Source organism: Periplaneta americana, chromosome 5, assembly GCF_040183065.1.
Source record: "Periplaneta americana isolate PAMFEO1 chromosome 5, P.americana_PAMFEO1_priV1, whole genome shotgun sequence".
Classification (NCBI taxonomy): Eukaryota; Metazoa; Arthropoda; class Insecta; order Blattodea; family Blattidae; genus Periplaneta; species Periplaneta americana.
In genome coordinates, this window is record NC_091121.1 from 96,207,143 (window position 1) to 96,279,231 (window position 72,089).

Sequence of the window (72,089 nt, forward strand, 5' to 3'; positions counted from 1 at the left end):
GATCTTCATTTTATACGCCAGAGCCGTCCAACCACAGAGAGATCGAATCAACTCAAATACACGTTAAACAGAATACTGAGGCAGTACGCAAGCAGATGTACTTCGCATATTGCCTATAAAGCCAGGCGTTCAATAGCGCTATGTAAGTTTGTTCGGTTTTCAACCGGTTTTGCAGGACGAGTTCCATCGTCATCATCCTGACATTCCAAAACCATTATACCAAAATGTAGCCACATTATTGCATAAATAAGAAATATCTTTCAGTGTACTCGTCAAGAAACGAATTGGTCGTCCCAAATCTGCTACTGACTGATAGCATTCAATAGACGTGATTGCCAAGATGACGAATAGCCCTAAAAGGTCAGTGCACAGCGTGGCTCGAGAAAGTGGTATCTGTAGAGAATATTGAAATCTGCACGATTTCACCCCTACAAATTACAGAATTTACAGAGAATACAAGAAGAAGATTCACTCAAGAGAAGAAAATATATTGCAACTGGATCACACAGCGTTTGCGTACTGATCGATCCTTCCTTCAGCATGTTCTGTTCAGTAACAAATGCTTATTCTTTCTGAATGGGCACATTCATACACAAAATGCACAATACTGGTCCAAAGAAAATCCAAGATGGATACGTGAAGCTAACAACCCTGGTACTCCAAAAGTTATGGCGTGGTGTGGTATACTAGGTGATATGGTTGTGGGACCATATTTATTTGATGGAAATGTAAATCAACATACATATGGGTAATTGCTGGACAGCACAGCCCTAACAGTTCGCCAGAAACTAAATGAGAAGTAATGTGTGCACCGAGTTGGATGAGGTGAACCTCAGGTATGGCCTCCACGGTCACCAGACCTCACACCTCTTGATTTCTTTCCATGGAGATTTGTGAAACAGTACGTCTTTCAGACAGAGTCTGCATCTGTAGATGATTTGAAACAAAGGATCACCCATGTTATCCAGCACATCCCACCTGCAACACTTTTAAGCGTGACAGAAGAATGTCAGGATCGAGTGAGGCACTGTATTCAATAAAATGGAGCACATTTTGAATATTTGCGGTATACAATTGAAGAGTCCATTGCAATAATGATGGATTTCATTTGGAATATATTTTACAGGAGAAGCAATTGAAAGTTTGAAATGCTTAGCGCTCAAAGCTTAACTGTGATTTTCCGATCATTACTGGACAATGACTATCAGTGTTAATGCCATATAACTCTCTATGTACATTCTATATATCTTAAGCTATGCATTGACAGTCTTGGTTCATTTTCGACAAGAAAGTGACATCCATCATTCTTGCGGTGGACTCTTCAATTCTATTTCCAATGACAGTAATGTTCCTCACTTCTCAACTGAATTCTGTGTCACACGGTATAAAGCAATTCTTGTAAATATGTATCAATATCGTATTTTGAATAAATGACAGTTCAATCAATTAAACTGTAGACAGAAATATTGCTGATATAGAGGAAGTGAACAGAAGTACTGGGTGAATAATTTATCTCCCGCACAGAAAACGGCGAATTTGGCTATCAGCGCCAAGGGGAGTTCTCCCGTACGCTGGTTAGGAGGACAGCGCAGTATCGTGATTCGACAGACCATGAATTATTAATGTAAAATAATATTAAATATAAACAGGTAAAGCGCCATTTATTCACCTAATAAGAAAGACGATTCTGAAAATGTGTGCATTTTTTTTTTTTTTTTTTTTTTTTTTGCAAACGAAGATGGAATTTAATTTTATCTCTTTTCAATATATTTTAGCACAGCGTAGACAATCGACTTTCTATGGGCGAATTTTGTGAGTTCTTCTTCTTCTTCTTCTTCTTCTTCTTCTGTACAGATAAAGACTGCTACTAAAACACGTAGGCACGAACGGTTCAATGTCCACCCCATAAACTGAAAACCAACCCAGGAGACCGCACTGGCTGACCAGCTTCGCTACGCTGCTGAATTTTACACCTTGAATACTTAAGGGAGCATCTTCTGCGGACCTCTGGAGAAATAACTAAGGAAGAGACTAGTGAAGTGCTCTATGTGCAGTGTAGCATTGTATGGGGCAGAAACATCCACATTACGACGAAGTGAAGAGAAGCGAGTAGAAGCATTTGAAATGTGGATATGGAGAAGGAGGGAGCATGTGAAATGGACAATCAGAATAAGAAAAGTAGCTGTGTTGGAAAGAGTGGATGAAAAAAGAATGATGCTGAAAGTGATCAGAAAGAGGAAAAGGAATTGGCTGGGTCTCTGGTTGAGAAGAAACTGTCTTCTGTAGGATGCAATGGAAGAAATGGTGAACTGGAGAAGAGTTCGGGGCAGAAGAAGATATCAGATAATAGACGACATTGAGATATATGAATCACACGAGAAGACAAAGAGGAAGGCAGAAGATAGAAAAGACTGGAGAATGCTGGGTTTGCAGCAGTGAAAGACCTGCCCTTGGGCAAACACTATGAAGTAATGAATATCTTCAGGAGATATGTTTACCGACATATCTATGTTTGATGAGGCTTAAGCCTGGGCAATCCAGCAGAATGTATGGAGATGACTCAACATCCATTCCACACTCCCTACAGGTTGGGTCATCAGTGAGGCCCAATATATGTAGATGCTTGTTCATACGGCAGTGTCCGGTCAGGAGACCGGTTACTCATCTTAAATTTCGTCTTCCCAGAGCTAGGAGATATTAAGTTACGTTAGGTTTTGTTTCTTCAATAAGAAGTTTAGCCTGTCACTTGGTTAGTATAGATCTACAGGCCGCTAGCAAACCTTCATCACATCCTCCTTTCGAGTCTCTTTCATTAGGCTATACACTCAGGCGCGGCTCCTTTGAAGGGCACAGGGTCACGCGCCCTCCCTTCCTGTCCTGCCATTAATTTAGAAATAATGTTTTGTATTTAATGTTATTAAATCAAAATTTACCTCTGATTGAGGTTCTGGCTGATATGTATAACTATTATCAGGCAGTACATCTCACTTGACGATATGTGTCAGAGGAAGAACAATTGAAGTCTGATAAGTGGAATACGTAGCTAATCGACAATCTATGCATTGAAAGGGGAAAGGAACTGGCCATCCTACCTCATTATCTCCTTGCCTAGTTGCCTCATGAGTGATGCCTTATTGGTATTACTTATGAGGTTCAAACCTGTCTTCAGATAGTTGAATAAACAAAATATCGGATTTATTAAATAAAACCATCTGCCCCTCAATAACGGTGACCACAAGGGTCCAGAAAACAAATACATATATGCTTGTCTCGATCCCCGATCTAAATCCTGGTGACTTTTATCTTTGGGGGCTTTAAAAGATTGTGCATAATGTAATTCACATACCTTGGCAAAACTGAAAATAGTATCTGAGCGAACAACGATTCCAATTTTCAAAGTGAACTGTACCAAGTGATGAGTCATTTCTTAAGGGTAAAAGAATATTTCGAACAAGAGATCAGACAGTTTCAGAATCTCCTTCCTTAATGTATCCAACTGTACATCTTTCCCTGTAAACCGAACATTCTTCAATCTTTCATATTTTTTGTCTCCCTCTCAGTCTCCGCATATGATCTCTACATCTTAATGTTGTCTATCATCTGATATCTTCTTCCCCGAACTCTTCTTCCATTCACCATTCCTTCCAGTGCATCATTCAGTAAGCAGTTTTTCAGCCAGTGACAAAGCCAATTCCTTTTTCTCTTCCTATAGGGATATCCTGAACTAGCACCAACAGATAGCGCACGTGTACTTTGAGGGATGTGCTTTGCATGTGCATTTGTTTTTCGGTATATAAACATTGAGGATATATTAAATACTATTAAAAACAACTAAAAATGGCAAATTTTTGTTATATTCCTATATGTAAACAGCAGGGAAAGCTTTTTGTCTTCAATCAGGTCCCGAAATATTCTGAATATATGCTTTCAACCTTAAAAAAATATAAGTAATTAGATTGCGCCTCGAAAGTGCTAGCCATTAAATAAAAGTAACTACTTCAAGTAAGGAACTGTTTACTACAGTTTCATTTTGGAAGAGGAAAAAGAAAAACTAATGAAAACATATGCAACCTCGACAGCGAGCTATGTTAGCTTAGATTATATGCAGTAGTTGCAGGAGTCTCCGAAGTTTGCGCCTGCAGTAAACTCTCGATAAACTGGGATGTTTATTATCCAGGACGATCCGTACTGAAATCTATTTCGTGAATAATGTCTTTAATGTACTGTACCCTAATAATTAAAACCATGTTTTAACTTCAAATTTTCAAAATCATACTACATAGTATTCAAAAATGCATGTCCTTAACATACAAAACGCACGACTAATCGTGATACTACTGCGATCATATTATATCATCCTATTAAAATTTCATTTGATCTTTCTGCAACTACAGAAAAAAATACTAGGAATTCAATCTCGATAGTCCCTTCCCTATAAAAAAACACACATTGGTGGCTGCATATCCTGTTTTTAGCTTACGGCTCTTAAATACTAATGATTAAAGAGGGCAATATTCACCTTCGACATGCCGGTAGTTCCTATTTTTTTATTCGTGCACCTAGTTCTCAGAGTTCTGTTTAGGTTCATGAACATTCAATTTGCTCGTATTTATATTCTGCATACTGCAGATTTCCCCACCCATCTCGGGGAATCGCTTAATATTATACAGGTTTACGTTGTATTGTAAATTAAATTAAATTATAAGGTAATAAAATATTGAATTATATTAAATTATACTATGTTGTGCAAAATAATTGTAAATATAATTTTGACACGCACAGAAAACCAACAAGCGGGAAAACGTAATCAACTGTAGCATATGACATAACATAGTCCTACAACATGTTGCGCCGCATGGAACGCTCCTGCCATCTAGCGGTAAAACTTCGCATAAGATATCCCTATTTGAGCATCGAATTATATTTTAATTACTTATATTTAATGATATTTTACATTAATAGTTAATCGTTTGTACGACCGGAAGATATTATTATTATTATTATTATTATTATTATTATTATTATTATTATTATTATTATTATGTACTAAAAATTTTTGCTCCGTGAAAGTTAAAAATTTAATAAAATGTGTAAATAATTGATTGCACTAATGTAGGTAACACTCTACCCTGTTCTCAGCGATTTAAAGACGAGACTAGTAGTTTCATTGTTAGTTCGCTTGCCTGTCATATAGCTGGTTCGCGGACAGCGTGTAGTTCCTTGCACGCGCCTCGCTGCAAACACTGTAATAATATAATTATTTGCAAGCAGATTGCTACCCCCTCCCGACAGCGAAACTAAGTTTGCAGACTATACGCCTGCCTCACGTTGTCCCTGAAAGGTAGGCAGCACACATCACAAGCAGTGCTAATGTGCTGTTCTGTGTTTGCGGGTTTGTTATTATTTATCGACTGCATAAAATTATCAGATTACTCTCATTTACACGCCTTTAAAACAGTTTTGTCACCTTCATATCGATTCTACCTTTCTTTCATTCTTTTAGATGCATTTCTAATGTAACAGTGAAGTGCTTACAATAGCGCATAGATGTCCAATTGTAACTAGTACGAGGTAACCCCTGACGTAAGCAACCCGCAGGGCATATTCTTTAAGGTCGTTTTTCCTGTTTTATATGAAAAGTTATTGACCTTAGCAGAGCATGCCTGACATCCAATATCTCTTGGTTCTATAGACGTTTGGACACCCATGCGATAGCGGAAGAAAATTATATCAACATTCTCACTAATGCTGAGCTTAAAAATTGTTTTGAAACATTTTTTTTTTCTTTTTTACTCTACTCAATCTCCTCTTATATATCACTTACACATCAATATGGATAGAGGAGGGAGACTGCTTGACAGTAGGCCTATATTAGTCATCTAAAAAATGAAACCTCCCTTGTCATGGGGTCCGCATAACGCAGGACTGAGATATCACAGGATAGTAGCAAGACAACGGATAAACACTCAGTACATTTCTTCCATTGTCTACTCCAGGAATCGAACCTCGGACTGTTTGGTTGGGAAGTGGACGCGCTACCCGCATGTTTATCCCTTAAGAGCTCGTGTAAGGTATACTCACAGTCAACCTATATTTAGAACACCATACATCTGAAATTGTTTAATTTAAAATGCTATGAACTTCAGTACCTTTCAAGAATGTCTTAGCTTTGTCTAGAGCAGTGGTAGTCATTACAAGGCCCGCGGCCGCATGCGGCTCTCAAACATATTATTGTGGCTCTTGAACTAATAGTACTATTACTATTCTTTTTCTGAAGATTATTATTTTTTAATTTCTGTAATAATAATAATAATAATAATAATAATAATATTTATTTATTTATTTATTGAGGCGAAGTTAAGACCATCAGGTCTGCTCTTCCATTTAGCCAGAAACAAAAAAAGATGATACAATTTGTAATAATACACTAAAAAAATTACAAGTACAAGTTCAGTAAAATAATCCAAACATACTAAATAATAATTACAAAATAATATAAGGCATATAAATTACACTCAATGAATATGCAAGTTGCCAGTGAACCAATATTACAAATTACAAGAATTGCAAATTCAACCGTACACAACACCGACGAAAATTACATATACACACAAAGGAAAATTAAACACGAATGAGGAAGAAAGAAAAAAATTTTCAGAAATAGTAAATAAAATATGTACTAACAATTTGTAGGATTAAAATAAAAGTACATAAAACAATCGTCATAGGTTAAGTAAGGTAAGGGAAAACTAAATTTGAAGCTAGGAGTTATGTGTGATTTACAACTGGTCACGTGTTTGAATAATTTACTTTTAAATTGCAATATCGTAATGTGCAATTGGAGAAAACTTTGGTTACTCTGCATCTTTATTGCTAATGAAGGAATTCAACAACGACAAGACTTAGTATGCTATTTGTTTTCTTTAAAAAAACTAGTGTCACTTCCCATGTGCTTATTATGTCTTGATATAATAATGAGTTATAAATGTTTTCATCGTAAACCATAGTCTAAAAAATGAGTAGCTACATTTTATTATTCCATCATAGGTTCATTAATCCTAAATTGTAGAATATAAATACAGGAGTTTATGGCAAAGTATTTATTCACGTCTTAGTACGTCGTCTTTCCGAATTCATTAAAGATTTATTTTTACTTTCTGAATAATCGTGCTGAAAGTTAAAACACAATCAAATATTTATTTACATAAATGGCAGGCACTGTGACAATAATCATTAGTCCAAATAAATCTGTATATTAACAAACATAAATACGTAGCCTTGTGCCAGGAAGTTATAGCTAATGTTGCTTGAAGCAACTATGCTTAAGTGGCTGCGCTAAACTTGATCGGTTGTGGTAAATTTCTAATCCCACGAAGTGATTTTCTCATCTCCGTTCCATTTCCACTGTGGAGATGAGCCCCATTCGAATTGAAACGTTATTTTACAATCTGATGGAGAAACGTGTTTTTAGGAACAGATAACTCCAACTTGCTTCCTGATCTCAAGATATTGCGTTTTCCCCTCCAATGCAACAGCTTCGGAGGCTTTATAATACTGTATTTTGAATTAAATTTTTTTATTCAGATTTAAACAGATTTATTTTGGGAAGCCTGTAACTAAGTGACTGAAGTATCATATCATAAATGAAACATTCATTGTTTTTAAACTAAATTATTTGCAGACAAATTTTTGGTTATTTTTAAAACACGTTAAGGTCACGTACTTTAAAATTGTTTCCTCTCTGTCAAGTATACACAGGGCTTTCATTTCAAAATTTCCAGTCTCAATAACTATATAATGTATTTATCAAATATTTTTTACACAAGACCGTCATAAACTTATTGATTTGATATAATAGTACAATATTTTATTTCATGATTAATGTTTTAGGTTTTTTAAAAGACCATCATCAGATCATCATTAACCCTTAAAATGAACAGTTACTACATTATAAACAATGAAAGGCAATGGGTTACATAAAGGTAAATCATTATGAAAGTGTGAGATCATACAAAGGAATGAATATCATAAAACAGTAAATGTGTATACAAATTTTAAAATGTTAAAACATTAAAATCAAGCAGTGGGTCCAATATAAAAATTATTTGGTATAAACAGCATATGCTTCTTTGCGATTATGTGTAAAAGGTATCCTGTAATTGTATATAACACATTTTAAATTTGTATACACATTTAATATTTTATGATATTCATTCCTTTGTATGAACATTCAACATGATTTACCTTTATGTACAACTTATGGATCCGGAATGGGTATTAAAATATATAATGTAAAATAAATTTAATTAAACAAAAAACACGTCAATTTAGATATTGATGGGGAGTTTAAAACCAGTTTTCATTGAATATTAGTTTTATCCCCTCACTCCCAGTCAGCCCCACTTTGAAATTACAAATTGCACGCCTATCCTCTGATACTTAAATTATTTTCAGAAATATTCAAGTATTTATACATATCGTTCATTTTGTCTCGATCTGTTGTTTTCTATCGTCGCCTGGCAACCTAGATTGTTGTTATTGTTGATTAGAGTTGGAGAGAATAAGACTGCTGATCACAGTTTACTTCAGGTAGTAACACAAACTAATGTTACGAAATATTATGGTTGTGTATTATAAATCTATTCTATAAAATGTAAACCAGAATAGAGGATAACAAAACCGAAGTTTGGATTAAGTTATTTATGTATGGTTTTGATACTATGGCAATGCTATATAGAGGAGTTCCGAAATAGGCTGTAGCACTGTCTTGTCAACAATGGAGCACATTTTGAATATTTAATTTAGTGAATTTAACTAATTAAATTTATCAAATTATCCCAAATAAACTGTGTTTTCTTCTTACAATCAACTGACATTAACAATTCTGGTTGCCAGGCGACGATACAAAACAAAAAAATGCGAGAACAAATGAATGAGATGTATAAACAATTGAATATTCTTTCATATTTAAGTATCACAAGATAGGGGTTCCATTTGAAATTTCAAAGTGGGAGTGGCTTGGCGTGGGGGGGGGGTGGAACCTAATAAGCAATTAATATTGGTTTTATACTTTCCTCTTAATATCTAAATTGCCGTGTTCTTTTATTTAATTAAATTCAATTTAAATTATATATTTACTCATACTGGAAAGTTTTGAAATGAAAATCCTGTGTAATGAAATCGACTAATAGCCACTTAAATATACATTACTAAATACGGGAACGGACCCAAAAGTAAGATACGCTTGGAAAAATAAATGAACATTTATTTCTTATTGCATATAACTAGAGCCAGGATGTTTGGTAAAATGTATTTTATTCCTGGGTTTACATAGACCTATCCAAAGTTAGAGATCAAAATGAGTTTTGAGGTATTTACGAGTGATAAGGCCAATTTTTATTTTGCCCATTTAAGCTCCTGCTGCCTATTTTAAGAATAAGTGTATATTTATGTTTTTTTATAAATTTAAAATCTATTTATTTGCCATTTTAGTTATTTTAATATGCAGTACTTTAATTGTCTTCAATTTACTCTTCCCAAGTGCAAGTCTTGACCATACCATTTGTAATCTCTTATAGAACATGTCATTACACAAACGAAAATAATACTACGCTAAAAGGCTCCTCCCGCACACCCAAATCATGACATCTGGATATTACTTTGAGATAATACCGGATTGTTCATAAAAGGTTGAGAAGCGTCTAGAACACATCACATCTGAAACGATCTAGACTTTAAGAATCACATATGAACGCAATAAAACGTGATAAATTTCACTTTATTTACTCAAAATCGGAAGTGTTTCTGTATTAATTTTTGAAGCCCAAATGTGTATGCTATTCGGGGAAAATAAACGAATAATTACAACACCGTATACAGAAAATGTTGATGTTCGAAATAAAAAATACTCGGAAGAGAATTTTCAAACCAATCATAAGAAGCAATTTTATACATCTTGAATACATAACGTTTAACACAATATCACTGAGGAATATAAAGTGTAAATATTGCAAATTTTTAAAAACAAGAAACCATTTATAAGGAGGGACTAGTTTTCTAATGCGCACTGGTGTACCATGGTGTACAATCAATTGCAAGATCCTTGCCCACGTGCATCTGTTGTTGTGAGGGACAATTGTAAGAGCGTGCCTCACTATGGAATTTTCTGTTAAGCGATTTACTAAATTTAGGAATTTTGCTTCTGTCAAGTTGCATATTCTTTTACTCGACAGTAACTGTTTCTGGCCCTGCTTCCTGCACATCACACTGTGCAGCAGCTCTATTTTAAACAGAGCATTGTTGCATTTAAAGTTGCTCAGGAATATAAAGTTATCTATTTTTTCTTAACCAAATATTTTAGAAAATTTAATATTGAAGGTAACGATTAAAAAAACCATTCTTGATGGAATAGGTAAAGATCCTAGACTATGTTGTTTATGTAGGTCTTTAAACATTTTTACTGGTAATTATTAGCTATTTTAATATTCTGAATAGTGTTTTAGAAAATGTAATATATGTAGCCTATATTAAGCACGAAAAGTTTTGTTCATTTAGCTTTTATAGTAGCTGAGATATATAAAAAATGAATTTCACTGAATTTCACTAAATTTTTGTAGGCCAATGATGTACCTTCCCTATTAAATCAATAAACAAATACATTTTTTTAAATTTATCACGTAACACTAATGTTACTCAGTCAAAATTTCAGTGATGACCAAGGAGAAGTCGTATTTAGCTACACAACAGCCCTGTTGATGTGAATAATTTATTTGTGATTTTCTTTTGTTTTTGAGGCATTTCGTAAGTGAGAAAGTTTTTTCGCACAGATAGGTTGCTTCGAACATAACCAGACATTTGAGAGAAATATTCCACAGTATTTGGAGTCTTTTCGTGTCTTTTCCTCCCCAAAGGCTATGACTTTCCTCTTTTAAAACTAATATTTCAGCGCTGAGGAGCACTGAGATTTATCAACTGAAGTTCCACAAGAGCAGCCATATTATTCTCTTGAATATTCTGGTTAAGTCCACACTGAATTGAAAGGGGTTATACACCATGAAATACGAGAAGACCTATCAGATCTCTAAGATCTTATAATGGACGGATAGGAACATTATTGTTCTCGTACAACAAAGCTTGAATTGAAAAAATAACCTCAGGAGCGTTCATGCTCGCGAGCACATTTTTACTCTCATCACAAGAGCGCCGAATGTCATTTAAAGAGTACCATGGTGCTCGCAAGCTGCAGGTTGAAAACGCGTGCTGTAGAGGAGACAGCATATAAAATATTTCTTCCTATCATCAGAAAGTTTGAAAAATTGTAACACTACTACCATTACTTATTTATTTACAAATTGTTTAAACCATTTTTGGTCTGACAGTAAAACGCACATTGATGTCCTCTTCTTCTTAACTGGTAGGCCTATAGTACTATGTCATAAATTTTGAAAATTCTTTTCACTTAAATGACTCGTCCAACATTTTTAGCTCATGATTTTCACAGAATTGTAGTTTATTTCATGACGTAGAAATTGATTTCCAGCATCTTTCTCCATACAACATCTTGAATTAAGATTTTCAACACTGTCGTTTCTGGGCTTGCCCTGTCTCACAGCCTGCTTTGACAAGGTAGGTAACGGATTTCTGCTGCTGTGTACTATGCCAACAGCTTTGACATGTGACGTGGTTACTGCACACACTGAAGGTGACGCTGTTCCAATTCTTGACGTGAAAACATTGCTCAGTAGTGTGAGCGTCCGTAATAGTAGTTAATTTTGCTAAGTCGCATGAAATTATCTCAAAACTTGAAAAAAGAGAGCAAACATTTTTCTCATTTATGAAGATTGTTGTTGAAGAAAATGTGCCAATTTGAAGCTGTTTATTCCGATCAAGTGAGGAGTGCCGCTAGTGAAAAATGTAAATGTGTAATTTCTCTAAGTACTGGCTTACAGGAAACAAAACAAATCTGTCAAATAATAATTAAAGGTAATAGGCCTACTGCAGTTTTAATGGATAGGTGTCCGTCCACACAAGCTTCCATGATGAAAACTGTTCCCTCGAATAAAGGCAGAGTTTAAGAGGTTAGGTACAGCTTACAGCAGTAAAATTTGGAAATATTCAACATTCGTTTCCTCCATTACTGTATCTTATAAAATAATCAAAATTAGTATGCATAAAACACTGTCTTTCTATTACATGATAAAATATTTTTACGATTTAAAAAAAAATTAAATTCAAAATGGTGGCAGTTCACTGTGCAGTGATAAAGCATTTCCCTCATAACTGAAAAACTATCCACATTCTGTGATTAAATTTTTTGTGTGTATTTATTTTTGCATGCCATATCTACAGAATGATGCAAAATCACTTCTCTGCCTTTGATAGATTGCCTGATAAAAAATAAATTAATTTAAAAGTGGTCAAATATCAGTATTTTTCTCATAACACGAAATAAAAAAGTATTACATATCAAGGAATGTAGTTTAAAGAGCATGATACTGTAAACATGAGTTTCAGCAATAAAATAAAATAGAACATGTAAAAGATAACAAGTTTATGAGTTATGAGAGAAACGCTTCAGAACTGCACAGCGAACTGCCACCGTTTTGAATTTTGAAAAAACTAAATATAATTATTTTTTTAATCGTAAAAATATTTTTATAGCAGAAGAACAGTGTTTTACACATACCAAAATGCATTATTGTACAAGATAGAGTAATGGAGGAAAAAATGTTGAATATTTCCAAAGATTTTACTGCTGTAAGCTGTACCTAATCCCTTAAAATCAGAAAATCTAAAAGTACCTTATAATAATGTAATCAATAATCAATAATCAGTCTGTGCTCCTTGATTATCATACTAATTAGACAATAATAATAATAATAATAATAATAATAATAATAATAATAATATATTTAAGTACAGTACATTTTCATGTTTAATTTATTTTTTATCTGCATATTGTGCAAATCTTAATGTACAGTGTCTTTCTCATGTTTTAATCGTCTTTCAAGCCTGCATATTTGAAGTATTAGCAACTTATAACTATTTATAAAAATGAGTCCCCTTCTAATTGAAATTCTGGCTGATATATACAGCCTTAGACACAAAAAATTACCGCTCTCCTGTAGTGTAAATTTGTCTAAGTCAACTTCGTGCAGCGCCTGGTTCACACGACTATGTTTATTTTACACCTAATTTACTGCTTGAATATATCTACATTATAGATTATTTATAATACTTGATCTACAGTATAAACAGACAGAAAAAGTAACAAACAAATAAACAAAACAAAGGAAAGACAGAACGGAGTTGTGTATAAGAAATTCCTTCACGTGTAAATCTAAGCTCTTGTTATGCCCCAGGGTTTAAGCACGCCCTGTAGCATGATTTCTAGTTAAGTATTAAATTCGAGAAAATCCAGGGAAAGTGTCAGCAGAATACATTGTATTCGTCTTAAGCGGAAATGTAATGTAATCCCAGCTTGCTAAATAGATGCATAGGCAGCGAATTGCTTACTTGACAGAAGTTACATCGCGCGTGCACTAAATCATCGACTGCGATAAAAGTATTCTTACGTCACGTATCACAGCTGGACTAATCACATTGGTCCAGTGGAATAAAGCATGCATTTTAATTCGTTATATTAAAACAACCATTGTACGCACTCTTTTCTTAAGTGTAGTCTCATTAAAGAGATTTATTACTGTATTGCACGGAATCGAGTTAATTGTAACAGATGTTTAAGACGACATTCTCAAGCACGTATAAACAAAAAGGGTTTAAAGCCAATCTCACCTGTTGGATACCGCGGGGACGCCTCGGCTGGAAAGCCGGGAAGAAAACATAAAAAATGTTTAGTGAGAAGATTGGGACAGACAGTGATAGTCAGGGTCTTGGTGAAGAATAAGTCGAAGACAGGACACATCGTGATGGCGTCAGCTCCGACAAGAAATATAACATGTGAGTAATTCATTATGTAAATTTGTATATATTTAATAAATCAAGTATAGTTCCATTCATAATTAATTCAGTCTAGAACCTAAGTTCAGTAACCAAGTAGTTTTCCTGTAATATCCTCAGAGCCCCAGCTCTTTCAGTAAAATCGTTCCTCTTCCATTATACGTATAATGGTGGTGTCAGAAATCCTGATAAGTATGAGCGGGAGTCGAACGTAGTAGTCATTCATTCAGCAAGTCATCCGATCTATGTTGTCGCGCACAACACACTCATGGAAACAACGAAAGGGAACTTAGCGTATAGGAGCCGATAATTTTTTTTGCCTAAGGCTTTACATCTATTATCAGACAGTACATATCTCACTTGACGATATGTGTCAGAGGAAGAATAATTTTATTGTTTGTATATATCTTAAGTCTGATTAATGTAATATTTGCTAGTCAGCGAATCGTCTTTCTGAAAGATATTCTTTGAGCTTTTCAAACAGGTGGAAATAGACGGTGTAAGATCAGAACTATAGGGAAATACCCCAATATTTCTGAAAAGAAATTGGAGTCATTAACTCTGCCCAAAAAATAATAATATACTGAGTCAAAAAGGTACTATTATAATAGTACCTTTTTTACAATATTATTGGACGATTCTATTCAGAAAAGCGAAAGAATTAATGCTCAACTTCACAATAAAAGTTCGCATATTATGTTAAGAAGCCATTCGTCGGAAAGGTGTACTGCTGTCCCAGATTATCAAGGTTTTGCATGAAAATGTAACTCCACATACTGTTAACAGAATAATTAAACAAATCAGAAACTGGACTGAGAGACTCTCGATTATCCCCATCACAGCACGGAACTTGCACTATCTTAATTCCACCTGTTTGGATAGGACGAACATCTTTCAAGAAAACGATTTTCATCTGATGTAGTGGAAAATCACATCACAAACTACCTAAAAGTTATGAAGGAAAATGATCATTCAGCGCTGAAAGATCAAATTAAAAAAATAAGTAAGATATTCAAAGTCGAACTGTTCATCGTTAAGTAAACAAACTTCGGTAAAATTAAATTATTATACACAAAAACTCAACTGTGTGCGGCGAGTGCTTACTAAGGAAACTTCGAACGATATTGCATTTCGGTTGGAAAACTTTCCTAAAATCTCTTAGACGGCTCTCTTAACACACAGGAATTTTCTGCGGTTCGGTTCAGAAAGCAACGACATTATTAAAACTAAAACGCTATAAAGTAAAGGCGACGCATAAATTCAGATCGGATGATCCAATTTCCAGGCGTAGATGTTCAAAACGAAGAGATACACCCTTAATTTATTTTCTTTTCAGACGAGATCTGGATCCACTTGAGTCAAAATGTGATTTCTCAAAACAGCAAATTTTAGAGTACAGAAAAACCAGACTTCACATATAAAGTGCCCTTCCATGATCAGAATATCAAGTTTGGTGCGTCTTCAATGGCGAAAGAATTATGGGATCAATTCATATTACCAGACAATATACGCTTATAGGTACATTAGGCTTACATCTATTTTTCGACCTTTTTTGTATCATCTGATTGAAAAGGAACGTAGTTTCAGCTTCTTTCAACAGGATTCTGGAATTGAGCAATTCGCCAATATTTCTTTTCGAGAAATTTCTTGTTGCAATATATGGCCTCCACGATATCCTGACCTTACACAACGTGACTATTATCTCTTAGACAAACTGAAGGAAAGAGTATACAAAACAAACCGACACAAATTAGACGACCAGAGAAACAATATCCGACAGAAAATGACCTCAGTATCACGACGTGAAACAGTGACGAGTGACGGAGAACATCTTAAGCCGGTGTCATAAATGTATGTAAAAGGATGGAGAAAAACTTCAAAACCTTCTTGGATGGATTAGTTAGTCTAAATAAAATACTTCATTATACTTTGTTATAATGAATAGCCGTAACGGACAGCTAACGGTGCAAGGAAAAAGTGAGTCTGCGTGCCGAAAGCAAGAACGCCGTGCCGCAGAACCTGCTTCGAGTGATAATCCGGTACATTACACTGTACAAATTTCCTGACTCAACGTGAACCCTTTCTTGTATTTTTGAGTAAACCTATGTAAAGCTAAAATGTTGGTATTGTACAGACCCAGAAACAAAATATGGGCCACCTAATTTTACTAAGTTCCAGATACAACGCATTGCGCATGTTCAGTAAACAAGAGCACCTAATGGTGGACAGTCTGCGAAGCTTGTTGCCTTCATAGAGAAGGACTGATACCAAGACTCGGCCCGTGTTTTAATTCCGTATCTGTAGCCTACTTTCCTTTTCTCTCGCCTTCACAAAGAAACTTGGAATTAAATATACTACTAGATTGGTAGACAAAACTGTCAATGATTCATGGGTTAGAACAACCGCGAGGAATTCAACTTTAAATGGACTTTCAGTCTACCTCTTTAATATTTACAAATGAACAGTGTTTCTTTCAAATTATGTTTTTGTTCACAATTATCTCTAAAGATTTCGTAAGCTTCGCAAAAGCGACAGGAATCAGCAGACCTACATAATTGATTTTCGTAATTATAACATCAGAGACCAATGCATACTCTAAAAATATTCAGAGACGTATATGGGTGATTCTGGAAATGGGAGAGAGAAAATATCCTCTCATTTAGGAATAAGGTTTTTCAGATTCTTTAAATACATCAAACATATCAGCTTCCTGTAGGCCTACTTTACTTTGAAAGTAGTTTAGGTAAGGAATTATACAGCCTTAAAGATCCATCACTTCCGGTTGGATTTGAACTCGGAAACCTCGGATAGAGTGGGAAGAACGGCAAATAACTAGAACACACAAAGCAGAATTTAACGCTACGAAAACATTACTCCTACTGTTGCAACTTTGGGAATCGTTAAAAACTAAACTTCAATGTCAGTATTAAGTATGATGATTATGAAAGAGAAATTCCTGGAATTACAGACAATATGACAGGTAGTTACTTCTCCTTTAAGTTCTTCGTTAAAAGCATTAAAGACATGTTATTCTGAATATTGACACCCCTAGTCGCCATTTTGAGGAGAGTTCCTGTTGCAGGAATTGGGTTTGGTGCCGCTCCATTTCCACACAATTTTGTGGTGGGGTGGAGGTTTCGAATATTGCATTACTTGCGCACAGAGGTTGTGGCGGTTAGATTGCATATTATGATTGAAGGCTGCGTGAAGCGATGAACGAGGCCACAACAATATCAATGCCTTATTTATTCTGAAGGAATATGTTTAAGTGTGTTCCATGGGATATAATTCAGTGTATACACGAATATTATGTGAGCATGCGTCAAACTTCAGCGACAAATATGTAGAAACTACCAGAAATTGTTAAATGTTATGTGTACAATAATTATCATAATTGACTGTAGTCAATGTTCATCATTATTATCATCATCGCCATTGTTATCATCGTATTTCAAGGACTTGACATCTTCAGCCGTTCCATATACTGATAAGTTGTGATTTTGTCGCTGTGACAGGTTTATCACTGGTTCCGACGGAGACTATAGTTCCAAAATCACAGCTCCGAGAAATCGCCATCTCCGACCGATAAGTGATTCATAGCGATGGAGACAGATGTATGTATATGACAGCCAGAGTCCAGACAACTGCAAATCAGAAGATTAACTTGAACGACAACATTTCTGGAATCTAATTAATTATCGTCCCACTTTAGAGGTTAATGAGGACAACTCTTGGGTACTGTAGCTATAATGATTCACCTTCGTAAACATTTTTGGGACACATCTCAGTAACGCAGTTCAGAGTGTGTTTTGTTTTTAGTATACTCGCGATGCTAATCACTATTGTTGGTATTAAAAGAAGACAGTGATATATAAATTCAATTCGCAGAAAAACGATGAACATAAACATATCTTGGTTTGTGGTGGGAAACATTGAAATGTTTGACTAAATATAGTGCTAATTTATAGTCCATATTGCTGAATACGATTAATTTAGATGAATTTAACAATTTAACCTACATTACTGATTTCTGTAAAATCTCAATGATCGAATGTTATGGAATATGTGAAAGAGAAGACTGAACACATCACTGGTCACCAGTTAGAAGTAATGGTTTGGATCTCAAAACGAAGATTCGCGTTCGGTACATTACGAGCTGTACTATGCCTTTTGACTGTAATGTTCGGATTCATTCCGATTTTGTTCCGATACACATTCCCCTTGCAAAGAACAGTTATATTCTTTAATATTGTGACAGCTGCAACGGGGTTTGAACACGCGTCCGACAGGGCGCGCGGCAGACGAAACGCTGGTACGGGGAGCATCTGCATGCTGAAGGGCAGAGGGGGTGTATTACGTCAACGCGACGAGGGGAGGGTGCGCGCGCAACTGCTGCGTGCGGAGTGAAGTGGGGACGAACCCTCCCGACTCTTCCAGAAGTCCGTCGAAGTGGAGATATCCAGATAATTCGAGAGAGCTATCTCTGCACACCCGTAAAAATTTCTCGCAACTATGATTTTGCTATAAAAGAAGAAACGCGAGAGAACTTGAGCAGTTTCAGTTTATTCAGCCATTCAGTGAGTAAGCCAGAGCAAGCAAGCCAGTCTTGTGTACCGGAGTTCGACTCGAGTGTGCGTCCGCAACTGTGTCAGCATCTGAAGGCCTGAGTTCGAGTGCAGTGGACCGCAGTTGGAGGGACCTGAGTTCGAGTGCAGTGGACCGCAGTTGGAGGGACCTGAGTTCGAGTACAGTGGACTGTCTCTGAAGGTCTGTGGTTCGAGATACTGTGAACTCGAGTGACTGAGCTAGAAGAACTGTGAACTGAGAACTGACAGTTCTGATTTGTAAATAGTGCTTTGTAAATATTAGTTAAGATTAACAGTTCATTGTTGTTCGTAATAGTCCTAGTGAATTGTCATTGTCGGCGTCAATGGAATGCAATAACGAACGCTGTGTTACTGTGTGGAGAGTTATTGTTGGAAGAATAAAATTACATTGTTGAGTTAAATAAAATTCACAATATTGTAAAATGATAACGAATTGAAAATTTCAAGAACTCAGACAAGCTGGAATTTGCAGCAACAATAAACTTCTACATTACGACTGACGATGACATTACCCTTGGAATGTGGCATGTATTGCCTGCCTTCATTTTTAATTAATGACTCTGTAAATTCCAGAGCGTTACAATTACAATTCGCAATGGCCAAAGTATCAACCGAAAACAAAAATCACACTGTGATAAAATCGTTATTATCTGTCGCAGCGATTTTTCCGAAGCTGTCTTAGTTCAGAGCTGTGACGGCAAAATTCTGACACACTCCACCTCTAGTTCCGTATATATTGTCTCGAGGTTCATGAATCAAAACTAAGCATCCACCGATAGAGGAATTCTTTGATAGCGTTACTAAAGTGCATAGTCACCTATTTTAAGGCACTAAAATTAATAGAGGTTAGTTAAGTGACACTCAAAACTTATGAAAGGAAAATATTCCTACTTTTTTCTGACTTCAGGTATGCAGAATACTATCAGAATATAATTAAAAATTATTACAGAGCATTATGAATAATCAACCAAGCTTTCAATCCAACGAAATCCATAGATACACGAATACTACAGTACGTATTACAATCTATTGAAATTATTGGATTATTAGTGGGTGCTAGAGGCACGATTAAAAAAAATTATTAATTTCTGCAAAGAGTTCAATCTTGAATCCTCTGTTTCTTTGACAATTATAAAATATTCAATCTATCTTCTGAGAAATCACATATAAATTAAATTAATAGCACAGCAACAATAATTATATTTCTCACGAAAATTGTACGCATTTACTAATATTTGTATACTTGATATACTTTGTACTTCAGGGCAACCCCTATTTTAGGGGAAGTTTGTTTAAATTAAATTAATCCTCAGTTGCAGATAAAGTTTTTTTTTTTTTTTCGGTTTTGTCCCTATAGTTAATAAAAGTTACTCTTAAGACTAGAGTTCAGTATTGTCGAGTTCTATGTCGTTGCGCATGTCTACAGTATAAATGCGCCTTAACTTACATCTTTGCACTCCGCACGTCATCGTCATGGCTTTCAATAAACATAACGCCGCACGGCCGCCCCGGAGGGACGCGACGAGCCGCCATGCAATCGGGACTCGGCGCAAAGTGGCCCCCAGCGGCACCGTTCCCCCTTGCGTCTCCCTTCTCGTCTTCTTCTATTCTTCCTGTTGTCTATTCCTTCTTTCATATCTTCCTGTGTTCTTGTAGTATTTGTTCATGCTTTCATAGAATTTTATATTGTATGCTCGTTTTTAAGATTGCTCCTGTCTTTTGTTACATTATACTTTCCGAATTCAGTATTTCTAAGTAATATTTTGATCTTTCCTAATATTAATAACATGTCATTTACAGCACGGAACAACAAAGCGCAAAGAAATTGGACAATGAAATTTTTCAGACCAGATTCATACTTAATACTAATGATAAATCAAGAATTTAGAAATGAGAACATCTTAAAACTACCCGTACGTCATTCCATCACATATTCATTGAGGTCTCGCCTACCTCATTGAATGTTACACGACTACTATGAAGTAGCCAATGTGTATTGTCATCATTTAATTCGAGAAAAATTCGTTCCGGCACCGGGAATCGAACCCGGGACCTCTCAACTCTGCGCCCTGAGTGCTCTTTCCAATTGAGCTATGCCGGGACACGATCCACGGTGCCGGCCGAACTCCTCTCGCGCAGAGCTGAGAGGTCTCGGGTTCGATTCCCGGTGCCGGAACGAATTTTTCTCGAATTAAATGATGATAATACACATTGGCTACTTCATAGTAGTCGTGTAACATTCAATGAGGTAGGCGAGACCTCATATATAATGAATATGTGATGTATTAACTGTTAGCAGTTGTCACAAACTAAGGTTGAATATGGCCATAAAGTATTTAAATATACGCTCCTACATGTATGACTTACATTGTCTAAAGTGCAGGTAGTAAGGCCGTAAAACATTACAACGAGAGGAGTTCGGCCGGCACCGTGGATCGTGTCCCGGCATAGCTCAGTTGGAAAGAGCACTCAGCGCGCAGAGCTGAGAGGTCCCGGGTTCGATTCCCGGTGCCGGAACGAATTTTTCTCGAATTAAATGATGATAATACGTCATTCCACTATAACGGTTGTGACACTCGTAGTACTATAACCCATTGAAGGTAATATTTTTGATAATAGAACTATATGTTCAAATTTATTCAAAATTTATTATTACAGTCTTTACAGAAGTACTTCAAAACTTCTGAAAGAACATTATAATAGATACTATAGAATCTACAACAAACTTTTGTGACGATTGTGACCATTTCATGACATGAAGTTCCCATAAGAGTTCTTTAAGACAAGATTTTTGTGAAGTTTTGGGATCCATTAGATAACAACTTATAAGGGCTCATATAATTATAGATATTGTTCTAGCCCTGTGTACTGAATACTTTGTTTTAATGTGTATGTGTGACGGTTGTGACATCGTGTGAAGTTTTTAGTCACATGATATGTGGATATACATAATTATGTAAAGTGATATACCGTATGATATACGTAGTACTAATTATTCTAAATATATGAAAAATATTATTCATGTTTCGTGTGACGATTGTGATACTAACGCCTATTAATTATTTTAAAGCAAATGTTATCAATTATGGAGTATAAAAACTGGAGAACCTATGACGAACATGACATTTCCTCCAATATTAAACAAAACTAAATAATGGTGAGCTGCCAACCATATAAATTATAAATTTAAGACATTTAATTTTAGCAATTTTTTTAAATTAAAAATTCTTAGATATTGGAGAATACACAGGATCGGTATTTGGTTGTTACATGCAAATAATCATAAAATTAATTATTAATTGTCAAAATTCACAAAAAGTTAAATTCAAAATTTTAGTGGTTATGCCAAAGTTTACATGGGATGACCCATCTGAAGAATGTATTCAGACAAAAATATACCAGGAATACAATTGCTACCTACTTAAAAAGACAATAACTCCGAATAACTACTATTGTAAAGAAAAAAGCGACGTAGGCCGATCTGGGATCATATGGAGATATTTTATTATTCTTCGAACTGTTGTTTATTGATTTCTTTTTGGATCGAAGAAAAGGAAGCGCTTCGTCTTGTCCGTAACATTTTTATACTTTTAATAAACCATGTTGAAATAATTATAGTAGGCTACTAAGGCATGCCTTCAACTTTTTATAAAACTTTAAATTTTAATTACAAAAAATACCCACACGGAATAATCCAATCCATAAAAAAAAAAAATTTTTGAAAACGGCGATACTTACCTAACTGTATTAGGTTTTGTTGATGTTCTATTGTCTTATCTGTTTACTGTTTTTATTTTCAATCATCGTTTTTGCAAATCCATTTGTCTTCCATTGTGTTTCCATACTTATATACATTGTTTTATGATCAGTTTCTATTTTTGCTTGTGTTTCTTTGTTCTTAACTTCGTTAAAATTCTTTTCATTAATGCCCATTCTTTTATTTTGAGCGCGCAATGTAACAATTAATCAGAGTTTAATATCTTCGCCTCCTTTAGTCACATACACAAACTCGTTTCTGAATGAAGTTAGATTACGGTTGTAATTAAGATTCATTAGTAGATGCAATTTTATTCTCAATTATACGCATACAGCGATGAAATTATATTCGGATATTTTTTCTTTTTAAATTTACGTGACGAATGCATGACGAAAAGTACACTAAGTATGGCCCACATAGGATGAATTACCAACAGTGATAAAATAAAAAAATGCGTTTATATCGAATAAATGGCCGAAGTTTGAAAAACATACATGAACGTAGGCCTATTGTTTAACAGATAGACTTGATATGATTATAGTAATGAACAAACGCATAAATATTGGTATACAGGATGTTCTGGAAAAAAAGGATCAAATGTTTAGAGAGGAGGTAGTATGCATTAAAAACAATAAATTAAAGTCCTATAAACATGGGTCCTAAAATTAATATCGTCTAAGAACTGAGCAAAATGTTTACTATTACTGTAACTAACAGCATAGGCCTATATTCCACTGTGAGCTCTTTGGCAAGAAACAAATGAAACAGAACATAACCGTTTGTCACTAAGTTAGTCTCTCTCTCTTTCTCTCTCTCTCCCTCTCTCCCTTCTCTCTCTCCCTTTCTCTCTCTCTCTCTTTGAGGCCGGGAGGGGAACATCCCTATCCACCGCGACCTGAGGTCTTTGTGCGCCCCTGGAATGAGTTGTACCCCAACGACCGCACCCACGTCGAACCCCCAATCCCCAACACACTAACGACCTGTTCCGCCATCTCTCTAAGTCCATGTACTATTCCACCCAAACATTCCCCACACATTCCTCCCATCGAACGGTCTGAGGTGTACGCCACCTCTCCCACTCGGGAGTGGATTCCGCTGCTGGGTCACCAACTATTTATACGGTACCATGCTTTGGCATAGCCATGAAGTTTAAAGAAATAAATATCAAAAGTCCTTCAATAACTGTCTATTCAATAGACAGTTATTGAAGGACTTTTGATATTTATTTCTTTAAATTTGTTAACTTGTCGGACCAACATGCCTTTCAAATATCCATGAAGGCCAGCCGAGAGCGTCAGGAGCTCCAGAGGACCGCTGCAGGCGCGATCTGATAAAGTTACCTGATATTCGTCCATAGGAGTGAAGGGAAAATCACGAAAAGAAACCTCACCCAGGCAACTCGTCCCAATCGGGAAATCGAACCGCGGCCCGGGGTTCGGAAGCGAACACACTACCACGAGACCACAGCGGTGGACTTCACAAAGTATTAGTTTTGTATCTGTTGAATAGCAGCATGTTTTGTTTCTTGCCCAAGAGTTCACAGTATCCTGCTCTTACAGAGATGGTAAACAACTGCTCATTTCTCAGAAGATATTAATTTTAAGACTCATGTTTATTGGACTTTTATTCTTGTTTTGAAGCATACTACCTCCTTTCTAAATATTGGAACTTTTTCAGAACACTCAGACGGGAAGAATCAGCTTAGAAAGTAGCTCAGAGGTAACAAGCTGCACTGGGATTTGGTTTCGAGTCCCTCTGCGGTTAATTGCCTGCTTTGATTTTTTTCGAACTTCAAGGCTAATGTGAGATAATCTCATAGCGAATTCTCGGATTTCCCTTGCCAAATACTATCACTAATTCTACTGACGCTTGATATACTCACTGTTGATACAGCGTCATAATATAACTAATTAAAGAGACGAAAAGAAAATGAGAAAAGAGAGTAAGATACAGATAAAGAAATAAACAAATGAACGGAATGAAAGGAAGAAAAAATGAAGAGTGAGCAGAAAAGACAAACAAGGAAGAACAAGCATTACAACGATAATACGAAGTAGATTAAACAAAGATTAAAATTAGGGCTGCAGGAAATGACTATGAATTTCAGAAGCTGTGGAGATGCACGAAATATTTTGGCATTTGTAATCAAAGTGACAGAAGGTGGTTATCAGCATGTTCAGCTTGGTAACAGGGAAGAATTACTGCCACAGTTGTATGCAAGGTCGTAATATACGATCTGTGAGCAAGAATCTCATTTCAGCGGATTCTATTTTCTTTCATCCCGTTACCCCTTACCAAGAGTTACTCTCTCCAGTCCTGTACGTTTCTAAAAAACGTTTTATTGCTATTCTCTCCTGTACTGCAAATTTAAAAGGGAAAATTTTTCTAGGCCCTTACCAAGAGCTACACTCTTCAGTTCTGTAGAATTCTAAAAGATACCTGATTCTGAAGTCCTTACCAAGACCTAATATGTGAAATCCTACAAGGTTATAAAGGAAACATGTTTCTAAGAGCTACTCTGTCCAAACCTACAAGTTTCGAAACGAAACCTGTTTCTCACAAAGGAACCATCCTAGGTCATGGTGCTTGAATTTAATGAAAGTGCATATTTAAGCTAATTTTCGTTCGTTAAGAAACATGGTGATAGTCGTTCGTTTCGCCTTTTCTTCGTTTACAAAATACATTTACTTTAAAATCGTTGCTACTTATATCGCTTCTTGCGCTCACTCGGATCCTCATAGTTCCAAGACATCATATTACAACTCTCTAGTCAATTTTTATGAAACCCTTAACAATAGTAAGTTATTTAAGTACTGCAAGTTTCAAAAAGTAAAAAGAATTCTCTTTCTGAATCATTTACTAATAACTATTCTCTTCAGTCTTTCATGTTTGCAAAGAAATTATGATTCTGGCCTACGCATCAAGAATTATTATTTCATTCAGTCCTGCAAGTTTAAAAAAGAATCCTGCTTCTGAACACTTTATCACGAACTGTATCTACTTTTATACAATTTTCAAAAGGAAACGTGTTTTTGAAACTTATACCAAGCGTTATTCTGTTCCAATTCCTACAAATTTCTAAGTAAAAACTGTTTCCGAACCCTTTTTCAAAGAGTTATTTCCTCTAGTCCTGCACGTTTCTAAGGAAACTTGTGTCTTAACCCCTTACCAATAGCCTTTCTTTTTAGTCCTGCTAGATTTTGAAGGAAACCTCTTTATGAATTTCTTATTGAGAGATATTCTTCCTAGTCCTGCAAGTTCCTAAAGGGAACCTTTGCCTGAACCCCTTACCAAGGGCCTTCACATTTAGTCCTGCTAGATTCTGAAGGCAATCTCTTTATGAATTCCTGACCGAGAGCTTCTCTCTAGACCCGCAATGTTCTAAAGCGTTTTTTTAATGCCTTGAATTACTTATATTACAACATTGACCCCTCTCTCTCATCTACAGCCATATCTATTAAGCCTATGTATGCAAAAATATGAAGAACTCTGTTGTACTCAACACATTCACAAGGTAAAACGGAAGACCTCTGAGGCAAGTAATCATAGGATTTCTAAAGTTTGCATCAATGTCTGAGTTATCAGCTACAGTACCTCTGTCAACCATTTCGTTTCAGTATATTTCATTCCATAAAATGCGGATGCGCAGATCTTGAAATTTTATTTTTCTATCTACTTGATTTTATATTACAGGACTCTGCGAAATTCTATTCAAGGGTTGGCGGATACAGACATAAACAAAACTCCTGTCTGGAAAGTAGGTTTTGGAATAACATCCGTTTCGACAGGACTTTCGAATGTTGCAAAGAATTTAGCAATTCGTAACTAGTCAACACGTTTCATTTGAGCAATAACGGTTCTGTTCTAATTGTGATTAACAATCACAGAAGGAAAAACAGCTCATTAAAACTAATATGAAGATATTGGAAGTGGTCGTAATTACAACAGGAATGTTTGATAAATATCATTTAAAATTTTTCCTTGTGATCAAAGATTCAGATATACTTAATTTATGTTGAAATACAGATTAATGCAGTTGGTGTGTTTTTTCTTATGTTTATAAAAATTATAGTTTATTTAACGACGCTCGTAACTGCAGAGGTTATATCAGCGTCGCCGGCGTGTCTGAATTTTGTCGCGCAGGAGTTCTTTTACATACCAGTAAATCTACTGACATGAGTCTGTCGCAATTAAACACACTTAAATACCATCGACCTGGGCTGGGATCGAATCCGCAACCTCGAGCACAGGAGGCCAGCGCTATACCGGCTACGCTAACAAGGCCGACTTATATTTATATGTTTGTTCTATGATTATGTAGGGATAATCTTGCAGCATAACCAACGAATATTTTAATACATGTGTATAGTAATAATCTGTAAAAGAGTACAAAATTTTACAGAACAGAAAAAAAAAGCATTGGTATAATGAAGATGATGATGATTATGATAATGATGATAATAATAATAATAATAATAATAATAATAACAACAATAATAGTAATAATAATAATAATAATAATAATAATAATAATAATAATAATAAAAACTATCGAAAATCCATCTCTAAATGTTTCAATGAATGATTAATGTAGTTGGATGCAACAAGGAATCTGTATATATAAATATTTAAAGAAAATAATCTGCCCTCAATGAGGGTGACCATAAAGATCCAGAATAAAAGCACTACCGAATAATTTAGAAAGACAGGAATTGTTTAGTAAAAAATTCAGAGAAATGCAAAACCCAACACAATCATCAATGGCCAAAATATAAATGGTAATGTAATATTTGGATTGAATTCTTAAGAATATTCAACAAAATTTTTTGAATTTCAAAAAATCGGAGTCCGAGTGCTTTTAAAATATCACATGTGAGTTTAGGGAGTGTGCCATGGGCACCAAACAAAAGACCAGAAACACTCCACTGACTAGTGGGAATATTATATTTCTCATTTAGATAAAGGATGCAGGACTCATAAATGGATTTCTTCTCATCAACGTGTTGTGCCTGCAGGGCATCCCTCTCGAACCGGATTGTAGGATCAAGGACTAATCCCTTAGATTGAGTCCTGTGGATGGCTACAATATCTGCTCTTCTGTTCGAATCTAAGGATGAAACGCAGTGGATCTCCTCGTATACTTCCCATCCACGACGCTTGAGGACATCAGCAATACCGGTCCTGGCCTTATGGTGTCGATTGTTGCGCAGCAGCTCCGTTTTTCGACAGAATCCCAACACGTGACCAAGAGTGAGAAAACACTAAAGTAGTGTATATTAAACCCTTAAATTGGAAAAACTTCATTTCTCACACTAGTTTATTAAACCGTGTCGGACTGTAAAGAAAACAACTATCGCAATGTCCATACTTTATATGTTGGTGAATATTATAGTAATGTGAAATTTTAATTTTCCTACCAATTTTTTCTATTGTTCTATTAAAATTATAGCATATAGCCTATTAACTGTTGTATCCTATAGGATTCATTGCCAATTTAAGGATTAAGCATTAATCAATATTGAATACACCAGTCGAATAAAGAAATAATGAAAATCACCCACAACCTGCACGAAATAAAGGTTTATTGCTACCAGAAAAACACGAGTGAATTGCTTGACAATAATTCACATAAATTATGTTGAATTCATTGGACAAAATTGATATGCGGCTTAACGCTATTGAACATGACATAATACTTTATAATTTCAGAGAAGCTACAGCATAGAACGATGCAATAATTTACCGCCACTTATTCGCCTCCTTCCGCATGAGTAAGTTACCCATACAACGAACAGTGGATGACCGCACATTATAGTGTCTGTCATTCTAATAATTATAATGGTTCGGTACAATATTAGGCAGAGAATTTTTCATGTTGAACTCATTTACAAAATAAAAATGTTGTAAAACGTATTAAAATATGCATTCGTAACTTCCTACGCAAATATCCGGCATTTTGCAGTCCTGAATTGAAAATGGATCTCTATGTAGTATAAAATAAGAATAAAAATATTTTAATTTAAGTGCCTTTAAATATTTTAATCTAGGCAATTCAAGAAATTGAAGTTAGATCTAACAAATGTGAGAAATTCGATGAATAAATAAATAAGCTAGTTGTTTAAATTCGACAGAGTAGGCCACAATCAAACCCAAATAATTAAATGACGACCATTTTTCCAAACTCATCCATTTCGGAATTAAAATTACTGCCAAACACTTGATAAAAATTATGAAAAACTTGATTGCTGGGTAATTGTCACATTGTGAGAAAAATCCTGTTGGATGAGTGAAAATAAAACAATAATTCATTATCGTATTACTTATACCTTTAAATGTTTTTCAGAGATTTATTGTTATTCCCAGATTCCTGCTCCTTCGATCTTACCACTATCTATACCTCAGTCCTCTATCCTGCATTTTTTTTTTTTTAAGTTTCTTTTCCAGGTATGTGTTGTTCTTCCCCATTTCTAGCATCTCGGAGGCGACCACTGCATTATTTTCTCATTTCATTCCATGTCAAGAATGGAAGGAAATACGACGGTGGATTTGATCTTTTGTATAAAATAACTTACCTAGTTACTCACAAATGGCTTTTAGAGAAGCCGAAGGTTCATTGCCGCTCTCAAATAAGTCCACCATCGGTCCCTATCCTGAGAAAGATTAATACAGTCGTTAACATCATATGCCACCTCCCTCAAATCCATTTTAATATTATCCTCCCATCTACGTCTCGGTATCCCCAAAGGTCTCTTTCTCTCTTTCAACTAACACATTATATGCATTTCTGGATTCGCCCATAGTGCCACATTTCCTGCCCATCTCAAGAGTTCCTAATTAAATTAGGTGAAGAATATAATGGGTGCAGTTCTGCGTTGTGTAACTTTTTCCATTATCCTGTAGCTTCATCCCTCTTAACCTCAAATATTTTCCTAAGCACCTTATTCTCAAACACTCTTAGTCTCTGTTCCTCTCTCAAAGTAAGCGTCCAGTATTTAAGAAATCTTACTAAAAAGAAATGGGAATGTGGACAAAATTTGTACATAGCCTTTGTAGACTTAGATAAAGACTATCATAGTGTTAACTGTGCAAAAAATATTGTAAGCATTAAAAAAGTAAAAGTTCCTAACAACAAATTTAAAGCTCACAAAGAACGCATGAAACAAAGACTGAATTACAGCAGTATTAATGACGAAATGGTTCAAGCTAAATGCAAGAGTGAGAGCACGGAGTATTCTGTCACTAGTTTTGTTGAACAAACTAATGAACGAAATTAAGGATAAAGTCACAGGTAAAGACAGAAAACGAGAGTAGAAAAGTTTTCCGGGCTATGAGGCCGTGGTCTGTTGGTTGTGAGACCAAACGTTTCGTTCACCTGCACCAGCAATAGACACCACTGAAGATGTTCACCGCAGCAGTGAACGAAACGTTTGGTCTCACAACCAACAGACCACGGCCTCATAGCCCGGAAAACTTTTCTACTATTGACGCCGGCCGTGAAAGCCTACACTCCAACAGAAAACGAGATTTAAAAACTCGAATATAATATGCAAATTATGTAGTGATAAGGAGACACTCAGGAAAAAGTGACAACAAACTTAAACAATGGAGAATAATTGAATCGCTCCATGCAGAAAGGGCTTCAGTCACAAATTTTGAAAAAACGAGATATCGATGGAAATCATATCTTTATGGATGGTTCCATCAGCCTGTGCAGAAAGATATTCAGTCCAATGCTTGGAAAGACAGAAACTGAAGCGTCAGGCTCAGAGTTCTATGCAGAAAGGAATACAAAGTACAGGCTGTTTTCCTTAGTTTTCTCAAAACCAGGTCTAATGGACTGAAGCCCTTTCTGCATGGAGCGATTCAATTATTGCAGAGTAATATGATTTAAAGAAAACAGTTGTTATGGAAATATTTAACGTACAGAATGAAGAATTAACTATGAAAATTCGCGTATAAATTCGAAAATTTCAATAACTTCACATATTTAAAATCAGAAATAAATCCAAACGGAAAAATTCAAGATGAAATTAGTGAATGGATACAGGAAAGTTCAAATCTATGAGATATGAATAAGCGATTAATTTTGGAATAAAGATATGTCCATGAAGAGCAACATAACAATGTAAGAAACATATTTCAAACTTTTCTTAACCTACCCAGAAACATGGATATAAACTAAGATAGATCTATGTAGACTCCAGTCTTCAGGGATTATGGTTTTACGTGAAATATTAAAAAAACACAAAAAAGAAACCGAATAAGCAATGACAACATCGCAGCACTCTGGACATTGAAAAATTAGCCACAAACTTAGAAATAATATGCTCAAATGTTTCGGACATATAAAAATAGAGGAAAATACAAAATTACTAAAAAAATGTTAAATCTAAAGGCGAAAAGGAAGCGGTCAAGAGAAAGAACATGGGAGATATAGTTAAACAAAATTAAGAGAAATCTGTAGGAAAAAAAGATATGAATGGGAAGAAATATTCAAAGGCATAGCCTGGAAGGATAGAGGCAATTGGAGGCATATTTGGAATCAATCTTCCGAAAGCAGTTACAAGATAAGAGAATGGTGGTGGTGGTAGTGGTGGTGGTGGTGGTGGTGGTGGTGGTGGTGGTGGTGGTGACGATAATGAGGTTGATAATGATAATAATAATAATAATGATAATAATAATAATAATAATAATAATAATAATAATAATAATAATAATAATAATGATAATGGTGATGACGGCATATCAAAATGTGTCACAAATGAACATTTTGCGGAGAACAGAGAGTTAGTCTGTAAGTCCGGACGGGGATTGATCGTTTTTCTTTAATAATGCATAAATTATGTTAGTGAAAGAGCAAGATCGTTTTACGCCGGTTGACTCTTCACGTTCCACATTCCACAATAATTGCGGAAATGCGTGGTATTATACATTCCATAATTATAATCATGATCCACAATGTTGCAGTTTTGATGAGTGGTTTATGGGCATATGCCAGACAGAGTGTGGCTCTCTTGGGTCAGAAGATCTGAGAATATGGCTCGAGGAAGCTATCGGACAGCTGGGGTGGAAGTGGTTGCTTTTATGATGGGGTGGATGTGGCGATAACTTCCGCCACGCTAAAACTCTGCGGGTACCCGACTCGGCGGTCAGTCATCCCCTGCAGGGTGGCTGTGATTTACTGCGTTGCTATAATGAAATCGTCATTGTTCTTATCTATCGCATTAAACCGAGCGCCTGGCGTATCTGCCACCCAATTGACATCTGCCATCTTGTTTCACGCTTCAGTGTTAAGTATAACGGTATAGTATCTGGCCACAAAATGACCTAAATACATTCATTAGTTCCTTTGCATATGGTTCATAGATTACAAGGTTAATGTGGAAGGCATAAAGTGTTTTATCAACAGTAATCTCACTAGAGGTTTTGATTTATCTAGAGAAAATCAAAACTCGAGTGGGATTTAATCGACTATTACACGATTAGAAGAAAGTATATAAAGATTAGAAGTAACGAAATAGGCTACTCCGATACAATAAAATATTAATTGACTTACGAAAATACAACTATCTTCAAATGTATTATTGTACCATGTCAATATCACGAATATTACGCTAGATGGCAGTAGTGTGTTATGATTAGCTATTTTCTTGGTATCATGGAATCTTCATTGAACTCTGTGGGCGGTTACTAGTTAAGAAGGCTTTGTTGATTCAGTTTAATTTTTATTAAAACAGTTGCATTCCACTTCAATTATCCAGATCCCAGTAATCAACGAAACTTGACAGATGATTTTCAATAAATTTTAGTATTAAACAATCTCTGATATGTGACTATCCATAATATCATATAGCAGAAGCTATAACATAACCTAAATAATATAAATAAATGTTAGAAAAGTTTTAATTATGGATGATGTAATAAACAAGAAAAGGTTTAATTAACGATTATGAAATAAAAAATAAACATGAATAATTTTAAAAGGAACAATTATTGAAAGTGCATTTTCAAATTTGAATGTTTTAGTGGTTGGTGGTTCAGTTGATGTTATATTGGACGTGTGCCTAAAAGAAGTGGAACTCGTTGATGTACATGGTGTATTCCTCAACTTATTCAGGATTTCCGAATGGTGCTCTTCATTTATTTGTAAATAGGATTTCAGGGAAGATGCACAGCTATGACCAGTGATCTTTATTAATTATTGTTCTTGTATACCAATGCGAGTCATATTTGAAACTGCTGTGCATCGACTGGAGTGGTTTGTAATTTTCTGTTTTTTCTTTTTTTGACATCCAGACCAGTGCAGTTTGAAATGTTGGCAAACAAAGAAACAAATACTAGGGTAGTGATAAAATAAACAAATGCTAGGGAAGCGATAAAATTAAACAAATTCTAGGGACGCGATAAAATTGTGCGATAAGCAGCCATGATTGGTTGAAAGACGTCCTTTCGTACCGTTTTATTGGTCAAAAGTAATATGACGTAATAAAAGTGTAATAGTCTACATAATTCTATTAAAAGAATTGTTACTATATCATTACTACTATTATTATTATTATTATTATTATTATTATTATTATTATTATTATTATCATCATCATCATTACCATTGTCATTATCATTATTATTATTATTATTATTATTATTATTATTTTACTTGAAAATAATGATAGGCCCTAATTTAAAATTTACAAAAAAGCTTCAGACTTTAATACATTTAACTATCGTGACTTAAAACAAAATCATTGCATTTCGAAAACATGAGCCCATTATACAGGGTTTTCATTTCAAAACTTCCCAGTCTAAATAACTAATTATTTAAATTGAATTCAATTTAGATATTGAGGGGCAAGTCTGAAACCAGGCTTAATTGAATTTTAGATTTCATACCCCACCCCCAGTATTAATTATTATTATTATTATTATTATTATTAATTTATTATTAATTGTATTTATTATCATTCTGTTTATTATTAATTGGCATTATTGAGTGTAATTAGTTACCACTGCCATCGGGTATTTACCCATTTGCAGTGTGAATACACACACACACACACACACACCGGTATATAAAATAATAGTACAGAGGATTCAATTACACTACAGTTAGATATTAATAATATAGCCTATATAAGTGGAGCATTAAAAATGAGTCGCCTTTTAACAAACAATTCCCTCTAACGTCATATACTCGAAATAAATCCTCTTTGGAAAATTACTATACAATGAGCAATCAGTGCCTAAAATAATTATATAGTATAAAATAAATGAAAATGACATACATTTTAAACTTATAATTCATAATTCTAAAAATTTTAAACATATTTATCCATTGATCACACTTTAGAATTATTTTGTACGCACTAAATTGAAATATGCTTCTAATTTGGTCTCCAGTAACCAAAATTCACAGAAATTAAATTGAAATTATTTCAAAATGGTTTTCAAGATTCCTATATTTTAAAAGGCATCGTCTATTAGCTTTTCGAAATATAATAATTGCAAATTGAATTTAAATTAAAATTACTTACAAATCGTAGAATTATTTTTGCATAATTGTTTATTTTCAAAGTGATCAATAATTTAGTAGATCATACCGATCTTTTAACTTTGTGGTTTTGATTCTTCATTCTTGAATATACTCTTTTAACACTTATATAATTACTGATGAACGGTTAAGTTATTTGATACTTTGTGTTACCTGATTGACTAGTTTCAATGTTGTTTGCATCATGCTCTGAATCCTAGTCGGAACTAGACAATCAGGAAACATAACACCAAATTTATAATGTTAACACAGTAAAGTAATTATTATTTATTAAATAATTTAATAGTTCATCAGTTATCTTTTAACTCAAATTCAATGTAAGGCAAGAATATCTCATTTAAGAATCTGTCAATTGTTATATTTTATGACTCCAAACATATTATACAATCAAAATTCAGATTTGTTGAGATTATTTTCAATTAAGATATGCAAAATTTGTAATTTATATTTCAGCTTTTCCATTATATAGTATAAGATGATATTACTAAACGCTTCTAAAATGATAGACTTACACTTTCATTCTTAACTTAATTTGTGCGGGTGTGTGTGTGTATAAATGTATATATATATATATATATATATATATATATATATATATATATATACGTGTGTGTGTGTCTCATTCAGTTTTGTGTGTACAATTTTAGTGTACTTTGTAAATTTGTATAGTGTTTTTTGTAACGCAGTTTACTCCTGGTTGAGTGTTAGAGAAGGCCGTATGGCCTTAACTCTGCCAGATTAAATAAACCACTATTACTATTACTATTATTATTATTGTTATTATTATTATTATTATTATTATTATTATTATTATTATTATTACATAATATGTTTATATATACTTTCTGTATGTTACAAATTAATTTGGAATATTGTCATTTTAATTGTTTGTTAAGTATTGCATTAATAATGATCCTTCCCGGTCTGTCCCTTCCTCTCTCCCTCCCTGCTTCCCTCCCTCACATTTCTTTCTCCTCCTCTTGTTTTCTCTCACTCTTTCTATTTGTAATTGTATTTTCTATATAACGTACCATATGTAGCTACTGTAATACGAGCTTTTACTCTGTTGTAGTACAGATTTTAAATAAATAAGTTCTAAATAATAAACAAATAAGTAAATAAATTAATTGTTTAGATAATCCTTAGTAAAAGCAGGGATCGATTCCAAGTCCTCTGTATTTATAATAAATAGATGTCATTTGAATTACAATAAACGTTATTGAGAAATCATAATTATTCATTTAACATCTTTCCTCAGATACAGAGACCATTTAGAACCATTGAGTCGGTTATAATGAGGGAAAGAAGAATAAAAAAATAAACTTGGACACAAGTGGTATGTGCGCCACAGTTTAACGAACACAAATAGCTGTTGAGGTGTGATGACAACTTCGTCTCCCAGTCCATTCTCATCCGTCTACAATGGTACCGTTCCTTCGCATTATTGAAATTCCCATTTTTAATTTCAGTCTTCCTCAATGCCTCGCTTTCAACTTTTTTCTCGCTACCAACAGTTCATTTGTCTCCTATCCCTTATTAATCTTCATTCAATTCAGTGGCGTCTCGTAGAATATTCCAGACAAAAACCGATTGTTCTACATGCGAACATTTTATGGAAAATAGACTTCCAAACTAGGATTTCCTGTCAATAACCATTTAAGAAGTAATCGCTAATCGGTATGAATATTTTGAAATAACGTAGCACGAAATTCAGAATAAACCAGTTTTAGTAAGATATCTGTATTTGAGTTAAATTCAATATTTCCTCATTACTGAGAAAGCCAGTTCAATACAGGTTCAGGATATTTCAGAATAATTAATTCGTTTTCAGATGTGATAAAAGACACGGAATGAAACGTGTTTTCGTAATAAAATAATGTCCTCAAATACTTCTTGTATCGAGATATAACGATATGAAAGAAATGAAGTTTTAAAATAATCTCAGAGCGAAGAATAACTGGCCACTATCTCGAAGACGTTCATGAAGCTTGTCTGATATTTGTGTGACAAGATGTTGCTTCGTATAAATTCGTAGTACCTCATTAGCACTACCATAACCTGCTCCATATATCATATACATGTCTGCTGATTCAAAATTTGTAAACCGATACATTTTTAATGATTTGAAATATTTATAAACAAGGTCCGCGCCGAATTAGCTCTGTGGTAGCGCGTCTGTTTCCAGACTAGCCGGACCGGGTTCGATTCCCGGCAAAGTCAGAAATTTTTGTGTAAAATTTCTACCCCGGGACAAGGAGAGGTGGCGATACACAACTTCTAATCACTAGAATAGACCTGGGTACTACTAACTCGATTGAGTCACTGCAAACCACCCTTAACTCCCAACTCCACCTTCCCGGCTGAGATAGTTACGTTTTAGTGCGATATGAGCGGACATAGTGCTGCTTATGATTAGATTTTCTCCGGAGCGGTTGTTTGCGCACTTTCAATCGGAGACCTCCGGATTACCTCCGATTGATGTCGGGCAGGTTGTATATGTGCTGTGGCGCAGACATACACTTTCCGCTGAGCATTCCTTTAATCGGATCAGGTAGTGACTCGAGTCCGCTGACGTCCGCGTATCTTTTAAAATAAGTTGTAATTTGTTGTTGTTTATTCTCTCTTTTATATTAATCTCTCTCTCTTTCTTCGGGTCTTTTTTTCTTGTTTTGCTTGATGTGCTACGTTAGCTGACACATTTTTTTCTAGTTTTGAAATTCATAGTATATGTGGAAAGGCGTATTAGTATTATGTCATTGATCAAATTAATAACATTCAATCTAACTGCAAAACTAACGCAGAAGTAAAGCTTTTCAGTAGCTAATGTAAACATTTATACTGTAGTTCTCCTAGAAACTTTCGTTTAATCGCAAACAGTGTTTGTCAATTATTATTCTAATCGGTTTAGTTTAATGTAAAATATATCAAGGGAGTTTCAGAATGGAACAAAAGAAACGTGGGCTATCAATGGGTTAAAGTTTACTGTCCAACATAATTGATTCAGATTCTTCACCGGACAGGATTGTGATTATTGTGTTAAAGGGTGTCAGTATTTGAACTGCCTCTTCTAAAACGCGCCACTCTTTCTCTGCAATAAAAATATAAGCGAATATCAACTTAAGGATAATTGTAATTATATTATTACCACATGTTTCTTTAGTTTCATTGAGAAACTCAATATTGTAATCCAAACAGTAAAATATAACTCAAGTTGTCTAAACAGCAAAATATAACTTAAGTCGTCTTTTAAATATTTCTTACGTTTTTTATTGCCTCGAAAGTTACGTTTTAGAAAAATTTCAAGACTTTTTCCTATACTGTGGGCCTTTGGGAACAATAACACTAAAACAATTTAAAAATAAATAGTATCAAATGTTTTGCGTAATTGTTTTCATCAAGTTCGCGATTGTGCGATAGCTTCAAATGGTCTAACAAATTCGAAATTCCACCACCCTTAGAGTAAATTCGCCCACAAAGTTTACAGTGTGAGACTTTATTATTACCTTCAACTAAATTAAAGAATTTCCGTTAGACGGATATCCGATATGGTGCCATTTTATTCCACTCACAACTACCGTCAGTCCGTACGCGCCGGTCGTCCTTGAGCTAACTGTCGCTTCTCTCCGAACCACCGCATCCCTCCGTATGTCCCCTGTTCTACCTACGGTAGTACCAGAGATCACCGGTGGAGAGCTTTATTCGTAATCTCCGATTCCTCCGCGGTAGTAGTCACTCCGATGAGCAGCACTGAGCGGACAGGAAGCTAGTGACGGATTGTATCAGGCTTTTACGAACTTTCGGCTCTCGCTGGTAGTCTAAAATCCACCACTGACGTATAGATCCTTACTCTGCGTTTGTTTACAAGGAGGTGTAAGTGAAAAGGTCATGGACGGGGGTTTCTCCAACCTTTCCCCTCTTACGCTCAGGGCTGCACTAGATTGTGCACCAATATGCCTCAGTTAAATCTCAACCTCTCCGCAGTTCATATGAAGCGAAGACATGTCACTGTGATAGTGATTCGTCCGTCGGAAGGCGACCCACTTGGTGGTATTCGACAAGAGTGCCTACACCGGGTTTCCCCTTCTCCCTTATTCAGCTTCATCATCATTCTCACTCATTTCCTAGACTAAATTTACACGGACACTTACACACACATACTCACTCTATTACACGACATCTCTCTTCACAGATACACACCACGCACAGGTTGACCGCCGAAATGGTGTGCAACTTGAAAATTGGTCACAGTTTTACTATCTGTTCGCAATATTCGGAACCCAAATCACGTAAGTAAAGTGGGTAGACACTGGATGCATACACACAGATCTGACAGACGTTATTTTGTGATAGGCTTATACAGTGTCAAAGCCAGTCGCAACTAATCGATACGAATACATGAAGACTTTGTCAGCTATGGAGCCCGAATTTATTTAATAATTTATTTCCTACAATTTATAATGCTAAGATGCCATACAGTGTTGTATCCAACTCGTGGATAATCTTATTATGACACTCGTGAAAATTGTCGAACATTCACTCATGCCATAATCATCAAGATTATCCACTTGTTGCATAAATAACTAATCCAACACTGTTCGCTTTGGTAATGCTATTTATGTACTTCCAATAAAATTTACTCGTATTACCTAACCTAGAACAAAATCAGAATTGACGTAACACTTGAACAAATTACTAATTGTCGATTGAGCTAATGAGATTAGTCAATTGAGCAAATTTAAGATATACGGAAAACGTACTCACCTTTATCCTTGTGTAAGACGTCACAACGAGGTACTATCATTCTCCGATGTACATCTATTTGGCAGTCCATAATCTTGTTCGCTCGATCACGAAAAGGATGTGGGGCGAGCTTGAGTGGCTGTAAATAGAAAGCGAGGCTTGATTCTTTGTCACGATAATTATTACATTTAAAATCACATTTGTCACAATTATTATATTTAAAATCACATTGCTTCTTGTAACTATATTCAAAATAACATGTTCACCAGAATTTGATCGGTACGTCTTGATGGAATTTGTGCTTAAAATCGATAAATCATTAGCTTTATATACTGTAATAAGTTTATCTCTCCCGTAGCACAATCATCCCACTTTTAAAAATATATATTTTTATTAAGTCCAGGGAAAAACTGGATAAAGCGGACCGCACAGTAGGCCATACCGAGTTAAGTGAAGCAAAAAACAATCGAAATGTTGGCAGTAAAATTCGCGACTATATTCTTTAAGAATTGACTGTGCTAGTCAAGTGCAAGATTTACGGAGTATAACGGCTGTCTCTTGAATGCACTAAAACAAATTACAGTTTTAGTAAGATATTGTATCAGTCTTTTTGCATCATTTACTATGTTAAACTAATTTTTATTACGAATATTTTCAATTTTTATTTGTATGTTCAGTTGTTTTTTTATGTCATATTCATTCTGTCACTCGTTATTACAGTAGATTAATTGCAATGATGCCTGATGGCCTTAACTCCACAAAATAAATAAATAAATAAACATACCGTCACGAGAATTACAACGCAATTTTTGTAAATATACAATAATGTCGATATATTCCTAGTTTGAAACTTTTAGCACATTCTAATATACACTCCTAAATAATTTCGTAAGAAAATAAGAAACTTCACTGGTTCGAAAATCAGACTGACTTCCATCCCGAATGTGAAAGCACACTCAGCAACCGGCCGGTAGTCCACATTAATGTTGTTCGTTTCGATTACACACACGAACTGAACTCAAGGAGCAGGGTTGTCAGACTTCCATATGTCACGAGATAATGATACGTGTTAATATGTTTATTTAATTTGTAAAAAAACGTCCAATTTATTGAAAAACTCAAAAGGAATAAATTATTCCTTATCAGCTTCACTAATGATAAGTATAAATATCAGAATGGTAAGAACAGAAAAACAGTGTCAACATTTAGGGCAAAATAATTTTTTCTGAGAAAAGTATTCATTTGGGACTAATATAGTATAAGAGCTTTTGTTCTACTCTATACAAGGAATTCATTATTTCATTACTTGTCTGAAGCACCTCGACAACAATTATAATATTGATTACCATTGCTCTTCCATATTTATTCCTAACAGCAACAGAACCAGTTTCCTCATACCTCCTGATTTCACCCCCTTAATTACGAATGGGACATGGGCATTCTCGTAATGCTTAAGTGTTCTAAATTGTCCCAGAGTTTTGGAAAAACTCCTACTGCTTTTATAATAGCATTGAATCAACCGTATCCTAACGTTCAATGATAGATTCATGGCTTGAAACTTCAAAATTATTGTAGGAGTGCCAATGCAATCATTAATGTTTCATTCAACAAAAGAATCACTATGTAAACGGGTAAAGTAACAAACAGAAACGCCATTCTTTACCTAATACATTGATGTTTGTTTATAATATTAATTACATGTAGTAAGAATTAGGAAAGAGAGTAAGATATAACGAAACGTAATCATAGCGATTACATATCAGGCTTGAAGGTCTAATCTATGACGATTATTTATAATGCTCATATGAATATGGACGGTGGAAGTGTATTTATTTATTATTACAAAAATTGCCCCCCATTGAGGTAGCCCTTACGGACTCAGTATATCCTCAAAAAAATTAATATACATATACATGATCCAGGAAAGAATTTTTTGATAAAAAATGAATGGGGTCTCATCAGGAACAAATAAAGCTTGATAGTTATTAAATTTAAAAACAATAAACACAGGAAAGAGCATGAAAAATTACAATAGCTATTAAACTGACACCATGGGATTAATCAGAGTGAATAGGTCATGTTGTATGTAACAAAAAAGTGCAATACCATATTGGTGTAAAGTCCATAGTTTTCTCAGAAAAAAAATATTTTTCCCAAATGTTTAACACATTCTTATTCGATAACTATTGCGAGTAGCCTCGCGATTTTTGTTCATATCGATAGAAAATCTAATAAAGAATCATTTATCCCTCTGGCGTATTTCAATAATGTGGACGGTGTTCGTGTAAATTTAATTTTAAAACCACTAATTTGAATCCAATGGCCGACCTGTTTGCAACATTGTAGCTAAAAAGAGAGATAGGAGATAGTCCGCTAAAACAGACAGACCTAAGTTCGTTGACCTCTTAGATCTATTTTACGAGAAGAACAGTATGTTAGCAACAATGTTTAAAAACTGCTGAAGCTTTCAACTCAGTTTTCTAATGAACCATGGATTTAATCACAAAACTTAATTAGATTTTCTATTCATTTAAGGCGATGCGCTACTGAAATTTCTAAAATCCACAACTTTTGAGCTAGAGTGTTGAAATTTTTACTGAGTATGTATATCAATATCATAATCACATATTATAAAGTTCAATCTTTTCTCATGAACACTTTAAAAATTGAATTTATTTTGTTTTTCTTAATTTTCTTATTTCTAAATATATATATTATTTTAATCTATTTTTTAATGTAACACTGCATATTGTAAAATGGAGCATTAGTAATGCCACGCTTTGATTTGTTCGTTTTTTAAATATACTTTATTCAAAGTTTAAACTTTAATAAAACATAATACTGCTTTACGTATAATTCTCTAGCAATAAAACTACTGTATGCTGAATACAGCCAATCAAATAACTCCATGTCACAACAGAGATATTAATGAATAAGTGCCAAGTTTCATGACTCTAGCTTTAACCACTGAGAAATAAAATTATTAATACTTGTCGTTGAAAATTAAATTTAAAGTTTTGGTTACACACAATTCCTACATTAACACAACTCCTACCAATTATATAAAAGTATACTTCTAATTAAGATATTGAGATAAAAATTTCATGAACCCGTACATTTTTTGCGCGAATATAAAAAACAAAAAATTTGTGAAAATTTGACTATTTTCAGCAGCGCACCGGCTTGTGTACGCTATCGTCTCTTTCAATCTGCAGAATTACTTCACTTCCACCCTGTATGTAACAGCACCGGTAGCTTATTTCGCTGTCATTAACTGAATAAAATATAAGTTTTGCTTCATTTTTATAGTTAGGAAGGAGAATTTAAGTTGTGGCAATCAAATTACACCCCTGACTTGCGTGCGTGTAAGAGTTGCATGCTGCAATTGCACGCATTAAAGTCGTAACATCCCTCTGAAGACCGAGAGATTTATATTATAAACCTTTATGGTGTAACTTACGGTAGATATAAAAGTGTTATGCCATAATAAATCCATCCAATATGCTTCGTGTACTGAATGTTGGGATGTAATAGCGATTCTTATTTTATTAGAGGTTTTCTGGATAATGGGTGGCAAAGGTTAATTTATAACGTATGCGGAAAACAGATTCAAGAAACATTGTTTCAATAATCACTGGTTGGCATCAGTTTCCTTCCTGTTAAAATTATTTGTGGTCTTTATGAATTCTGCAAAACTGAATTGGAATACCATAGCAGAATTCTTATATCGCCCACAATTTTTAGAGGGAGATAAACTTAAATGCAATTTAGTGCGACATAATTTATACCATTCTACTTTATTTCTTTTTATGCGAAACGATTACATGATTGTACCAATTATACACTGCTTATTATAGAACTTAACAGTTTTAAATTTTTTAATTTAAATTCCAAGTTTCAATCTACGGGAAAAGGATGCGAAAGTCTCATTTTATAAGAAGCAGCAGTCGTACATTGCTAACTATTTTCCAATGGATAGGATTCTAGTTTACTGCGAAGATGTATATCTGCTGATGGAGTAAATTAAAGTTGTCTTGATAATCCATGTTGAATCTTTCGTACACTACTTTTAACACTTGAATATAAATAACTGATTAAATGGTGATCTTACTCGTGTTAATTATGTAAGCATGTGTGGCTTACAGCTGTTTCGGTGCTACTTGACACTATACCCAGAGCCTACTAGATCTTGGCGCTATCTCAACTTCGCTGCCTGTTGTGTGGGTGCGTTCGTGTGATGAAGAGTTGTGTCAAATAGTGTGTGTGTTCTGAAATTGATCTGTGTATTGAGAACTTGATTAGGGTGTGTTTTAGTGTGTCTGTATATTTCATATTGTTCCAGTGTGTTAAGTTTTTGGTTTTTGGGTTGTATGTGTAGGATTTCCATGTCTGTATTTATGTTATTGTATGTGTGGTTAGCATTAGTTATGTGTTCGGCTCTGAGGATGGTGTCAAGTAGCACCGAAACAGCTGTAAGCCACACATGCTTACATAATTAACACGAGTAAGATCGCCATTTAATCAATTATTTAAATTAAAGTTGATTTTATTGCTAAGAGTGGAGGCTCTTCATCGACTCATTTAAAGCTAGTCTCAGGACATTATTACCGCACAATGGAATAAAACATCCTCCTGTACCCTTGCTCATAAACATAATATGATAATATTAAAAGGCTGCTAGATCAAATAAAATATAATACGAGAAATGCCAATGGAAGTTATGTGTCGACGTGAAAGTTGCTATAGTGTTTACTGGACTGATTAGAGGTTACACAAAATATTGTTGCATCCATTGTCAATGGAAAAGACGATCGATAGACAAACCCTATCGTGTAAAGAATTGTCATTCCGAGAAGAAACAATTTTGAATCAGAAAATTGTGGTATCTCCACCTTGAATCCATCGTATTAAAGTCTTCTTATCACCACTGCATATAAAATCATTATTAATAATGTTATTTGTGAAGGTCATGAGAAAAATAAGTAAACGATTTTCCTAAGACTGAAATTTCCAGTAAGGCCTAGATAAAAGAAGGTATATTTGTTGGTCCTTCGATATACTAAATATTTCAAGAACCCTAGTTTAGATTCAAATTGAACGCGTTTGAAAAACATTTTGGGTTACCTGCGAAATATACAGCAACTTCTTTGGGAATAAAAACATAACACAACTACAGAGAGACTGCGGATGAGTTATTTCTTCCTGTCATGGATGGGCTGCTGTATGGTTTTGAAGTTGCATTTTCTGCACAGCCATTTGGATTTTTTTTCCTCAAAATATAGGATGTCTGTGACGGGCATAGAGAAAAACTATCAATATATTTCGCGAATGGAAAAAAGGTATAGTGGCAAATGTAAATTGTTCCGTGAGCATTTCAAACACGTTACAATGAACATATCACAGCCATAACCAAACCACACAACAATTCAGCCTAAACAGAACACGTCACAAACTTCAATCAGAACTACAGCAACATAAACACAGAAATGAAAATATTACATATTCAACCAAAAAACCAGAAACTCGATACTCTGAGAAAAATATTAAATTTATATACACACAAAAACACAGCCACAATACATCCTAAATACTCAATTGAATTTCAGAACACACGCTCTTTCCGATACGCTCATGAACAAACCGAGTCCCTACCACGCTGTAGCGGAGAACTGAGAAATATATTCCCAAATTGAAGCAGCAGAAAGCCGCCATTTGTTTGTTAGAAAACGCGCGGGATTTCGAAACCGCGATTTGAATACGTGTTCTATTGCGTATCCGAAAGCTAAATGTTTTTGTTTAAAGGAACAATACTTCCTTTGCGATATATCTTTAATAACGTGTGTCTCCTGTCAGCAGAGTTGCTAGGTTTTCTGCGAGGGAAATCGGAATATCAGAAGCTAACTTAAGACATTATATTTATCATCACTTTATCAAAGAGATTTATAGTTGTTTTCTGCAAAGTAGTATTCGCGTGCTTTTAATGTAATATTCGCCTCCCTGAGAAACACTAAAATACGAAAGACACACAGTAGGCTACAGTGAATACTACAGGCTAATCGTTTTTGTCTTTTATTAATCATGAATATGTTTTAACCATTCGCTACTAAATTAACTTTGCAACTTTTCTTTTTCGGAACCGGTACTGCAACAGTACATCGACGATGAGTCCATGTTATGTTTAAACATAGTTCACTGCACTACAAAACGCAGCAATTGTATGTGTCTGTTATTAGTGTAAAATACAATATCAAAATGCTCTTTTTTTTTTTTTTGGCACTCAACGCACCTAAAACAAACAATGTTGATTACTTGCGAGAACAGCAACTAGGTACCGAAACGGATTAATCAACAATGTGGTAGAACTAGGGGAACTATTATCTTGCGAGTAGAGTTACCTTACGGCAATCAGCTGGGTTACCTCACAGACTTACTAAATTTCCGCGGGTTACCTCTATGTTTACAATGTAACCATCTGAGTCAATATATAAATAAAAATATCGGATAATAGGAAATGCAGACTAACTTGTTTAAATTGCGTTCTAGGCTATTATCCCTCAAATCGGGATTTTTATCAATCTCGATCCGCTTTATCGGGATTCAACCAGGCTGTCAGACTTGCATCATTTTCATAGGAACTCCGAATGTGAATATTCATAACCAAGGTTAATAATGTCTACTTTTTAATTTAATCTGTAGGTTAAACTGTTGTATAAAATCAAAAAGCATTATTATTTATTATTATTAGTAGTAGTATTAGTAGTAGTAGTAGTAGTAGTAGTAGTAGTAGTAGTAGTAGTAGTAGTAGTAGTAGTAGCAGCAAGTAGCAGGAGCAGCAGCAGCAGCAGCAGTAGCAGTAGTATAAAAAACTGTTTCATTAATCCGTAACTAAGACAAGAGTTACTTTCAATCAGGCATATTAAAAAATTAACTTTTTGTAGTTTATACAGTTTCTGTTGAGTCTGTCCAAAGGAACGATGGTGTGAAAATTCCTTCCTCTAACAGGCTATGTGGCCTAATACTTGTTCTGGGAGATGAATTTGAAATGTGTTATGCCATTACTTAATGAGTGGTTAGTACATGCAGTATTAATGAACATGTTTCAGCTTTTAGGCTCTGAAATTAGTTTATATATATTCTTTAAACAGGATCTATTTCTACCGTCCCGCGCCGTGGCGTGGTGGTCTAAGGCATACTGCCTAGGACTCGCATTATGGAATGCGCGCTGATTCGAGTCCTCATAGGGAAGAAATTTTGTCATGAAATTTCGGCCAGTGTATGGGACCGGTGCCCATCCAGAATCGTGATGCACTTGGGGAGCTACGATAGGTAGCAAAATCCGGTTGCGAAAGCCAGCTGTAAAGGCTGGGGGAAACATCGTGCTAACCACACGATACCTCTATTCTGGTTGGATGATCGTCCACCTCTGCTTCGGCATGTGGGCGTGAGGCCAGCAGCCGGCTGGTCGGTCTGTGGCCTTCACGGACTGTAGCGCCACGGATTATTATTATTATTATTATTATTATTATTATTATTATTATTATTATTATTATTATTATTATTAATTCTGTATCTTCCTTTTCGGCGAATAATTGTATTATTCATGTATGCACTGAAGCAACAGCTGTTTGAAGAAAGGGAAGGATATGGTGTGGATGAAGGACAATAACAATGTATACGGTAATAACGTAGTTTGAGAGGTAACAACTATCTTCGAAATGAGTTGAAACACTGAATGATTCATTGTAGGGTAGAAATTCTCTCTGCGGAATGCACCTATCCATTTTCGGTTAAGGGAATCTTTACTCAGAGGAAATCTGAAGCACAAACAGCCGTATAAGTACAATAGTTTGTCTTCTGTAACATAATACGGGCCAAAAATATTGTAGAAATTAAAGATTAACTAATCAGTGAAATGTAACATTCCTTCCTTCTTTATCTTTACATCTGTGTGCATTGCTGCAATTAAAAATAGCACACGAACTAAACCTCTACTTATTCATCTCAACCAAGCAAATGGCCGCCCGTCGGCTGTTCAATTTGGGAGCATAACACTAGCGCCAGTGAGCAGTCAAGCGGTTATTTAGTAAGTCTATGGAACAAACCCCACTATAACAGGAAACAAGAGGACAACGCTAGAACTCAGTAGAAACTAGTCAATAACATCAGAACATCGTTATTTGAAACGTTAACACAATGAAGTACTTATTTATTAAATTAAATAACCTAACAGTTAATGAGTACAATTATTAATATGAATTGTGCATAATTCCCTGATAGTTACTTATAGGTAACAAGTACAGTCATCTCTGGATATAGTGAACTCGGTCATAGTGAACATTCGGCTACAGTGAACCTAAATCGTTGGTCCCGACCCGCATACATTAAAAAGTACATTAATATTTCCGTTTGTAGTGACCCCTCGCTTCGGTTGTTAGTAGCCTGACAAATTCTTATTTGAAGTGAGACCTTCTTCTATAAAATAGAAAGAATGTGTTGAGAACAACATTCTAAGCTTCTTACTCCTTTAGTCAAAGGACAAAGGTAGGATTAGCGATTCCTAGACAATGAGCTGTACTGTAAATCCAGGCAACACGTGACGAACTTGCCTCACTCCACTGTCGAAGGGTTGACATTCTGTTCTCAGGCACTCTACTCTACTATTATTTCTAATCCTCCACCGTCAAAGGGTTGCCTCTTGTTCTCAGAAACATTCCTATTATGACGGATAGCATCGAAACAACGGAAAATGAAATTGCCTTCTTTTATTAAAAGGGGACGGACATTATGTCCAGAGCATAAATGAAGGTAAGAATTCGATGGCTTTCGAACTCCATCAACCCGCTCTCGGTTTCCATTAAGTGACTAGGGAAATTCCAAGGCTGAGTACGCAGTCACACCATAACAACGTTTGTCATTTCTACCTGATCTAGTGTTCCAACAGTGAATGTATTGTATAAAAATGTCGAAGCGTAAAGCGTTTTCTTTGAAAGATAAGACGAATATTATAAGTGACAATGAACGTGTCTTTCGCAAGCGGTCTTGGGCCGACAGCATAGTTTAAGTAACTCAACTGTGAGTAACAGTATACAATGTAATCCATTCCACAAAAATGAAATATTTTATTTTCTTGTTCACAATTTCACTCATTTCTGTCATTTAAGGTTAAGAAAGAGACACTTCGGATATAGTGAACCCCGGATATAGTGAACGAAATATGCAAGTCCGCAGAGGTTCACTATATCCGGAGTTGACTGTATGAAGAAAATCCTAATAAATCATTACACAAAGACATATGACATTTCTACAGTCTTTTTTTCAGTACCAGAAATGCTGAAAAATTGTACTTGAATGAATAATCTCAAATTCGGTATTTTTGAGCATAACGATTCTTTATACTTGATGTAACGAGAAAATAAGAAAGGTTTCTGTTCTGCGTAAGAAATATAATTCCTGTAAAGGAACAAAAACATGCTTCTAAGAAGCACATGGTGTAAACCTTGCAACACTAAATAAACACACAACAACAGCAAGATAATCTCCTTGCGGCCGTGCATCGTAATCCCGGTATTGGCACTCTATCTGGTGCTAAGCGACCCGCCACACGTTCGTGTTTGAAGGGATATCTACTCATCATGGCGAAACGTGACAAGTCGCTTCTGCATTTTCAACAGTAGAATACTAAGAGGGAACAAGGATATGGAAATAAGCTTTTTTCATAAGATTTTGTACGCCGAAGAGCTAATGGTATGCACGTATTCAAAACTATCTCTTCTATTTTAAAGAGAAGGACGAAGAGAGGAAACAGTTATGACACCCCTTTTCGCTCAGTTTTATGTTCTGCCCAATCCCCACGCTGGCTTCCTGATGGTGGGGTCTTCAATGACTCCGTCAATATTTACTGAAAGGACGAAGTGAGAGCTTTCACTTCGCGCATGAGTGTGCTTTGTCGCGCTGTGGTTTCTATTGTAACAACTTTCTCAGAAAGTGTGCTTAAATTAGCAGTCCCGATCATGCATTATGTTGTAGGCTACTTAAACATGTTCAAAGTGAAAGTGTACCGACTACATTTACTACTGGAATAAAGGTAATGAAAACTCAGGACATAACTGGTGGAAATGTTCATCAATCTGTGAGATAAACAGAGAAATAAAAGAATAATTTGATGATTTTATCTGTTGAAGGATGGATTCATGGACAAGTTGATTTGCAGTTTATGTGGCTGGAGAGTTGACAGGATCTATGGACAGATAGTTGGATAAAATTTCCGCAACATTGAAAAGAAAATAAAGAATGAAATAATTAACAGTTTGGAGTGAATGGATACATTCACGAGTGGGAATGTAATTTTATAGATGAAGAATTGGAAGGATGGAAAGACCAATAAGAAAAGTGGTTCTCAAACTTTCGTATTTCGCGCTCCCTTTTTTAGCCTTTGATAATTCTGTGGCCTCCCACATAATATAAGATAGAAAGATAGGTGAGAATAACCCAATACGCGGGAATTTAAACTTCATTGGCACACTGGGTATCGCTGCCGATATAGTGCAGTCGCGCCGTATTATGACGTCATTTCCCGTTACCCGAATGTTCTCTACATAGGGTTGCCAACCGTCCTGAATTTTTCCGGATTGTCAGGAAATCAGTCTTCTACGAAGGAAAAAAATTAAATTGATTTCAGGACGCTTAATATCCGGAAGTTTGTTCATTGCAATATTATATTCTGAAATTTCATATTGATATTTCATTATTAGAGATCTGACGTAGTTTGCAAGGACACTTTATAATTATACGATATACTTTTTGATGAATAGAAGCAAAGAGTTTGTAAGTATTATAAGCTCTTTGAGTAGAACACAGAAGCGAGTTCGTGGCGCTCATTGGTGTCATGACTTGGTAGTAAATCAGCATTTGAATAACTTGAGTGATTCTGATGTGCTTCTCTTTAAGAAGGAAGCATTGAATGTGTATCAGAGGGCCATTGACTATTTGCAAAAATGGTTTGATTACTATTTTTTACTTCTTAAGAAAACCACTTTTCTAAGCATTATTGATACTTTCACATTCAATGTCTTTGCTGAAATTGTGAATATATTGCATGTTAATACAGAACTGGACTTTGAAAATGGTGATGCATTGTACCAAGAGTGTTGCTTATTGAAGGAGATGATGCCGATACTGAAAGACAGTGGGACACTGTTTTGAAGACAAGTAGTGTGCCAAACTTAAAGAAAATTGCTGAAGACATACATGCTGTTCCAATCAGCAATGCTCATGTGGAGCGAGTTTTTTAAATAATGAAGAATCTCTGAACTGATGAGAGGAATCGGATGAGCCCAGAACTTGTAAAATCAGAACTCCTAGTAAAGACAAAATTTTAATACGTCATGTAGAGAATTTTTATTATAATAATAATGATAATAATAATAATAATAATAATAGTTTTATTTTCCCTGGCAGAATTAAGGCCATCAGGCCTTCTTTTCCACTCAACCAGGATCAAATCACATACAGAAAAATACATACCGGTATACAAATATTAACTTAAAAATAATAATAAACATAATTAAGTAAAAAAGAGAGATTGAATACATATACACAATCAGTATTAACTTAAAAAAATCAATACATATGAATATAGTCTCACAACTAAAGGAATAGTAGAATTAGTATGATCAGCATAGCACGTGTTACATTGAATGAATGAATGAATGAATGAATGAATGAATGAATGAATGAATGAATGAATGAAATGAATGAACGAACGAATGAATGAATGAATGAATGAATGAATGAATGAATGAATGAACGAATGAATGAATGAATGAATGAAATAGCCTTTGGATTTCCCGTGAAGGGATATGGCCTCCTAAAAAGGGGAGCTCTTTAGAGATGCGGTGAGCTAATCCGCATGACGGTAGGTTCTGTTCTATATAAGTTTTGTTCATCGTTCGTGTGTGTATACTTGCACTCTCACTCGATACTTGCAAACTGCAGCGATCTCCATTCTTCTCAGTTCTTGGCTGTTCTGGACCACAGGGGTCCAGCTAGGCTCTTGAAGAAGTCCGCCCATCTGGTCCCAGGTCTTCCTCGGTTTCGCCTCCCGATGCGTGGGTCCCACGTGGTGGAAATATGCGCCCATCTGCAGCCTTGAAGTCTCGACACGTGGCCTCCCCATTTCCATTTCAGGCGCTCCCCTTGGTGTGCCATGTCTCTGGTGTTTGTCATCTGCTTGAGTCTGGTGTTGGAAATCTTGTCTCTGAGGGAAAGTCCTAGGATTTTCCTCTCCATTTTGCGCTGGCAGATCTGAATCTGTGTCTTCTGGTTCACGGTCAGCTTCCAGGTCTGACAGCCGTAAAGTAAAGTTGGGAAGATACAGGATTGCAGCACCTCCAGCTTTAGTTTGCGTTTCAGTTTCTTGTCAAGGAGTATGAATTGCAGTGATCAGAAAGCTCTCCATGCTGATGCAATTCTTCTTTTTAGTTCTCTCGTCATGCAGCTTTTGAATCCGACCAATTGGCCCAGATAGATGTATTCCTCCCCGTACTGTAATCTGGTTGCGTTGACTTGGATTGGTTGTGGTTGGCTGTTCGTCATGACTTGGGTTTTTTTCATGTTCATGCTTAGGCCTGCGTGTGCGCTGCAATCGCTTAGTTCCTGTACAATGACAATTACCTAGATATTAATGTTAATGGAAAAATAAAGTAATGACTGTGTAAAATAATAATAATAATAATAATAATAATAATAATAATAATAATAATAATAATAATAATAGTAATAATAATAATAATAATAATAATAATAATAATAATAATAATAATAATAAATAAAAATCATACATAAAAAACTAATTATGTGCATTTAAAATATTTCTAAACAATCTAATTTTAAACAACTGAGGACTAAGACTACCCCTGATTTCCAGCGGCAGCGAATTCCATGAGCGGGCCATGGCCATTGAGAAAGAACTTGAGTACAGAGATGTCTGATGACGTGGTATTGATAGCAACAGATTGTGCTGTGAACGTGTATTACGATTATGATGTGATGGAGAGTAAACTGAGAGGCAAGGTAGTTGCGTGTGGAATCATGTATAATTCGACATAGCAGGCAAAGAGAATGTACTAAACGTCTATCTTGCAAGCGGAGCCAGGAGAGTCGTAGAAAATATTCCAATATATGATCATGTCGGCGGATATTTCAACAAAGAACTAATAAACAAAAACAAAGGACGTAACAAGTATTCCTTCAAACAGTGTTCATGTAGTGAGTGTAGGTAGAGACATGTATACTCATCAACCCCTGTGCTTTTCAATGTGTATGTTCTTTAATATGGGGTACACCGCTACAACCAAATAATAACACGAACGCAATTCTAATTGATTAATTGAGCCTCTAAATACAAGTGTATTTACATAGAAATTCATTATAAGTTTATGTGCGTTTTTATTTTTCTTAATGTGTCCTGAATTTCCGTCCTCTAGAGTTGGCAATCCTATCTCTGCAAGAAGAAGAACAAGTGATAGATCTTTCTTCAGGTAGCTCAGAAAAATCAAATTTTGTTATTACGTTTTAAAATTTCTGGAGTGAATTGTCTTCTAATTAGTCTCTTATTCAAGCAAAGGCGCTTCGGATACTGTTACTTTTCCCTCACTTCTTACTTTTACGAAATTGTGTTTTTCAGCTGTAGCTCCTTTAAAATCTGAATATACAAACAAACGTGAAGTAGAAAATGAGTTCAGAGTGACTATCTCGAAAAGCTGGACAGGATGTGTACTTCAAAGCAGGCACATATTAGTCATTAGATCTCTGCCTTAGAAATGTTTTATTGCAATGCTTTCGTATTCATTACATTTAAAATTCAAAATTAAAATTTGAAATTAAAAATGCAAAAAAAATATATATATATTTTTTCTTGTTCATTTGTTTGACTCACCCACATCAAGCTACGGCGCTCCCCACAGTTTAAGAGCCGCTGAATAAGACTTTTCACCACCTTGAGGAAGAAATAAAGTGTGGAAAGGTGAGTAATAGAAGCACTTAAGAATAGGTATGTGGATGTATGCATTTATAAATGCAAGATGGTGAAGATCGATAAATATGTACACACATCAAAATTGTCTAAGGAAAAGATAAAATTTTATAGTAAATTATTTGTACCCAAATGAGCCGTAAATATTGAGTATACGTAAGCGAGTTATCCGTTTATCTATCCACTAGAGACCATGCTATCCAATTTTTTAGTTCATTAGTATTATTAAATTGGTATTTCAGATGGTAAGAACTCATTTGCAATACTGCTCTTTTTCTCAACTTAGCAACTAGCCATTAATAACAAGTATATTTTAAGGAAACCGCACGTTTTCTCTGTGTTTGCAACATGGGATCTACGAGAATGAAACTGAAATTGCAAATGAGCTGGTCGTACTTTCGATTTTCAGTTAATTGCATCTTTGAGGAAATTCAATTCTGCCAGTATTGTAATAATAAAATTTATATGAGCGTTAATATGTATGGAAACATAATTATACTTTTGTTTACACTTTTAGCATTTATTTACTTATCTATTTATTCATTTACTTTTCATTTATTTATTCATTTACTCATTTATATTTCTTTCATTTATTCATTTACTCATTTACCTATACATTCACTTATTTACCTATTCATTGAATTATTTACCTATTCATTTATTCATTTACCTATTCATTCACTTATTTACCCATTCATTCACTTATTTACCTATTCATTGACTTATTTGCCTATTCATTCACTTATTTACCTATTCATTCACTTATTTACCTATTCATTCACTTATTTACCTATTCATTTATTCATTTACCTATTCATTCACTTATTTACCTATTCATTCACTTATTTAGCTATTCATTGACTTATTTACCTATTCATTGAATTATTTATCTATTCATTTATTCATTTACCTATTCATTCACTTATTTACCTATTCATTCACTTATTTACCTATTCATTGACTTATTTGCCTATTCATTTACTCATTTACCTATTCGTTCACTTATTTACCTATTTATTCACTTATTTACCTATTCATTGACTTATTTGCCTATTCATTTACTCATTTACCTATTCGTTCACTTATTTACCTATTTATTCACTTATTTACCTATTCATTGACTTATTTGCCTATTCATTTACTCATTTACCTATTCGTTCACTTATTTACCTATTTATTCACTTATTTACCTATTCATTGACTTATTTGCCTATTCATTTACTCATTTACCTATTCATTCACTTATTTACCTATTCATTCACTTATTTACCTATTCATTGATTTATTTACCTATTCATTTATTCATTTACCTATTCATTTATTCATTTACCTATTCATTCATAAGAGTTTGTAAGTAAGCAGTTGTAGGTTATTTTGAACTTGAGTTTAGAATTTGCTAGAGAGATGTCGAGAAACGTACTTTTTTTCCTTTGAAGACGTATTAATAATTCAAGAAAGTGAAAATGCTCTCAAAGATCAATAGCCCACACCAACTGCACCATCTCTGTGAAGAATGCGATCTGAATATATCTTCGACGAAAAAGTGTGACGATCTTCCTAAAGACAAACTGTGTAGGTACAAAAGCAGTGGAGAACAACAAATTTTCAAATCATGACAAATACTTCAGCTCCTTGCTATAATCAAGACTGCGATGCTATTAATATTCATAAACTCTAAATGAACTGAGGATTTACTATTGAAATAAAACTCTCAGAAACAAAACATGAAAGAGCAAATAAAAGTTCTGACAATTGGTCGCAAACACATCCGTCCCTATCAGTAGCGGACGGTGGGTTTGAAAGTTGAGGAGGCCAAGACGTGAATGATGAGAATATAAAAATATAAGGCCTGTGACGTACCTCATTACCAAGCGCAGAATTTGTAGATTTTAAGGAATTAAAATTAGGTTTTCCCATTTATGTTTTAGGATTTTAAATCTTATGTTTAGGAATTTATATGATTTTATGGAAAAAATAATAAAAATAAACAACATACTGTTAATATATTACAACGGCTTGGTAAAGATGGCCTCTCTTTAGGACACTTTAAGTCCTAACCTACGAATTAGGTCTTCTAGGTCATATTGAATTTAAGAATGTCACTCTTTGCTACATAAAACGAATAAGAAAAGCAATATTTCGAGAGTAACGAGATAGCAACAAAATTCATTCGAACCTAAGAATCCGGGGCTTGCTCATTACTATTACATAGTCTAATTTTACAGCAAATTAACTCGACGATCCTCCTTCTTCGCAAACCGATCAAATAGGTCACAACATACTGAATAACTGCTACTAGAAGAAGCTAGAGACAAATCTGCATTTGTTTCTGAACTCTCGATATATTTAAAATAATGTCTAAGTAAATACATCTCGTAACACAAAAGAATAAAATAACAAGAACACCCGCAAACAAGAGAAAATCTAACAACGTAAATGAAAACTTTTACACAGGGAGAGAAAACTAACAACACATGACTCAATTTTCTAAAACCAAGAAGAGAGAAAGAGAGAGAGCTTCCCTATACAACCGAAACCAGTCGCGACTATAAGCAGTACACTTGTCAGCGGTGGGTAGGACGTCTCCAAATCGGCTCCCCTCGCGCGTTCTAGTCAAGTTTAAACACTCTTCTAACCAGCTATTTTATTGGTTGAACTGCTGTTGTCATGGTTACCGCGGAGTAGCATCATGTAGCCGACTCCTCTCTCCCGCTCTCGTATAGACACTGCAGGCTGCTAGATGTCGACTATACAGGTAACAGCGCTATCTGTTATTTTTCAGTATGAATTATTTGTACTATCTACAGTATAGCGAGCGGGCATCACCAACTGAATGTGGTCGACTTTACGTAACTTACGTCTTAGTCGTAATGAATAATAAAATTAATATAAAAGAAAGATGTTCGTCATTTGCTATAACTTGTCTGTGATCTTAATTCAGCTGAAATTATTACTGCCATATTGTGTTCTGGTAAAATATTAGGGGGTGTCCGGCCTCCCTTGCCTCCCCTGAAAATCCGCCGCTGGTCCCTATGTATTTACCCCGGTCCAGTTTACACTCCATTTCATTTGCTCCCAGATTACAAATTGCCCCATTCCATGTTTCCCAGATTGCAATTGGTACTGTGCCTGTCCCTGAATGTTGCTTGCCCCAACGAATTAAACAATGTATTAGGCCTATTCCATACATTATTTATTGAAAATGGCAGGTGCGTTATAATACATAGTCAGAAATTATAAACCAATATGGACTTACTTAGAAAAAGATTAGCATATTGCGAAGCATTTGCAAGCTAAATTGGTATGTTACCTAATGGATGTACTAAAGAAGATGACAAAGTCGACAACGATTTTAATAAAAACAAGGAATATCAGTCAGGATAATTTACCTCATTGTTTCCGGATATACTCAAGAAGGAATAGATTATTTCTGTGCAAGGAAAAATGCTAAAATGCTGAACGACTGTATGGTGAAAGAGTTACCTTCTGTATTTGAGTTTTAGAACTGTAGACGTGTGACCGGGGAAAACTGAGCGCAATTGAGACATTTCTCAGACTTTTCCAACTTGCGAGTGTTTATTCCAGGGTGCACCAGAGGTAATATTTCAACGCGGCATGACGTGGCGCGGGACTGAGCGACGTGCCCGCAATTCTGAACCAACTGATTTCTAAATCAGGGAAAGAAAGTAAGACTATTCGTAAAACTGACAATCCTTCTCACATTGTACAGGTGTTTAAGAATTTTAGCATTTTATGCGTTTGTAAAACGTCTGTTATAACATCTACTAGCTAAGAAAAATTCACAAAAGCCGACATTCGATGTTCCACCTTGAGCGAATCCTGTGAGATTTTCGATGGGCAAATGATTATACAGAATGAACCGTAAGTAATGTCATTAATTTCAAGGGTTATTCTTTGAGATATTACGAACAAAAAAGTTAAATACAATTTTGCTCGTTTTTGCTTCCTTTTCGAGAAAAAGTTTTATATTTATGTGTGTATTTATATAATAATACAGAATAATACATCAGACTACAAAATATAATTACAATAATAGTAACAGAAATAAGGTAATACGTCAATATAAAAAAGAGGATGCAATAATATTAACAAAATTTGAGGACCGAATGAGCAGCACTCGTGTTCAGTCGCAGTTCAGATATATTAATATAATATTAACATGAAATATTTCATCGCGTATTTTGGGAGAGCCATTCATTTAATTCCGAATATGCTCAGTCAATTTAAGAGAGAGACTGGTGGTGAAATGTCTTTTGGGTGAATGTTTCCCGGGTTAACTGACCTAGAAAACATCCGACGACGTGCTGTTGACAAACTACGCAGACTTTCAGCAAAATTTTCTAATTAACCAAGCACTTAATTACAGTTACAATAGGTTTTATTTATTTTAATATATTCTATTGCCTCCTTCAATCAGCACAGTTATATCACAGTCTAGTATATACAGTCACAAAGCTTGAGTTGTTGAGGGTAATAGGAACAATAGACTGTGCAGGTACTATTTCGCATTGCCTGTAATGAGGCGATAGTAACGATCCTAGTGATTAGCAACTATTTATGGATGCATATTCCTATCGTATTGCGCTTTGTGACTATATATACTGGACTGTGGTCATGTCACTTCCACTTCCTATATATTATATACCCGCTAGTTTTGTTTTCGTATGAACTAATTTCTTATTTTCTTATTATTATCACTTCCGGTAGCATTATTAGACCTACTGTTATTATCGTTGTCATCATATTCTACATAATTTTGTTGTCCCAAGATTATTATTATTATTATTATTATTATTATTATTATTATTATTATTATTATTCCGACTCGTATGAAATAAATTTCTCCGTCTCGTATAAAATAAATACAAAACAAATATATTTTATTTCTAAAAATCACTCATATACTCATTATAATACAGCATTTATACTTGTAGACTTCAAATTATAAACTGGTCAATTACTTTCCCTATCTTTATTCTAAGATTAAAGCTCATGATATAATTGCAACATTTTGCTACTGCTTCTGTTAACAACAAAATTCTAATTTACTGTTTATTAGTGCTACAGACAGAAATTAACCTGACATATCCTTGCTAGTTTCGGCGAATCTTATGGTACCCAACTATTTCCGTCAACAGGTTATATATATATATATATATATATATATATATATATATATATATATATATATATATATATATGATATGATACATTTATTTCTACAGTTCTTATTTAGTAATGGGTCGCCATCACGTCTCTGTATTCGTGCTCCCCATCACGTTCTAATTACAGTAACACATACAAACATTCATCGGACTTTATGCAGGCATCTTATTTTACTTTTACTACTCCTATTATTATAACACATACTCTCAATTTACTATCTAATCTCTCGCCTTGAAAACGTTCTCTTCTATTTAGTGAACACCTCACCACTTTTATTGTTTCCTTATATTGAAGAACTTCCTATCGCCTAAAATTTCCTTAATTTGTATACTATCCTTTACGAACACTACTTAATCATAATCATTCACTTTCATCTCCACTTTACAATCACTTCTACTTCTCCTTACTTTTGTCATCACTCTTATCTCCTATTTCTTCACTAGTCACTGACTCACATGTTTATTTGTTCACTTTCACCCCGATAAATATAAATATATGAGCCGTTCAGAGCACAAGTGGTGTAAGTCAAAAATGGGTAATGAGGGTTAAAGTAAACATTCTGTAAAATACAGCGCAAAGTAGCGATTAATATTCAATTTATTTAAACTATTAGTAGTCAGTGGATAGCAAGGAGGACATATTAATTGCTACTATGCGCTGTATTTTACAGAATTTTTACTTTAAACCTTATTACCCAATTCTGATTTACACCACTTTTGCTCTGAACGACTCATATATACTAGGTCATTCAGTAAGTAAAGAAACAAACAATAATTCAGTACCGGTATGCATTTATTCAGAAACCTGTATTATTTTTTAACCTTTCAATTTTAATATATTCCTCCCTTCTAAGTACACAATTCTTCCATCGATGTACAAGCTTTTCTTATCAACGAATATTTTTCTGAGGATGTCTACGTTGCCAAATAGATGATAATTTGATGGTGCGAGAACTGGGCTATGAAGAAGATATGGCAAAATCTTACAACCCGAATGTTTTCAGTTCATTCGATGGTGGGATTGGCACAGTGAAGAAGAGTGTTGACCTGAAGAAGAAGAAGAAGAAGAAGAAGAAGAAGAGGAAGAAGAAGAAAAGTATGACAATGATATTTAACCCCTTCTTCAAATTTCACGACGTCTTTGCAATAATGCTGGCTTCAAATGATATCTGAGTAAGTCGGTGTAGTGCTCGCTATTCACAGTACATTCCCCATATTCTCCAGATCTTGCGCCATCAGATTTCCACCTTTTCAATTCTCTGTCCAACAGTCTTCAAGGGAACTCCTTTGATAACGAAGATGCTTTACAAATTTGGCTTGACTTCTTTAACCTCAAACCAGCAGATTTCTTGAGACGCGGAATCGAAAAACTATCCCAGCTTTGGCAGAGAGACATAGATAAGGTATGGTACGAGTATATTACTGATTAATTTCTGTCTTCTATTCATCTCAAATAAAACATTTGTCACAGCGAGAAAACGTTACGAACTTTTACATAAACCTAACATTTGCCAACCTCCAGAAAACCACAGCCGTCAGCAAACTGGAGATGCGCACGACAGACAGCTCTATCCACTGTACTTATAAATAAGTTATGAAATAATGCAATTGATTCACTGTCAGTACTTTATTTTTCACTTTGGCAGTCGAAGATCTCAGTCAGACTCTATAAAGTATAGTTTTGAACATTCAGAATTTCATAATCTCTCCTTACTCAGAACACATCGACAGGACTCTTTTCTGCTTCTGTGTTTTGTTATTATTATTATTATTATTATTATTATTATTATTATTATTATTACCCAGCATCGTGATGCACTTGGGGAGTTACAATAGATAGCGAAATCCGGTTACGAAAGCCAGCTATAACGGCTGGAGGGATCATCGTGCTGACCACACGATACCTGGTTGGATGATCGTCCACCTCTGCCTCGGCATGTGGACGTGAGGCAGCACCCGAATGGTCGGTCATGGTCCTTCGTGCCTCAGATTATTATTATTATTATTATTATTATTATTATTATTATTATTATTATTACACTAGCTATAGTTTTCATTTTCTTTTAATTTATGTGGTTTTACGATGATATTTACAGAGTATAAATATGTTTCAATTTGAAAATAATTTTTTTCTTCGTTTTGATGTTAACAAATGCTATAAAACATTCATTATACAAGCCGAACCGTAAGTTTTGCCATTAATTCCAAGGGGTTATTCTTTGATATATTTAAAACAGAAAAGTTTAATACAATTTTGCTCATTTTTGCTTCCTTTCCTAGATAAAAATTATTTTATGTGAAATATATCATAGCGTGTTTTGGGAAGGCCATTAATTGAATTTTCATTATGCTCAGTGAATTTAAGAGAGCGGTGTATAAGCTGATTTGTATTAAGGATTTAAGCATGCGGTGTTTGTCACACTAACAACTATTGTGCAAGTAAGCTAATTTTGACCACATTAAGAGATATCCAGTGTCATATCACCTCAAAAGCACAATCCAGAATTCAAGTCGTTAATCGGTTATATTTCGTGCTAGTTTCACTTTTACTTCACACTCACGCTCTAACCTTGGTCTATCTTCTACTTAAAATTTATAGTAGAATAACCACTAGAATAGTTTGATACACGACTTTCACAGTTTATTTCTTTATGACAACAGTTCCTTTCAAACCACCCTTGTTTCATACACGATTGACTCATTGCATGAATCACACGTCTGTAGGATAATAAATTTCATAAGAACACACTAAGATATATAATGTGATAAAATGGAATTAAAAGGCATCAATAAAAGAGATATATAATGCTGATGGTAAATTAATGATTGAAACTGGAATCGCTTTAATTTAGGAATATGATCACGAAATAGTATTCCGAAATTGATTCAATGTATACAACATAACACTACCCAGCAGTTTGATTTACGGTATAATTGCATTGACGCAGAGGTTGTATCTTCATAAAACTAAATAACTTGAAAATAGTTACATGCCATCAAGTTCTTCGAAGAGTTTTGACCTTGTGAGTAAAGTATATTATGTCTTCTTTATTATGATGTCTTAAAAACTAAACAACAGAACTATGTCAAGGTAGTATTTGGCGTGGAGTATGCAATCACTAATGAGAAACTTTTGCACTACATAGAAATTACGGTCGTAAATTCTAAATCCATTTAGGACATCGACAATCGTACTTCGTGAACATGATTTTCCGTTTTATTTTAAGTGAAAGTTCAGCAATCTGTCGATATAAATACGGATGTCTTTAGCGTTGGTAATGACAAGGCCTATCTACGAGCCTGGAATAGACACAGCTCAAAACATAATATAAAGTATACGACTAAAATTCTGCAACACAATGTCGGTTTCATCTTTGTTGTAGGCTACATAAACGAAACATGCGTTACTCTTAACTAAAAGACGAATTTCAAGAATGGAGTCTCCTGTGAAGAAGTTCCTTCCGGTTGTGATAATAAATCGAGATACGGGATATGAACTTCGGATATTTTTATAAAAAACAAATCAACTAATAAAACAGAGACAGACGTGTAAGAAATATATTTCATGACATTATAACGTAGTATTCTTTTTCAACCTTGCAACTATCATGATCATTATGATTATCATTACCATTATTATTATTATTATTATTATTATTATTATTATTATTACCATTACCATTATTATTATATCATTTTTTCGCTAATGACGTGTACTTGTGTTCAGCTGTGTAGACCAATTTACCGACAGAGTTGTTGTTCAGGCTGTGCTATAGGAGGCTTGTCTACACTACACCCGCGATGAGATGATTATGGAGATTTGTTGGGATGCCATAGAGGAACCAGAGCTCCAGGAGAAAACGCATGCCTTACCTGGATCACGAGCTTTTCCAACACAATTTATTTTTTATTTTGCGACGCTTTATCAACATCTTAGGTTATTTAGCGTCCGAATGAGATGAAGGTGATAATGCCGGTGAATTGAGCCCGGGGACCAGCACCGAAAGTTACCCAGCATTTGCTCGTATTAAGTTGAGGGAAAACCCCGGAAAAAACCTCAACCAAGTAACTTGCCCCGACCGGGAATCGAATCCGGCCCACCTGGTTCCGCAGCCAGACGCGCTAACCGTTACTCCACAGGTGTGGACAACAATTTGTAAAACGGGGGTACGCCGGGGATCGAAGCACAGGATTATAAGTCCAGCGCTCTGGTACTAAACTACCGTGGCGGCTGTTATTATTATTATTATTATTATTATTATTATTATTATTATTATTATTATCGTAGAAACAAATGAAAATACTGTTAAAACCGAACACTGGAAATAACAAAGAGATCAGCATTTAATACCCAAAAAATACGCGGCGCGACAGTCCACGAATAGCTAAGGCCGACCAACTGACTGCTGTCCACACGTCTTAGCAGAGGTGAACGACCGTCCAACCAGAACAGGGGTAACTTCTAATCAGCACAATGATACACCAGCTGATATAGCTGTATTTGCGCTACCTATCGTAGCTTCTCAAACTCATCATGATGCTTGGTGGACAATCGCTCCATACATTGCCCAAAATTTTATTATGCAATTCCTTTCTTACGAAGATTTGAACCAGCGCACATTCCATAACGCGAGACAAGGGATGATGCTTTAGTTCACGCACGGGCACCATAGAGAAAATAAGGACACACAAAGAGTGTGGGGGCTTGGAAACAGCTTTGATAGAAAAAGAGAGAGAGAATACCACCGCAGTCTAGTATATACAGTCACGAAGCTTGAGTTGTGAGGGTGCTAGGAACAATAGACTGTACCGGTACTATTTCGCATTGTCTGTAATGAGACGATATTAGCGATCCTAGCGGTTAGCAACTATCTATGGATGCATATTTACTACGTATCGTGACTGTATATACTAGACTGTGATACCACTACAAGCAATGGTGGATCATAATACCGCTCATCTTTGTCTTCTTTATTTTCTGGATGAATCACGACATGTGTATTAACACTTGTTTCGAGCATAAATAATGGCACATTAAATGACATATTAGTAAATACAACAGAATAATTACGGGTATATGTTTTAATTATTTTAAATTTAAGTTTTAATCTTACAACATAACATACCAGAACGTTTACACTAAACCATTAAGAAAAAGTAATCAGTCAATCAAATGTCTTAGCTGCTGTAATACAATATACAATAATTTGAACGTAAACCTTATTGAAAACATTTTCTGCATTAAATAAATTATTAATCAGTTGCTTTTATAAATTTAACTTTTTAATTGTAGTAATATATACAGTATTAGGATAACGAAAAGTAGATTGACATTTTCTATGAATTAACAGATTCTTAGAGTAAAATTTGATGTTCCAAGTCGCAGAGTAGAATACAAATTTCTATTGCTTATATTTGACTTTACAGAAGATGTCGTGTTCATGTGTGAGAAGAATTTCTCACAAACATACGTAGATCCAAATATTATCATTAATCTGGCTCCAAAATCATGCATATGGGGGAATTTATCTCTCGGAAACTTCCTGAATTAATCCTTTCCTCTAAGGGACGAATACCCAGTCCTGATATGCATTTCATGTTTAATTTCAATTACTTCCACTTATAGACTAACTCGGGAGGAACCTCAGTATTTTCTGCTGCAAACTGACTCCAAATTAAACTAAATTACTTTTATAAATTTCTGAAATGTTTGAATGTTTCTTTTTTCCTCTTGTAACTCTTCAAGGACATTACCGTATTCTTTACATCTGTCATCTGAAATATCTGGCAAAGCCGTCAGAATGGAAAATGAAACAGTTCGTAGCAACTCATCTCTGCCTTCATCTGATGTGACACACACGCCACTGCCCTCTGTCCCGCAGGTAGCGTGTGTCTGGTGGGGAAAAGTAGTACGTCATGCTGTGACGTATTTGGCTATTTTAGCTAAGTTTGTTCGTCCCTGCCTTAGGGTACGTACAGGACGAAGCCTAGCTGGTAGTTGGTAGCCTGAATGGTTATTTTGCTGGAAGGAATGCCTAAACGTTATGCAATGGAGACGTGCAAGACGAAGACTGTTCGGTCGATTGCTACTTAGCCTGTTAGCTCGCTGGTAGCTGGTAGAATGGAACCCTTCATTTTTTCCAGCTATCAGCGACCTAAACGCCTTTACTGTTCATGCGTCCTGACAGTCCATAAACACTGTTCCATGTGCTAAACGCCTAGTGCTATTCATTTCGACACGTATAGTGGATTGTGAAATATTAATATCAAATACTTACAATGTTTGTAAATCAGGCTCATCCCTAAATTTCAGATACTGTACAGTAGGAGTTGCAATGGATACTAAAAAAGATAAAGGTAGCCCCTTCACATGCCATAGAGGCATAGAGATAGTCCCATGCTTTCTTGACCTTTGAATTAAAATGAGGTGGTGTGAAATGGATACCAATAAAAATAACATTTCTAAATGAAAAATTGATATTTTACAGTAAGTGACGATTTTATAAACTTGAATAATTATCGGTACTGAGCTTTTGGTAATTAATACATAGCCTATTATTTTATCAATGTTTTATTTGTATTAAAATGAACTATATGAGATTTAATGGAAGGGTTTTATTATGACAGAAGAAGCTTTTCAGAAAAGTTTAATTATTTAGATGGTTATTTCCGCACTGAAAGTACCAACAAATCTAAGGTACACTCAGGAGATCCTGGAGACCAATACAGTTCTTCCTGGCACTTTTACAAATTGTTATTGGCTTTAAAGGCAAATTTGAAAAGATGAGTTCAGCTACACTGACTGGCAGATACAAACAAGTTTCGTTTTGATCACCCTCACTTTCTACCCAGCGACCAGGCAGTTACGAGCGACGAGCTCGGTAACCAGCCAGGTTTCGTCTTGTACGTACATACCCTTAGACCACAACGCTACGGCGCGGGACCTTTAATACACAAGCGTAAATAATTACGTTCTATCTGCACATAAAATAAATGTGACTGAAGAGATCTGGGTTTACTTTCCCTCCCGTTGCATCTCGTGACTGCGCCCATAAAGAGACTCAGCTGTCGACCGACTAATAATTTCTTGTTCTATCGAAGTACGTGTCAGTTCACTGCAGCTCACGGCTTCAACGTTACTTGTTTGTAACTACTCGTGCGAAAAGTTCGAGAATGAGTTTGAGGTGCTGTAAGCGCTTGCTTTATAATCAGAAGGAAGTTGTATCCCAAGTCAAATATGTAACGAACTAGTTTCATTGTGGAGTGGATTGAATTAAATATTTACCTTCAGAAACTCAGGGGAAGGTCAAAGTATTTCTTGACTTCTCTTAAATTTAATTTAAAAGTGTAATTCAAATAGAAATCAGATAAGTTGAAAGCACAGCTCCGGCACAGTATGAAACTCTGAGACTAGGTAGTATGAAATGGCAAGTTTATGTGGCTATTACTGAATGAGCACTGTTGTTATAATTATTATACATTATTCTTTAGGGGTGCCATAAATCTCAAAAGAAGTGGTGTTTACATCATCATCATCATCATCATCATCATCAACTACAACAACATCAACATCAAAATTAACTCTCCAGAAATGAGACCCACATCAGTTTTGTCCTCAATATCATGGGAATATAAATCGACACTAGACATTTAAAAGCAGATGGTTATATTACCTACAGTACGATTATTTAGTCCTGACAGTAGCCGGAGATATGCGCCTGGGACAGGCGAGTCCATTTAGTTACGCCAAGAGGTGTTCGGGTTATTCACTCGCTTTCCTTCGAAGCGATCGGATGTCGTGCGTACGGTAGAGCGGTATGTTTCCAGTACAATTAAGCTGTACTGCATTCCTCTACCGCCGCTCGCCCTTATCTCTACTCCGGAACTCTCCCCACTCCTCTTACTACTTCCCCTCTTTCGCATCGCTGAGCTGTCAGGACTAAATAATCGGTCTGTACATAACGTGAAACCACACTCAAATTCTTTTACAAGAAGTAGGCTATAATCACTTTTCTATCGGCAATTGAATCCAAACTCGCTAGCTTCCTAGCTTGAAACATTTTCTCTCGGATTATAAACTACCACCACCACTACCACTATCACTACCACTACTATTATATTAGATCTAAAACCAGAGTGTCAACTTTTAACTTTGGAAATTCAGGTTAAAATACCAGTGAATCCAAACAGACTTCATGATGAACAATAAATGTGTTGCACATGTTTGTTCTGGGTAGATTCATATCTTCTACCATCATTCTACAGTAATAAAAAATTATAAAGACAGGAAAATTCTGTTTTCTTTAGTAAAATGACACAAAAGCAAAAACAACAGTAAACTTTCGAAACGACAATAAAGCGAAACGTCTAAAGTAACACAGTGTGGAAAAAAATCATTCATTTACAAAAAAAAAATGGATTCTTAATTAGAAAATAGAGAACAGAGAACTGTACGACACATCAACCATATGGAAAACAATACCAGAATAAAAATAAATGTTTAACACCGACTCAAGAACATCCAAAACTGAGATAGAAGCCCACACTGACTGGACAAAATCAGCCTGAGTATTCAAGCAAGAGAGAGAAAAATCTTCATAGATGTATAAGTTATTTATTATCTCGTGAATCCAAATGCTTGAATGCGCCATAGCATATAGGGGAGAGTCGGGTAGTATCGGACATCGGGTAATATCGGACAGTGAGTTTCTTTCATCTACCACACGATGATAGTACCTGATTGACATGGTTACGTTTCTGTGATGTCGCATAGAGAAACGTAACCATGTCATTCAGGTACTACCATATGGTGGTAGATGAAAGAAATGCACTGTCCGATATTGCCCGATGTCCGATACTACCCGACTCTCCCCTACATAGTAGTTAACGTTTTATGTTGTCAGTACTGTTTGCATGCAGTTACAACAACGCAAAGCACACAGCTGTGTCATTCTATGGGTAGCGTCACATTGCTGTGGTTACATACCTAGGAAGCGGGCAAGTTTATAGAATAACAATATAAATGTACAGTATATTCCATTACCTCGTAAGTATTTTGAGGTTTGATTTGGTGGCATGGTATACATTAAATATTGGTGTTCAGGTATTTAGACAGTGCGTGTTTATTTGTACAGACCATTGCAAGCATGACGAAACAAAATGAATATTTTGTGGGTGTGAGACAAGCTGTTTTAAACACTTTGAAGAAGGAAAAATCGCAGTCTAGCGTTGCTAAGGAATATGGTATATCACAACTCATAAGTGTGTGGAGTCGACGGCAAAAAAAAGAAGGGTCAGTAGACAATAACCCAAGGTCTGGTCGTCCTCGGAAAACAACAGTGAGGGAGGACAGAATGATTTGTAAGCAGTCGGTTGCTGATCCACGAAAATCGGCTCGACAAATTAGGGATGATCTAGAGCAGCACCATGGACAGAACCTACATGTCTCTACAGCGAAACGTCTCCTAGTAGCTGATGATTTAAATGGTAGACGACCATCACGAAAACCACTCATAAATCGAAAAAATAGGGAGGTCAGGTTAGAGTTTGCAAAAATGTATCAAACATGGGACATTACAGACTAGTATAAGGTGGTATGAAGTGATGAGAGCAAGTTTAATTAATTTTCTTCTGATGGTATGCAGTATGTACGTCGGCCAAGAAACCAAAGAGACAACAAAAAATACCAGGTACCGACTATTAAGCACGGTGGTGGTAGCATCATGATGTGGGGGTGGAGTTGGTCCTCTAGTCCAAATAGAAGGGAATATGGATCGTTTCATGTATAGTGACATTTTAGAAAAGAAATGGTTCCACATGGGCGGAAGAATATGCCACGTAATTGGATTTTTCAGCAGGACAATTTATTATCCAAAACATACTTCCAGCCATATAAAAAATTCTTTGAAGATAAAAGAATCAAACTTCTGGATTGGTCAAGCCAGAGTCCGGATCTTAATCCTATTTAACATCTCTGGGATAAACTGGATCGACGTGTTCGTCGTGGAAGTTACTCAAATAAAGATCAGTTCTTTGCTGCCTTATTGGAAGAATGGTCACAACTTCCACTCGAGCGATTGCAAAATCTTGCGGATTCAATGCCAAACATATGTGCTGCTTTGATCAAAGCTCGGGGATGTGCAACTAAATACTGATTTTTTTCTCAGAGTCTAGAATATTTTTCTTTTATTATTACATAGGGCCTACTTAAACTTACAAATTACTTTTGATCAAGAAGAATTTCAAGTTATTTTTACGCAAGATAACTCTATTTAAAATAAATGCATTTTCATACTATATGGATTACAAATACATACTTTTCAATTAAGCACTGCCATTTTTACTATTCAATATTTACCTTTATGTAATTGTGATACATGCTTTCTACAAAATACTTTTGAGCGCTACTATAGTAAGAACCTTTTGGTGGGGGTAAGTCAGCTCGCTTGCTACGAGTAGAAGCTTCTCAGTCCACTTTTGTCTTCCCTTGACATGCTGGTAGGTTTCATGGGATTCCGAATGACCTATATCTAGACCCCGGATATGCCATGGCAAGATGTCTTCTCAAAGGTTACCTGCTGGGACCGACAGATTCTTTTTTGTAAGGAAAAGGTCCGTCTATCTGTCTGTCTGTTTCTTTATTTGTTTGTTTCTTTGTTTCTATGTTTCTTTGTTTGTTTATTTATTTATTTATTTATTTATTTATCTATCTATTTATTTATTTTGTTACTTATTTAATTAAATTAATTTATTTAATTTAATAGATTTATTTACTTATTTTTTGAGCAATTTATTTATATATTTATTTACTTCTTCATTATTTGTTTATTGTAAATTTAATTGTCTATTTAAGTAGTGAATGAATGGTATAGAATTTAACCTCTTTTATAGCAGACTTGTCACACTTTCGATTAAATAGTGCTGATTCCGTTGGTGATCGAGGTGATCGGTTGTGGTACGAGTTTTAAACGAAAAGAAAAGGAAAAAAAATTGCATCTCTACATTAAACTTAATTTCTGATTGATATTTCTCGGGGAAAAATACTCCGGTAAATTGTGAACAAGTTTATGAAACACACCAACTAGGGACGTGGACCAGAGTGGGTTCTCTCTCCTGTTAGAACAGGACTTAAAAACAAACGAAAGAGTGCGTCCTCAGGGATTGCATTGACACAGCTTCGTGTGGAGAGGGAACGTTCTTTCTTTTCATAAAGGATAGCAAAAAAAAAATGGGAAGAGAACGACATGTGGCCAGCGGCAGTGTCGAAGTGCACAGAGAAGGAAAAGTTGAAAACCGATGTTAAATGATGTATCAGCTCTGTTGTGTAAACAGGCAGAGCTACATTGTGCGGATTTGGTTTCACCACACACAGCTCCTCACCCCTCAACAAGCTTTGTCTCTTCTACTGTTCTACTTTAATACATCCACTTCCCTATGTACAAAATACAGACATTAAATTGAACTGAATGTGTACATGCCTACTCCTTGAATTATCCTATCGTGGTCAAAAAATTTAGACATGAACAACATTACGAGATATGAAGAGGCTCTTGTAGAGTTCAAGAAAAATACTAATATTTGTCTTACTCTCGTTTGATTTCTTTCCTTTTCTTTTAGCACTTTTTGTTTGAATGCTTGTTTCATTATACGTTCGATTAGTTTGTTAATTTGTATTTTCTTCTATTTATTTGTCTGTCTGTCAGTCTATCTCTTCGTCCGTCTCTCCATCTGTTCATCCGAACACTCGTCCTTCGATCCGTCTACATGCCTGCCTGTCCGTCTAACCATCTTCCGTCCGTCTACCTATTCACCGACCCATCCATCCATTCATCCATCTACATTCCTACTTACCTACCTATCTATCAATCTGCCAGCTTATCTGCCTATTTGTCTCTCTATTCATCTGTCCGTCTATCCGTCCGACCACCTACCCACCCTTCCATTCACCTATCCCTCCGGCATCCATCCATCCATCCACGTACCCACCACCTACCTACCTACCTACCTACCTATAGATAATTGGTTATCTCGTGAAATCTACCTGCGTGTCAGGAGAAGAATATGGACTGAGAAGCTACTCTCCCTCGCTAGGCTTCCACTTGTAGCTAGCGAGCTCACTTACCCCACCATAAGATTCTTACTATAAGCTACGGCGCACGCAAGCATTTGGTTTCCCGAGATAAAGAATAGCCTATGCCTGCCTATCTGTCTGCCTGCTTGTCCTTCCATTTTGTTTTCTTGTCTGTTTATTGGTTTATTTGCTTATTTTATCATTTCATAAGTCAAACTCTGGTATTACTCTAAGTCTCAAGAAAGTTAGTTAATTGCCAAACCGAATTCTTTGATATTGAGTAGTACGAGACTGGCCCTCCATCTAGGATAACATTAATATTACACTGGTTACTGGATAGTCGCTGTTAAAAATAAATATAACATAATATTAAAGTCATGTAATTAATTTAAAAATCATTAATTCCGAGTCATAAAATTCAAATAATCAGTTACAATGCGAAGCGGAATTTAACTCAACGACTGTAGCTTCCAGGGCAAGTCGAGGTAGCGCTTTGTATTAAACAGAGAATCGGGGTCACTCTCAGCCATCTTCTTAGATCCCATTGTATGTGCATTCCTTTAGGGTTTAGATGGAAAAATTAAATTCCATATATGCTACATCAGAAGATAAAATCTGTCAGAGAAGACTTCGATTCAAAAAATAATTAATCTTAAACCCCAGACGTGATCACACCATTTTCTCATAAATACATGTTTTTTATCAAAGTTATGGCATAGTATCTTCTGCACATTAGCATTCTTATGAATATACAGATAGACAGACATAAGCAGATGGACAGAGAGACATGGATTCATAAATGGATGGAAATAGGACTGACGGACGGATGGATGGATGGATGGATGAATGAATGAATGAATGAATGAATGAATGAATGAATGAATGAATGAATGAATGAATGAATGAATGAATGAATGAATGAATGAACAAGCGGACTGATATAAAGTCTATCACGTAATGTATGTATGTATGTATGTTTGTTTGTTTGTTTGTTTGTTTGTTTGTTTGTTTGTTTGTTTGTTTGTTTGTTTGTTTGTTTCGATGGATATATGGCCGGAGAGATAAACGTGAACGAACTTAAGAACTTTACAAGGTTAAGAAATATTTGTAAGAGATAAACGTGAATGAACTTGAGACCTTTACAAGGTTAAGAAATGTTTGTAAGTGATAAACGTGGACGAACTTAAGAACTTTACAAGGTTAAGAAATATTTGTAAGTGATAAACGTGAATGAACTTAAGACCTTTACAAAGTTAAGAAATATTTGTAAGTGATAAACGTGGACGAACTTAAGAACTTCACAAGGTTAAGAAATATTTGTAAGAGATAAACGTGAATGAACTTAAGACCTTTACAAGGTTAAGAAATATTTGTAAGTGATAAACGTGGACGAACTTAAGAACTTTACAAGGTTAAGAAATATTTGTAAGTGATAAACGTGAATGAACTGAAGAACTTTACAAGATTAAGAAATATTTGTAAGTGATAAACGTGGACGAACTTAAGAACTTTACAAGGTTAAGAAATATTTGTAAGAGATAAACGTGAATGAACTTAAGACCTTTACAAGGTTAAGAAATATTTGTAAGTGATAAACGTGGACGAACTTAAGAACTTTACAAGGTTAAGAAATATTTGTAAGTGATAAACGTGAATGAACTGAAGAACTTTACAAGATTAAGAAATATTTGTAAGTGATAAACGTGGACGAACTTAAGAACTTTACAAGGTTAAGAAATATTTGTAAGAGATAAACGTGAATGAACTTAAGACCTTTACAAGGTTAAGAAATATTTGTAAGTGATAAACGTGGACGAACTTAAGAACTTTACAAGGTTAAGAAATATTTGTAAGTGATAAACGTGAATGAACTGAAGAACTTTACAAGATTAAGAAATATTTGTAAGTGATAAACGTGGACGAACTTAAGAACTTTACAAGGTTAAGAAATATTTGTAAGTGATAAATGTGAATGAACTTAAGAACTTTACAAGGTTAAGAAATATTTGTAAGTGATAAACGTGAACAAACTTAAGAACTTTACAAGGCTAAGGAATATTTGTAAGTTAATACATTAATATTGAATAATTTTTTCTTTGCTTTTTTTCTATTTACAAGTCAATGCGATGTAGGAGAGGATAAGTTATGTGCTTAGACGAACACTAGAGAGAAACACATTTCAGGTCTTCT

At 35.1% G+C, this 72,089-nt stretch overlaps 1 non-coding gene across 1 annotated transcript; it reads left to right on the forward strand.

Annotated features, from left to right (window-relative positions):
* The first annotated feature begins 21,006 nt into the window (after nucleotides 1-21,006).
* Nucleotides 21,007-21,083, forward strand: TRNAC-GCA (transfer RNA cysteine (anticodon GCA)). The gene has a single exon. It is a non-coding gene; the product is annotated as a tRNA-Cys (tRNA).
* Nucleotides 21,084-72,089: the final 51,006 nt, after the last annotated feature.